This window comes from Oncorhynchus clarkii, chromosome 2 (assembly GCF_045791955.1).
Source record: "Oncorhynchus clarkii lewisi isolate Uvic-CL-2024 chromosome 2, UVic_Ocla_1.0, whole genome shotgun sequence".
Lineage (NCBI taxonomy): Eukaryota > Metazoa > Chordata > Actinopteri > Salmoniformes > Salmonidae > Oncorhynchus > Oncorhynchus clarkii.
The window spans coordinates 15,806,755-15,877,854 of NC_092148.1; the positions used below are offsets into that span (position 1 = coordinate 15,806,755).

The following is a 71,100-nucleotide window of genomic DNA, read 5'->3' on the forward strand; positions in this document are numbered from 1 at the left end:
CCTCGCCTTCTGGATGATAGCGGGGTGAACAGGCAGTGGCTCGGGTGGTTGTTGTCCTTGATGATCTTTATGGCCTTCCTGTGACATCAGGTGGTGTAGGTGTCCTGAAGGGCAGGTAGTTTGCCCCAGGTGATGCGTTGTGCAGACCTCACTACCCTCTGGAGAGCCTTACGGTTGTGGGCGGAGCAGTTACCATACCAGGCGGTGATACAACCCGACAGGATGCTCTTGATTGTGCATCTGTAAAAGTTTGTGAGTGCTTTTGGTGACAAGCCGAATTTCTTCAGCCTCCTGAGGTTGAAGAGGCGCTGCTGCGCCGTCTTCACCACTCTGTCTGTGTGGGTGGACCAATTCAGTTTGTCTGTGATGTGTACGCCGAGGAATTTAAAACTTACTATCCTCTCCACTACTGTCCCGTCGATGTGGATGGGGGGTGCTCCCTCTGCTGTTTCCTGAAGTCCACGATCATCTCCTTTCTTTTGTTGACGTTGAGTGTGAGGTTATTTTCCTGACACCACACTCCAAGGACCCTCACCTCCTCCCTGTAGATCGTCTTGTTGTTGTTGGTAATCAAGCCTACCACTGTAGTGTCGTCTGCAAACTTGATGATTGAATTGGAGGCGTGCATGGCCACGCAGTCATGGGTGAACAGGGAGTACAGGAGAGGGCTCAGAACGCACCCTTGTGGGGCCCCAGTGTTGAGGATCAGCAGGGTGGAGATGTTGTTACCTACCCTCACCACCTGCGGGCGGCCCGTCAGGAAGTCCAGTACCCAGTTGCACAGGGCGGGGTCGAGACCCAGGGTCTCGAGCTTGATGACGAGTTAGGAGGGTACTATGGTGTTAAACGCTGAGCTGTAGTCGATGAACAGCATTCTCACATAGGTATTCCTCTTGTCCAGATGGGTTAGGGCAGTGTGCAGTGTGGTTGCGATTGCGATTGCGTCGTCTGTGGACCTATTGGGGCGGTAAGCAAATTGGAGTGGGTCTAGTGTGCCAGGTAGATTGGAGGTGATATACTAGTCCTTGACTAATCTCTCAAAGCACTTCATGATGATGGAAGTGAGTGCTACGGGGCGGTAGTCGTTTAGCTCAGTTGCCTTAGCTTTCTTGGGAACAGGAACAATGGTGGCCCTCTTGAAGCATGTGGGAACAGCAGACTGGGATAAGGATTGATTGAATATGTCTGTAAGCACACCAGCCAGCTGGTCTGCGCATGCTCTGAGGACGCGGCTGGGGATGCCGTCTGGGCCTGCAGCCTTGCGAGGGTTGACACGTTTAAATGTTTTACTCACTTCGGGTGCAGTGAAGGAGAGTCCGCAGATTTTGGTAGCGGGCCGTGTCAGTGGCACTGTATTGTCCTCAAAGCGAGCAAAGAAGTTGTTTAGTCTGTCTGGGAGCAAGATATGCTGGTCCACGACGGGGCTGGTTTTCTTTTTGTAATCTGTGATTGACTGTAGACCCTGCCACATACCTCTTGTGTCTGAGCCGTTGAATTGTGACTCTACTTTGTCTCTATACTGACGCTTAGCTTGTTTGATTGCCTTGCGGAGAGAATAGCTACACTGTTTGTATTCGGTCATGTTTCCGGTCACCTTGCCCTGGTTAAAAGCAGTTGTTTGCGCTTTCAGTTTTGAGTAAATGCTGCCATCAATCCAAGGTTTCTGGTTTGGGAATGTTTTAATCGTTGCTGTGGGTACGACATCGCTGATGCACTTGCTAATAAACTCGCTCACCGAATCAGTGTATTCATCAATGTTGTTGTTTGACGCATTGCGGAACATATCCCAATCCACGTGATCAAAGCAATCTTGAAGCGTGGATTCAGATTGGTCGGACCAGCGTTGAACAGACCTGAGAGCGGGAGCTTCCTGTTGTAGTCTCTGTCTATAGGCAGGGAGCAACAAAAGCATGAGTCCATGGCCCCATCATGCCTGGTGTCAACGGTACAGGCTGGTGGCAGTGGTGTCATGGTATGGGGAATGTGTTCCTGGCAAACGTTACGTCCCTTAATACCAATTGAGCAATGTTTGAACGACACAGCGCATCTGTACATTGTTGCTGAACATAGCTACAGATGGGTCCAACCCGGTACTAGATGAGTGTACCTAATAAACTGGCCACTGAGTATACATCTAATGACACTAGGTGGCCATGGCTCCCTTTTATGGCTGCATAATTAATCAAATTCACATCAACATCGCAATATTGACATGTGCAATATCCATATAGCAAGAGATCCATATATCATGCAATATTTTGAAACACCAATAAGCTGTGTGTTTGTCGTCTCTCTTCCTCTCCTCATGGCTGCTCCTCGCTGTTAGATTCACTATAAGTTTGCATGCTGTTCTGTTTAATGCAGCCAACAGATTGTTCCAAACAAGAATGATGTTGCTTTCCACTTTGCTTCTTAATATAAATCATTCTATTTCAAATGGTTCATCCAAGTGTTTTGATCTATATCGGAAGTCAAATTGCAATCGCAATATTTACTTGTTATTTTTAAATCGCTATTCAATATTTTGCCCATATCGTGCAGCCCGACCTCCTTTCACTCTCTCAGGGTGTTCCATCTTGTCTGTCCATTCACCTCTGCACCACCACAAAACCATCCTGCCACGCCTTGTTCTTAACAGAATGCTGCACTTTTCTGCATTTTGACAAGCTTAGTGTAAAGACATAAAATAAGGGCAGAAGTCGCTCATACAGTCATGAAGAGGTGGGTGCTGTATGAGTGTACGGTTGGCCAGGGTAGCTCAAACAGATTAAGATTAGGATCACTTTATTGGTCAATTGCACACAAGGTCCAACCGAAAGTTGACTTCTGCTTTTAACCCAACCGAAAGACACACATACACACACAGGTTATTTTGGAGAGGTACTAGGGGCTGCCACACTGGGCGCCCGGGGAACTGTTGTTGTGCCTTTCTCAAGGGCACAATGGCATCTAGGATTTGATACCAGCAACCCTCTCGTTTCAGTTCATTTCCCAGACAGATTTTTCCCATCGGACCCAGAATTCCAACTGGCAACCCTCCGGTTGCTGGTTCACCTCTCTAACCGCTAGGCTACCTGCCTCCAACAAGTCGATCATCCCACCACATCCCACAGGACACCTTGACTATCTACTGTATCCAGCAGCTGCACAACATGTCAGCACAGATTCAGCAGGGTGTTTCAGGGACTTTAGACACAAAGCTTGATTTTCCGTTGGCGGTTCCACACTTCGATACATCTGAGGAAAGTCCCAAACTGAAGAATCAGCTGGAGGCAAACCAACAAAGTTGGGTGAGATGTGTGTGTATTGCGGGGGGTCAATTGTACATAAAGTCACACTGAAATTTGACCTCTGCTTTATCTCAACCCCTCCAACAGACACGCATACATATACAGTTTGGAGGAGGGGGCTGCCACATTGTGCGCCCATGGAGGAGTTGTGGGGGGTTAAGTGCCTTGCTCAAGGGCACAATGCCTTGCCCATCAGAACCCTGCAGACACTAAACCCTCCATGGAATAAATTTGAAACCCCTGGATTAGATCACATTTTTTTCTCACCACTTCCTGGTGCCAAATGCACTCTACGCAGAATTCGAGCATTGCGTGCCATTTTGCCATCTCTAGCAGCGTTTGTGCTAGTCCTAACTTAAAATCTGAAAAAAGCATTCGTCATCGTTGACATATTAGGTCAATCCATAGCCTAAACTGGGGTAAAACAGGAATTCTAACATTAAGTGAATTAAATCAATCATATGTCTTAATTAACATTGAACATTTAAGTTACAAGAAACCTTTAATGTCTTAAAGGCGTTGGTTTAAAAAAAAAAGTAGACCGTCAGAACGCACTGTTTGAGTTTGCAAACAGGAAGGTAAAGAGTTAATTCTTATACGAAAGGGAAAGCCCCAGTTTCGGGGATTTGGTTATGTGAATGAGAGAGACAGACAGTTTACGGACTATTTGATTCGTTGCAATAAAAGGAACATAATTGCCTACTGATATTCTTCACTTGCCTACCTGCAGTTATATTGCAGGTGTGTTACCGTCAGTTAGGTTATTCGACTTATTTATCATATTCAAAACATTTACCACAATTCAGTTGTGTGATTTAATTTATTTCAATTATCAGTGTCCACAAATTCTCAAAAGGAACATTTATGGATTTGGAGAATAGCCTCGAGACATTCTTGTTTTGGCATGGCAAATTACATTATTAAACTCCAAATGCAAAACGACATTTGGATACTTTCGTGGAGAAGGAGACTGTGCCTAGGCTATAGAAGACATAAATTGAATTGGCATTTGAATCACTGCTATGTTTTGAGACGACAAACTCCTGAGGCTGATTCCAGGATACTTGATCCGTGTTCATGCCGAGGACCATGACCATGAACGGTCACCAGACTCAAACCACAGTGCCACTGGATTTGCGCACCACAAATAGGGAGTGTGGGAACGGTGCCGACGGGACTCCCACCAGCAAAGGTCGCTCCGTTCGGGCGAGAGTACCGTATCCCACTGCCCCACACACGGAGGATGACTGTCCAAACGGACATGCCAGCCCGACGGTGGAGCCGCTGGCACGTCGTTGTGGATCATCGTTGATAAAACCTCCTGTGAACACGGGAAACCCGGCAGTACTGGAGAAAAAACACTCCCCAGTTGTAACTTATCACACGCTATTCACTCCGAACCCTGGTGAGCGCAGCACAACAGACACACGAACACGGGACATATCTTCCTCGAGGCTTCCTTTTAGGAAACGTCAATTTCCTACCGAATGGGAGACTCCGGAACAGCCACGTAACCCACCCGAGAGAGATGAGCGCTTATCCCCCTACAAAAACAAAGACTTGTGCAGCAGACAGAGTCCTCCAAATATTTTTTTAAAGAGCTACGACAATGAGAATATTGGTTCCCTGGCATCGGTCTCACACAGACAATTGTCCGTCGCCCGCGGTTTTGACAATGGACACCAAAGCGTCGATCCGGCTCGTTCAATGCAAGCACTCCGTCCTTGCTGTAAGTTAGTCGCCCTGGCAAAAGACACGTACAAAAATATTAAAATGAAAGTGTACAGCTCATTACATTATTATTCAAAGTTTATCTCATCGCATTTTCATATGTTTTTTTTCTCCTTAAAATGCCTAATCATATCTGACAGTCATGTCAGAGTGTGTATTAAGTGTATTAGTGTATTAATTTGACTATAATCAAAGTTATTGGTTTGAAAAATAAAATATTTCTGAATCAGTTAGTGGTCATTTGCCTTTGAGTCAAACTGTTTTTTTCTCTGTGGAATGTTACTTCATAGATCGTTTGTCATTGTGCAGTGATGGTTAGTCCTGCTTTGGAACCCCGGTCATTGAGAAACTGTTTTGCCAGACCTTCCAGTGATTAAATTATTGAACTGATTAAAAACTTGCAAAACATGTCAATGGGTCATCTGTAATTTCCTTATTTCACATTATCGTACCAACCATCTCTCTCTATCTACCCCCTCCCTCCCTAGGTCACCCAGATCCCTATCCAGGGTACCCATTCTACTCCTGGCCCAGCAGGTCACCGCTGGTTGTGAACTTGCCTGTCTCTCCTCTCCAGTCCTCTCTTTACCCGACGGGACATACCGAACACCTTCTGGCAGATGTTGCCCAGGCGACGTGCCAAGACAACGACGGTGACACGTATGTTTTTTTTGAAAACCCTACATGCATTGAACTTCAGTTAGTCTCATGAAGCAGATAGGGCCTAGTACTGTTGCCCTCTGAGGGTTCCTTGCTAACCCTGACTACCTGCAAGGCGCTATGGACTGGGTCGAGTTCAGTAGGTCATTTTTGTTTTCCATTTCACATATGACCCTGATCAGTTAGGTATGTGTTGGAGGGAGAGGAGATGTCACACAGTCTGTTTGTTTTGGTCTATGATTCACCTGGCTGAGGGGTGTTGGTGGTGAGAGAGAGGAGTGTGCTGTGTGTACCCTTATCACACCACACCACATTCTTTACCTTCATTTCACTTCCTGTCTCCGTAATGATTAATGGAGTCAATTCTCTGCTCTACTGCTCAGTGAAAGTGTCACTGGGTGAGGGGGATTCTGGGATTGAACTTGACCGCTGTGATCTGTACTGTGTGTGTGTGCCGTGTTCTGTGTCTCTTTGCATTGTTTGTGTGAGTCTTCATATGAGAGACAGGCTTGTCTCTGAGAGGCTGGGATGACTATTAGAGTAAGGTGACCAGATAACAACACACAAAAAATGAAGAAAGAAGATCAAAATATCCCATGGAATAATTATATTTTTTAAATATTTTTTTTAACCCCTTTTTCTCCCCAATTTGGTGGTATCCAATTGGTAGTTACAGTCCTGTCCTATCACTGCATCTCTCGTACGGATTTGGGAGAGGCGAAGGTCGAGAGCCGTGCGTCCTGCGAAACACAACCCAGCCAAGCCGCACTGCTTCTTGACACAACGGCCACTTAACCTGGAAGCCAGCCGCCACTGCGCCCGGCCCGCCACAGGAGTCGCTGGTACGCGATGGGACAAGAACATCCCTGCCGGCCAAACACTCCCCTAACTCGGACAACGCTGGGCCAGTTGTGCACAGCCTCCTGGGTCTCACAGTCATGGCCGGCTGCTCACAGCCTGAACTGGAACCAGGTTCTCTAGTGGCACAGCTAGTACTGCGATGCAGCGTCTTAGACCACTGCATCACTTGGGAGGCCGCCCACAGAATTATTTTTAACTATATATTTCCGCTATAGTCCTTTCAAATACTTTAATTATTTATAACACAAATGGATTAACCCCTCAAATGAATCACCCCAGTTTGGTAGCCTATGCTGTTGGAAAGGTTTTCTGGCTATGGGCATGGTTGTTCATGCAGTTGTTACAATGTATCACTGACCAAATGTTCTCATAGAAGGGAGCAAACAAGTTTGATACAAGTGGTGAGAAATTTTACATTGAAATCCGATTGCATACAGCTTTTGATTACTGAAATATCAGCCTCAATTTAAATTGAGTTGCTTTTCTTTCTGGGGGATAATCAGGGACATTGCCAGTACTAGCCGGGGACAGGCCACCAACATCGGGGATGTCTGGTCACCTTATGTTAGAGGTTAAGGAGTGGATGTGGTACATTCAATCACATGTTAATACCAACAAAACGCACCGATGCCCTCTCTGACCTTCTACACCTGAGCACTCACCTGTTCACTGACAGAAATGCGAGGATGATACAAAAATAGTCATGTGACTGAAATCATATGTCCTTCCAAGCAAGTCATGTTCCTGTAGTTTAAGTGCCGTGTGTCACTGTCATTTGCATCCCATCACAAAAAAACACATGATCGAGAAAGTGCAGACCTGGCTGTGGGTTTCGAGCCATGGCAGTTCTGCTTGGGATGATTTCATGTGATGTAGAGCCCAGGGACCAGCACTGAAATCAATCAGGAAGAAAGCCCCTTGCAATCTGATCACAGGATGTTTAAGATGTATCAGTATTAAAGTGCATTTACATTTCAGTGCTCAATTTTTTTGTGCCTTTTAAAAAAATGTACTTTTACATTTTTTTAATAATCGAACAGTACCTAGGCGGTTGCACTGGGGCTTTTGGGTGCTGTTCTTATGAAGTCAAACTACTTGATGAAGTGGTAGACTGTAAAGAAGTACATTACCCTGGCTGGTAGCTACTTGTATTGTGGTCTGTCTGATGAAAAGTTAGATTTCAGCAGAAAGACAGCGCCACTTCTCAGCCCCCCCACCATCCCCAAGTGTGTCTGTGTGTGTGTGCTTACGTCAATGGGGTGTTAATCCTCAGTTCTCATCGCCTCTGAGCCCCTCAGTTTCGGGAAAACCTCTGAGCCTGCGCCTCTCAATGTGTGACTGTGGTTTTCTCAGGTCTTTCTGTATCTCTGTTTTCATTTCTGTGTTTTTAAATGAATGAGCTCAAAACCCAAACATCCGCTCCTCACTTCCTCATTTACCGCTTTCTCTCTCTCTCTCCCTCATCGATCTCTCTCGCTTTTTCTTCTGATCATTTCCCTGCTTATCTCTCACTAACACTCTCACCCCTGTCTCATTCTCCCCTGTTCATCTCTCACCCCTCTGTGACACACTCCCCTCCCTGTTCATTGTCCTTCTAGCTGCTTGAATGAAAGACAGGTGTGTAATCAGTGCAGTAACATGGGGACAGTTCACATTGAGTGTAGTCATGCTTATATAATACAGGTGGGGATGACGTTTGTTCAGCAGTTCCTTGTAAACCACATGTATTGTACCCAACAACTTTGGCTCACTGCTGTGCTTGGCCAGGGATATGCATCCAACCTATGCAGACATGTAGGTAGGGGCGGGGTCAATAAACTGGAGGAAATAGCTATAGTGCTGCCATGGCAATCAAACTTTATTTATATAGCACATTTCTTAGAGGATACATTTGCATTTCAAAGTGCTTAACAAATTAAATAGTATAACAATAAAATAGGTGGACATGAGACTAATTGATTGAAATAAATATAGAATGGTATAAAAAAAAGTAAATAGTATGACTAAAAGCACCTTACGTAAAAGCACAGCTAGAACGGTATGTCTTGAGATTTTTCTTAAAAATGTCTCCAGTTTCTGAGGCCCGCCCTCAGATCCTCCGGCAGGCTGTTCCCAAGGCCAGGACCATAGAGGCTGCTTTAAAGATCAATAAAGCAATTATTTGTAAAATTGTTTCCAAAACTGACAGGCAACCATAAAGGCTATGTCAGGCTCCAGATTTAGGGTGGCTCAGTTGTTAGAGCTTGGTGCTTGCAATGTCAGAGTTGTGGGTTCAATTCCCACAGGGGTCCAATTTGCAAAAAAGTAAGAAATGTATGCATTCTGGATAAGAGGGTCTGCTAAATGACAAAGGGTTTTTAAAAATGATTTATTGTAAGTTGGACTGTGGTGTGTTTCTGGTTCCCCTTTATTTAATACACCTGTCTTAGAGTCGTCGCTCTCTCAGCTGGTCTGCTGGCCACAGCAACCCGCATTCCCACGCCTCCCCCAAAACAGGATACCACATGTACGCCACTGCCAGTCTCTGTCGCTCAGTGTGTGTATGAGTGCGGCCCAGCGCTCCTGCGTCAGTGTGCTTTGGGTTATCTGGGGCTGTGGTCTGCCCCACTTCCAGGAACAGGAGAGAGAGCAGTTTCATCTTGAGAGAAAGAGAAAGAGAGGAACCTTGTTCAAGTGTGTGATAATCTCACCATTGCACTGAATGGAGACACCTGTTACTAGGTCAGTTGGGTGTTGATAGCTTTTTGAGGAATGTTGGGAGAGGCACCTCGCATATACTCATCTGGGGACTGTTTTTAATCAGAACTGATGCCATTACTGTTGTCATCCTCATTGTGCTGCAATAATGCATGTTTGTCATCTACTCACATACTCCACAAATACATGTTTACTATGTGACAAAGACTGCTGCAGATTCATTAATTCTGCTTCCTCACTGCATGGGAGAACCCAGTCAGTTGTTTTTGATGGGTTACCTATTATCACTGTAATCACTTGAGTGCCAATGTTGATCTGGTGGGAGTTATTAGGCAAATTAAGATGGTAGTGAAGTGCCGCTACAATGAGCTGCGGACAGACATACACTGCCTTGCGACAGTATTCACCCTCCCCCCCCTGGCATTTTTCCTATTTTATTACAACCTGGAATTAAAATAGATTTTGGGGTAGGGTTGTATCATTTGATTTACACAACATGCCTACCACTTTGAAGATGCAAAATATTGTTTTGTGAAACAAACAAACAAAAAAAACAGAACTTGATCGTGCATAACTATTCACCCCCTCCCCCCACCCCACCCCACCCCAAAAATCAATACTGTGTTGAGCCACCTTTTGCAGCAATTACAGCTGCAAGTCTCTATAAGCTTGGCACATCTAGCCACTGGGATTTTTGCCCATTCTTCAAGGCAAAACTGCTCCAGCTCCTTCAAGTAGGATGGGTTCCGCTGGTATATAGCAATCTTTAAGTCATAACACAGATTCTCAATTGGATTGAGGTCTGGGCTTTGACTAGGCCATTCCAAGACATTTTAAATGTTTCCCCTTAAACTACTCAAGTGTTGCTTTAGCAGTATGCCTAGGGTCATTGTTCTGCTGGAAGGTGAACCTCTTTCCCAGTCTCAAATCTCTGGAAGACTGAAACAGGTTTCCCTCAAGAATTTCCCTGTATTTAGCGGCATCCATCATTCCTTCAATTCTGACCAGTTTCCCAGTCCCTGCCGATGGAAAAACATCCCCACAGCATGATGCTGCCATCACCATGCTTCACTGTGGGGATGGTCTTCTCGGGGTGATGAGAGGTGTTGGGTTTGCACCAGACATAGCGTTTTCCTTGATGGCCAAAATGCAACATTTTTTCCTCATCTGACCAGAGTACCTTCTTCCATATGTTTGGAGAGTCTCCCATATGCCTTTTGGCGAATACAAATGTGTTTGCTTATTTTTTTCTTTAATGCAACCGCTGTGTCTGATTTCAAAAAAACTTTACGGAACAAGCAAACCATGCAATAATCTGAGACAGCGCTCAGAAAAATAGTCACAATAGCCGCCATGTTGGCGTCAACATAAACAAGAAATGACATGATAAATATTCCCCTACCTTTGATGATCTTCAGAAAGCACTCCAGAAATCCCAGGTCCACAATAAATGTTTTGTTCGATAATGTCCGTTATTTATGTCCAAATACCTCCTTTTGTTAGCGCGTTTGGTATACATATCCAAACGCTCATTCTGGTCAGTCAGCGTTACGTCGGACAAAACGTAAAAAATGTATATTACAGGTCGAAGAAGCATTTCAAACTAAGTACATAATCAATCTTTAGGATGTTTTTAACATATAGCTTCAATAAAGTTCCAACCGGAGTATTCCTTTGTGTCTTGATGAGCAATGGAATGCAAGTGGATACCATGAGGAATGCGCGTGTTCAGAAAATGGCTGACTGCCAGTCACCTGAGATTCTGCTCTCATTCAGTCCCACAACACAGTAGAAGTCTCATTTAAATTTCTATAGACGGTTGACATCTAGTGGAAGCCATAAGAAGTGCAACATTAATATCTCAAGGGGATTTCATTGGGAACTGTGGTGAATACATACCAAGCTCAGATTTCTCACTTCCTGTTTTGATTTCTCCTCAGGATTTTGCCTGCCATATGAGTTCTGTTCTACTCAGACATCATTCAAACAGTTTTAGAAACTTCAGTGTTTTCTATCCAATACTACTAATAATATGCATATTAGCGACTGAGGAGCAGGCCGTTTACTTTGGGCAACTTATTCATCCAAGCTACACAATACTGCCCCCCAGCCATAAGAAGTTAACCTCTTTGGGCTAGACATGCCGCTAGCACCCCACCTCGACAACATCCGGTGAAATTGCAGAGCGCGAAATTCAAAATACAAAAATCATAATATTAAACATTCATGAAAATACAAGTGTCTTACATCGTTTAAAAGCGTAATTTCTTGTTAATTCAGCCGCTTTGTCAGATTTCAAAAGGCTTTACGGCAAAAGCATACCATGCGACTACCTGAGGACAGCGCCCCGCATATAAAAGCATTAAACATTTTCCAAACCAGCAGAGGTGTCACAAAAGTCAGAAATAGAGAAAATAAATCACTTGCCTTTGAAGATCTTCCTCTGTTTGCAATCCCAAGGGTCCCAGCTACATAACAAATGGTTGTTTTTGTTCAATAGTCCTTTATATCCCAAAAAAGTCAGTTTAGTTGGTGCGCTTGATTCAGTAATCCACCTGTTTCCCTCGTTCAAAATGCATACAAAGGAATCCCAAAAGTTACCAATAAACTTCGTCCAAACAAGTCAAACAACGTTTCTAATCAATCCTCAGGTACCCTAATATGTAAATAAATGGTCAAATTTAAGATGGAGAATAGTGTGTTCAATACCGGCGATAAATAACGAAGTGCGCGCCCTCATCCACTCGCGCCACAAGACAACAGTCAAAATGAGAGCCACCTAGGAAAACTACAAATTCTAGCTCATTTTTCAAAAAAAACAAGCTGAAACCCTTTCTAAAGACTGCAGTTCATATGGCTTCCACTAGATGTCAATCTGGGAGGATTTCCTTTGATTTTCCCATAGACAGCCATTATGGGTGGTCACCTGCCATATCCGTTCTGTTATACTTAGACATTATTTTAACAGTTGTAGAAACTTCAGTGTTTTCTATCCAATACTACCAATTATATGCATATCCTAGCTTCTGGGCCTGAGTAACATGCAGTTTACTTTGGGCACCTCAGTCATCCGAACTTCCGAATACTGCCCCCTATCCCTAAGAAGTTTTAAGCAATGGCTTTTTTCTGGTCACTATTCCGTAAAGCCTAACTCTGTGGGGTGTACGACTTAGTGGTCCAATCTCTGCTGTGGAGCTTAGCAGCTCCTTCAGGGTTATCTTTAGTATTTTTGTTACCTCTCTGATTAATGCCCTCCTTGCCTGGTCTGTGAGTTTTGGTGGGCGGCCCTCTCTTGGCAGGTTTGTTATGGTGCCATATTCTTTCTATTTTTTAATAATGTATTTAATGGTGCTCATGGGATGTTCAAAGTTTCAGATTTTTTTTATAACCCAACCTTGACCTGTACTTCTCCACAACTTTGTTCCTGACCGTTTTGGAGAGCTTCTTGGTCTTCATGCTGCTGCTTGCTTGGTGGTGCCCCTTGCTTAGTGGTGTTGCAGATTCTGGGGCCTTTCAGAACAGGCATGTATACTGAGATCATGTGGCACACAAGTTGACTTTATTTAACTAATTATGTGTATGTGACTTCTGAAGGTAATTGGTTGCACCAGATCTTTAGGGGCTTAATATCAAAGGGGGTGAATACATGTGCACACACCACTTTTCTGTTTTTTTATTTTTTTGAGAGAATTTTTTAAACAAGCCATTTTTTTCACTTCACCAATTTGGACTATTTTCTGTATGCCCATTACATGAAATTCAAATAAAAATCTATTTAAATTACTGGTTGTAATGCAACAAAATAGGAAAAACGCCAAGGATTAATACTTTTGCAAGGCACTGTAGCACTTGGCTATTTGCGCAAGGGATAAGTAGTTTCCACGGGATCAAAGCATTATTCTTTTCTCCCCCTTTCACGCTCAGTGGTTATCAAAAGAGAGCTAAAAATGTTTTTCAAATAGTCTACGTTGTGGATGACCTTGTCATTCTCAATGGACGTAAAAACAGATTTAGTTGACTCGCTGTTTGAGGTGAAGAAAAAATTACTTTCAGAAGTTCCACTGTGGTGGTGAGTTAAGACAATCAGAAATACTATCAGATCCCCAAATGGGCACATTTATAGCCTACATTTGCGCGCAGACCAGGTAGCCTAGGCCTACTTCTATGTATAGTCAGGTGCTTGTCCTTACTCAACATTAACAGAAGCGACTACAAATTACAATGAGTAAATTGACAACTCCTAAATGGAATGAAATAAACCAAAACTTGTTCCTCAGAAGTGTAGCCTAGGTTGTGCGATCCTCAAACAGTGTCCACTCTGACAATGAGAATGGTAAAAGACTGTTGTTGTTGTAGTAATAACTTGAATGCATTAACAGCAATTACCATAAAACATTGTAGACTAGAAATCTGGGAAATGAAATGTACTACTGGTGATTTAATGAGCAATCCCCGTGGCCTCCGCAATGGATTAGTCCACTGAGACAGGCGTGAAGCCATCAGGTCACTTTTGAGGGGTGGTATTTGTACGGTGTGTGTGTGGTGAGGGGTGGTATTTGTACAGTGTGTGTGGGGTGAGGGGTGGTATTTGTATGGTGTGTGTGTGTGGTGAGGGGTGGTATTTGTACAGTGTGTGTGTGTGGTGAGGGGTGGTATTTGTACGGTGTGTGTGTGTGGTGAGGGGTGGTATTTGTATGGTGTGTGTGGTGAGGGGTGGTATTTGTACGGTGTGTGTGTGTGGGGTGAGGGGTGGTATTTGTACGGTGTGTGTGTGTGGTGAGGGGTGGTATTTGTACGGTGTGTGTGTGTGTGTGGTGAGGGGTGGTATTTGTATGGTGTGTGTGTGTGGTGAGGGGTGGTATTTGTACGGTGTGTGTGTGTGGGGTGAGGGGTGGTATTTGTGTGGTGAGGGGTGGTATTTGTACGGTGTGTGTGTGTGTGTGTGTGGGGTGAGGGGTGGTATTTGTACGATGTGTGTGTGTGGGGTGAGGGGTGGTATTTGTACAGTGTGTGGTGAGGGGTGGTATTTGTACGGTGTGTAAGGTGATGGGTGGTTCTCACTTACCGGTAAGGGGAGCTTTGAGGAAAGAACCGACACACACGGCCAAACAATTTCTGCTTTTCACACTGATCAGACGGCTGAGTGGCTTCACTGTGCTGTATGGCCATTAGTCAGGTCAGATTGCGAGAGAGGGGCGTCAACACTGTCACACGTTTTACTGTTATGAGACTGTCTTGTGGTCATCTTCAGTTGCATCAGTCACCACAGTGCCGGTTACAACTACACTTGTATGGAGATGGGTTTCATTTACAAAGACAAACTGTCATCCCTATTGTGTCTTTCTCTATGTGAAAGATTTGTTTACTCAAGTTGAATAAGAAATGAGGAAAACAAGGTTGTATTGGCTATGGTTTGTTGACATGTTTTGGTCTGTGTTTCACTAGCTACACGAATGAGATGGCTGGTTGTGATTGGTTAGACCTGCCTTTTGCATTGACGTCAGTCAAACACCCGCCTCCAAACCTCGGGCTCTGTAAAATGTTACCACACATCTCCACACCTGTGCTATGCATTGTATGTGTTGTGATTGTGTTGTGAAAGATGCATCCACCCAGCCACTCTGTGTGTGTGTGAATATGAAGGTCTACGGTGAGACAGGTTGATCAGAGATGGATAATGTCTCAATGGTCAGTCTGTATTAGTAACATACTGCCCTGTATAACACTATATATTCCTAATGCATAATGTTAGGTTTAATTACTCATAAGTGCAGGTAGGCACGCACCTGTCTTTAAGAGAGGCAATAATGAGATCCACCCAAGGCCGTATGCTGATAAGTGTTCTGTTAGAACTTGCCTTAAATCAAGCTCAGAAAGAATGTAATGTTTCGGCTTGGCACCCAAATATTACTTCAGCTGTCAAGTCCGTCTCTCTCTGCCTGGTAAAACAGAGCTAAGCTGTATGACCTCTCTCTATCTCACACACGAGCCCTCCAACATAAGTTGTGAATTATTATATATATTTTTAAACCTGTGTTCACTTTGATGTTGATGCTAAGGGAATTGTTGGTTCAAGCTATGGACTAGTACTACAATTTCTACTGAACAAAAATACAAAACGCAACATGCAACAATTTCAAATATTTTACTAAGTTACAGTTCATATAAGCAAATCAGTCAATTGAAATAAATTGATTAGGCCCTAATCTATGAATTTCACATGAGTGGGAATACAGATACGCATTTGTTGGTCACATATACCTTAAAGGTAGAGGCTTGGATCAGAAAACTAGTCGGTATCTGGTGTGACTGATTTGCCTCATTCAGCGCAACACATCTCCTTCAGAGTTGATCAGGCTGTTGATTGTGGCCTTTGGAATGTTGTCCCACTCGTCTTCAATGTCTGTGCGAAGTTACTGGATATTGGCAAGAACTGGGACACGCTGTCGTACACCGAGCCAGAGCATAAGTTGTAAGTTATTTTATATATATTTTTAATCTGTGTTCACTGTTGATGCTAAGGGAATTGTTGGCTCAAGCTATGGACTTGTACTACAATTTCTACTGAACAAAAGGCTCTGGTGATAGAGGATAATTGGCATGACAATGGGCCTCAGGATCGTGTCACGGTATCTCTGTGCATTCAAATTGCCATTGATACAATTAAATTGTGTTCATGGGCTGTTATCCGGCAAAGGCTCTGGTGAACATTCCTGCAGTCAGCATATCAATTGCACACTCCCTCAACTTGAGACACCCGTGGTACTGTTGTGACAAAACTGCATATTTTAGTGGCCTTTTATTGTCCCCAGCACAAGGTGCACCTGTCAATTCTAATTTTATTTGTCACATGTGCCAAATACAACAGGTGTTGACCTTACTGTGAAATGTTTACTTACAAGCCCATAGCCACCAGTACAGTTCAATAAATAATTAAGAAAATATTTACTAAATCAAAATAAATAAAAAGTAACAGTAGAATAACAACATAGCGAGTCTATATACAGGGGGCACCGGTACTGAGTAAATGTGCGGGGGTAGCAGCAGTATAAAAACAAAGGGGGGGGGGGGGGTTCAATGTAAATAGTCTGGGTGTCCATTTAATTGATTAATTGTTCATCAGTCTTAACTTGGGGGTAGAAGCTGTTAGGGAGCCTTTTGGACCTAGACTTGGCGCTCGGTACCGCTTGCCATGCGGTAGCAGAGAGAACAGTCTGACTTGGGTGACTGGAATCTTTGACCATTTTTTGGGCTTTCCTCTGACACTGCCTGGTATATAGGTCCTGGATGGCAGGAAGCTTGGCCCAAGTGATGTACTAGGCCGTACGTACTACCCTCTGTAGGGCCTTACGGTCAGATACTGAACAGTTGCTGTGTAATGATCATGTTTAATCAGCTTCTTGATGTGCCACACCAGTCACGTGGATGGATTATCTTGGCAAAGGAGAAATGCTCACAAACAGGGATGTAAACATTTTTAGAAATAAGCTTTTGGAACATTTCTGGGATCTTTTATTTCAGCTCATGAAAACAACACGTGTTTATTTTTGTTCGGTGTAGTTATGTGGAGGAATGTATGACATTATCAACTCACAACTCTCTGAAAGAGAATGACATGTTTTTGTCTCGGGACATTACATTTGTATTGTGTAGGCCTGCAGCACATATCATTTGTGACCAGTGTTAGAAAGCCAAGGTAGATGCTGGAGATTTAAAAAGGTTTTCCGCTAAATTTGTTTGGTATAAGAGCGGTCTTTTGAACAATGCATGAAAGATGGTCTTTGTGTGTAGGCCTACGTATTTTCTTTATCTTCCATTTCCTCTTTGCAGTATGCAAATATGTTGTTACTCATCTCCTCAGACATTAGTTGTATGTGAAGTAGGTAGACATGCCAAACACCAATATGTTCTTTAGTCTGTTCTAATGGACAATAGATCAGGAAGTAAACAAAGCTTATTACCATAAATTACTTTTACATAAAGGTACTTTTAAATGACTCTCTCAATGTCCCTACCCAATTTCCTGTCAACATTTTTTCTCTTGTTCTGCATTTACGATCGATATTCATTGGAGGAAGCTGAAAGACATGAAAACACACAAAGCCCCTAATGGAGACCGTAGTTCTAATGGTGATTATCTTCCCAAAAACAGAGGGCCGTGCCATTGTCACACAACAGGAAATTACATCAAACCAAACGGGTGTTTACTGAAATTATATATATATATATATATATATATATATATATGTGTGTGTGTGTGTGTCAAAAACAAGAACATTTCTAAGTGACCCCAAGCTTTTGAACGTGTGTGTGTGTGTGTGTGTGTGTGTGTGTGTGTGTGTGTGTACACACTTATCATTCAAAAATATATACACACAAAACTGTTCAAAAGTTTGGGGTCACTTAGAAATGTCCTGGTTTTTGAAAGAAAATCACTTTTTTTTTGGTCCATTAAAATAACATCAAATTGATCTGAAATACAGTGTAGGCATTGTTAATGTTGTAAATTACTATTGTAGCTGGAAACTGCCTTTTTTAATGGAATATCTACAGTACATAGGCATACAGAGGCCCATTATCAGCAACCATCACGCCTGTGTTCCAATGGCACATTGTGTTAGCTAATCCAAGTTCATAATTTTAAAAGGCTAACTGATCATTAGAAAACCCTTTTGCAATTGTTAGCACAGCTGAAAACTGTTGTGCTGATTTAAAGAAGCAATACAACTGGCCTTCTTTAGACTAGTTGAGTATCTGGCGCATCAGCATTTGTCTGTTCAATTACAGGCTCAAAATGGCCAGTAACAAAGCACTTTCTTCTGAAACTCATTAGTCTATTCTTGTTCTAAGAAATGAAGGCTATTCCATGCGAGAAATTGCCAAGAAACTGGAATTGGCTCTAACCAGAATAGAAAGGAGTGGGAGGCCCCGGTGCACAACTGAGCAAGAGGACAAGTATATTAGTGCCTAGTTTGAGAAAGTCGCTTCAAGTCCTCAAATGGCAGCTTCATTAAATAGTACCCGCACAACACCAACCGTGAAGAGGGAACTCCGGGATGCTGGTCTTCTAGGCAGAGTTCCTCTGTCCAGTGTCTGTTCTTTTTCCCATCTTAATATTTTATTTTTACTGGCCAGTCTGAGATATGGCTTTTTCTTTGCAACTCTGCCTCGAAGGCCAGCATCTCCTCTTCACTGTTGAGACTGGTGTTTTGGGGGTACCATTTAATGAAGCTGCCATTTGACCCCAAACTTTTGAACGGTAGTGGGTGTGTATACACCCACGCACTACCATTCGAATGTGTATGTATAAATATATATATAAATTCAAGAACTCCCGTCATTCTTGCCTGTTTCTGTTCTTTCACTTTACATACTATATAAATATCAGTTTCCTAGTCAACTTGATCAGTTTAACATGTTTTGTAATGAGTCACGCACCACACTGCTCTTCTCTCAGCCTAACTGTCAGTTGTGGAGAATCAGGTCATAGGTCAAGTGAAGTTGGCCAGTGCTCGGTCATTCAGTAATGGTGCAGGGGCAGACCGGGGAGATACATTTATGGGTTAGCCTGACTTTGTCAACATATTGTAGGTTTGTGTAAACTTTATACCGCAATTGTGTTTTACAGAGTCAGCCATCACATGCCAGTTAGTGTGTCAGTCAGTTTGTAGGCCATAGGATTTTTCAGGTCAGTCAATCAGTTCCTATCCTGGCCCAGTGTTAGTTAGCTGGCTTAAAGGTTAGTTAAGGCATCAGTGGGTTTCTGTGTCATGACATATAAGCAGCGACTTTACAATCATGCTGGAGTTGTGTGAAAGTGTGTCAATTTTGTGTGTGCATTTAAATAGTTGTGTACCTGTTATTTGTGTGTAGTTTTGACTCCGGTGCATGTGTTACAGGGCTCTTCACATAGCAGTGGTGCAGGGGCAGGAAGCTCAGATCCAAAGAATGATCCTTCTCCTGGGACTTGTTCACACAGACCTGGACATCTATAACAACCTGAGACAGGTGAGGTACATGCACGAGCACACACAGCTGTGTTTTCAGAAATGTCAGGACTTTTGCGTGTAAAAATCCTATTTCCCTAACCCCAAAACCCCTAAACTTAAAATAGCATTTGAAAAAAACTCGACCTGAAAAAGTATTTTTTTCTACCTTGTTAGGACATTGGGGTCCTGATAATGTAGGAAGTACACACACACACACACACACTTGCCACTCACTGCAGATTTTAGATCACAACAACAAGGAAAGTTGTGATAGAGGAAGTCCTTGATTTCCTCCTCGCCCAGCCTCTTTACCGTAGACACCTACCTCTCGGCTGCCGGTTATCAGAAGAAATGTAGTTTCTGGTTACCTGTGCTTACCGCAGGCCAAAGTCACACGCACAAAACTATTGCTTGGAAGGATGTGCTATGATTGGTATCCTTTGTTCAGGGCTGGGTGTTCTGAAGTGATATTTTGTGCTCTGTTCATCAACGCCTCATGGCCTTTTCCCATCACTTTCAAATGAGTCCTCTTCCCCCCTCCAGCATGCCATCGTGTCCTGTCAATGTCACATCCCCTCTGCAGCTTTGTTAGTCTGCCTAATCACCCCAGAGAAATCACCCTGAACCCTTCACACACACACACCCAACTGGGGTTTCAGACAACACATCGCTCACTTACCAGAAATAACGTTGGTAGTTTGTTGTGTGTTCTCACCAGCATTTACAGTGATATCCTGTCTGTAGTGTATAGTCTAGCAGACAGGCTGCATACATTCGTGTCATGTGAGATTCAGTCCAGGCTGAGAGACGTGATGCTCGCCACAATGATGTGACTACCAGATAGGCCTGTGTTAGATAACAAAATGACCCTATTGCCAAGCCTGAGAACCATTTTCTTTGTTTATTAGATTTGTCAGTGATAATCAAGTAAATTACTATTTGGGATAGTCTGAAACCCAAAATAAACATCTTAAAAACAATACCTTTACATTTTCTTTTGTCATCAAAAAAATACATTCTCTAGCCATTCTAAGTCCAAACAATACTTCAGTGGTCACTTTAATTCAACGGTTTGACAGAGTTAATATCAGTACTGAGTTGCATGTGCACATTGTGCGACTACCAGATCAGCTGCAGCACTGGTGCTATGAAACAGTGTGGGAGTATCAAACAGCTGTCACTACTACTAACCAACCAAACACTGTCACTACTACTAACCAACCAAACACTGTCACTACTACTAACCAACCAAACACTGACACTACTACTAACCAACCAAACACTGTCACTACTACTAACCAACCAAACACTGACACTACTACTAACCAACCAAACACTGTCACTACTACTAACCAACCAAACACTGTCACTACTACTAACCAACCAAACACTGACACTACTACTAACCAACCAAACACTGTCACTACTACTAACCAACCAAACACTGTCACTACTACTAACCAACCAAACACTGACACTACTACTAACCAACCAAACACTGTCACTACTACTAACCAACCAAACACTGACACTACTACTAACCAACCAAACACTGACACTACTACTAACCAACCAAACACTGACACTACTACTAACCAACCAAACACTGTCACTACTACTAACCAACCAAACACTGACACTACTACTAACCAACCAAACACTGTCACTACTACTAACCAACCAAACACTGACACTACTACTAACCAACCAAACACTGACACTACTACTAACCAACCAATCACTGACACTACTACTAACCAACCAAACACTGACACTACTACTAACCAACCAAACACTGTCACTACTACTAACCAACCAAACACTGACACTACTACTAACCAACCAATCACTGACACTACTACTAACCAAACACTGACATCTACTAGCTGGTGCACTTCCCAATTCTCTGGCCAATGTTACTCCCATGTTAGGTTATGCAAATTCCCTGGAAACTGTTCAGATATTGCAAAATGACCATGTCCTTAACGCTACTGTTGCCGCTTTGTGTGTGTATGCTTGTGGCATGCAGTGTATTGTGTGAGGCTTCTACAGTGCATGTGTATGTGCACTTAGTATCCTCATTCTGAGAAGTCACATGACCCCCCCCCCCCCCCCTGCTCTGCACTGTTTCAACATAAGTTGTTGCTGAGGTTGAGGGTAGAATCAGGGACTTTCCCTTTCTGCTCTAGTCGCTGTCTCCTTCTGATCTTATCTCAGTACATTGTGAGTTGACCCCTCCTATTGCATAAATTATGCAAAATAACTAGTAGAATGAGCTCTTCCATGGTATGTTAAGGGCCTTTGTTAGTCTTTCCTGGGAAGTTGCACAACTATAACATTAACCTATTTAATCCCATCGGCCACAATAGTGACCGTAAAACACGTTTCCAGTTATACGGCTCTATAAATGTTACATCAATGCATTTACAGAAAATATTGAAATAATAAAGGGTAGCAATGAAATGTGTAAATTGTCACATGACCAGAGCTGTTTTCTCATGGTGCAACCAGGAAGTAGAGGATGGCTGCATCAAAGCTCCCAAACAAAAGGTTAGTAAAAGTATGTTAAAGATGGGACAAAGATTTTTGGTATACCATCTTTAAGGTTTCAATTACTCAACTTTGTTCAGTGTGGTCATAGAATGAGTAAACATGTTGACGGCAACAATAGTGACCATCCAGGTGTACACATACTTATACACATACATAGTTCTTGTTCTACCTGACGTTCTACTCTGTTCTTTCTTTTAGTTTCACTTTGAGTTCTGGATATGTTGGATCTAGGTGACTGCCCAGACAAGGCATGCAACATTGCAGTTATCCCTCAAAATGAGAGATGCTGTCCTCCCTCAAAATGAAAGATGCTGTCCTCCCTCAAAATGAGAAGATGCTGTCCTGAGTGATTGCAATGGGTCAGATATGGACTATGGACCAGATATGGACAGGCCATTTGCCTGCCAGGCTGTTGAATGCATATGCGGAACCTATGCAAACGGATCATGACAGGAACAACGTTATCAGTGATGATGACCTGGTCACAACCATAAAACACACTTTACCTACTTTTCCATTAAAACTTTGAAAAAGAATGATTGATTACTTCAAAGGGTTACTAATGACATTGGATTTGGATATTTCATGTCTGGGATTTTGGGATTAAATGCACACCTTTAGTTTCTCATATTGTTTTTACCTCCTCCTCCTGTTTTTTGTATCCTTGTCTGGCACACACCCACCCATTCAAGGCTTTTCCTCATACCTAGAACTCTCCCCTCCACTCCTCTGTTCTTCTGGTTTATCTGCTAATTTCATTGGAATGTAACTCTGGACACACAGCCAGCAGGGGAGAGGGAAGGGATTTTCCCTCTTATCCCGTCTATCCCCTTGCCTCCCCTCTATACCACTTCCAGCTATTCCTCTCCCTGGCTTTCTTACCCTATGCTCCCCCTTCTCTCCCTCCCCACACTCTGCCCCTCTTATCTGTGCAGTTTTTGTTTGTCATTCTGGAATGGTTTACAGGAAGCTAGAACTAAACTCAATGAACTTGAGTGTTTTTGGACCATCATAAAAGCTTTGATTTGGCCTTTTGATTAAGTATTGTGACATGCTGATGGTTACGTCCTTTACGGCTTCATCTTCCGGTACATTCTAGGAAGCACAAGATGACTGAGTCAGACTGTTGGTAGTTCATGGGAGGTCAAACACTCGAGTGTGTGTGAGATCAGTCATGAGTAACTGAGGATTCAGGGAAATAGGAGTGTTTTCTCAGGCAGCGAGGGCCACTGGCATTGAGACATTGGCGGCATTTCACCAGTGTTTTCTCCCGCCACTGCTTTGGTATTTTGCTGCTGTTCTTTACTGGAACATAGCCCCCCCTCACCCACACACTAAGTACGTGCTTTTCCTGAATCAAAGTGAAACTAAATGAACATCATCCTGACCACTGAGGTTAATCATACTGAACAATGATAGATTCCAGATCAAGCGACTTCCCTAAACCCTTTCTGAATGTCTCTGGACATTGGACCACTGACAAAGTTAACATTTATCAAATCGGGTTTTATGAATCAATTAATCATTGGCCATAGTCTCTGGAACATCCTAGATTGCACAAGTGCTTTCAGTAAACCTGTGTTGGAATCTGCAATCCCCTGCATAGTGGCATGTCTCTGGAATCACCTGGGCCGGGTCCCAGGCTTTCCTACACAACATGGGCTGTTCCGGTCACTTGAGACAAACAGGTTTTTACCTCATTGATCACATCCGACCTGGCTCGAAAAAGTATTAGTTCTTTCAAATGCTTTAGGTGCACCTAATTTTGAAACAAGAAAAACCATATGGGGCTGTATCTTCACCCTGACCTTGGTGGAAGCCATCTCCTAGCTGTTTTGCATTTTGGACTTTGATGGTGTGTTTACCATCCTGGGTGGCGTTTTATCTTTGTCTGCCGATGTCTAATGCGGATAAAGCCAGAAAGCCTTCTTTGCCGTGACTGGGCAGCTCCGGTTTGTTTGGGGGCGTATGTCCAACCTTATCTAGACAATTGTTTATCAGCTCTTGTGAACAGGATGGAGATGCGATTCCATTAACAGGAGTAATACACTATCCTTCCTCCTCCTCTTGGTTAAAAAACAATGGTTTACCTCATTTATGAACTGTGCGTATGTGCAAAAGTTGGCATTTATAAAAACTAAGCTTGACATGGAAATGTGCTCACCTTCCCGCAAACTTTAGACCATGTTTATGCACATTTTCTAGTGTTTAAAGTATTGCATTACAAGCAGATTAGTATTTTGTGCAAATAGGGGATATGGATATGGAGATTTGAGAAAGTAAATGCAAATCATTAGGCCCTATTAAATTCAAAACGATCTGTTTACAGGTCCCGAGTGGCGCAGCGGTTTACGGCACTGCATCTCAGTGCTAGAGACCCTGGTTCGATTCCAGGCTGTATCACAACTGGCCGTGATTGGGAGTCCCATAGGGCAGCACACAATTGGCCCAGCGTCGTTAGGGTTTGGACAGGCTATGCCGTCATTGTAAATAAGAATGTTAACTGACTTGCCTATTTAAATAAATGAAGGTCCACAGCAATTTGCAGTTGTCTTTCATAAATGGTCAGATAGCCTGGGACTACAGAAAATGTTACTGCAAAAGTTAACATTCTACAATCCCTTCCAAAGACATTGGATCAAGTTCGCTATTGCCTTTAGAAAACGGCCTCGCCTAATTTGAATACTTCCAAAGTATACAGCAAATAAGGGCGTTATTGTCACCATGAATGATGGGACGTTTTTCAGCCGGTGTTTTAATGTAAGTTCACAAGCACAGTTTCAGAACGGGTCTATAAAAGGGAAACATGCGTATGTATGGTGTACGCCAAGTTTATAAATCAATACTTTGTACGTGCGCAGGCAGTCTTTTCATAAATGGTGACAGCAGATATTGAGTAACATTTATCCAACGTTTATGAGGCTCCTGGTTTTCAAATGTTCTCGTTTAATGAGATTGTCTAAAGATGAATTATCTCCCTCTTTCTCAGACCCCTCTTCATCTGGCTGTCATTACCCATCAGGCCCAGCTGGTGGGGGCGTTGCTGCGTGCGGGTGCTGATCCGGGGGCTCTGGACCGTAACGGTCAGACAGCGGTCCACCTCTGCTGTGAACACGGCCAGCAGGCCTGCCTCTCTGTGGTGCTTTCCCACCCCTCCATCTTGACTTGCCTGGAGGTCAGGAACTATGAGGGTAAGTTACTACTTCTATGTTGGGATCGATTCAATTGAGACATTTCAGGGGATTCATTTAAATTGAACTCATCAATTCAAAATTCCCCTGAACTTTCCAATATGACCTAATTGACAGTGTTTCTGCTATAGCCAGCTCCTTTGTGGTAGTCATGCCAGACATGACTTGGCTAAACCAATAATAGATCTTTATTTATTTCACTTTTATTTAACTAGGTAGGCCAGTTGAGAACAAGTTCTCATTTACAACTGCGACCTGGCCAAGATAAAGCAAAGCAATGCGACAAAAACAGGGTTACAAACAAATATACAGTCAATAACAAAATAATCTATGTACAGTGTGTGCAAATGTAGGGAGGTAAGCAATAAATAGGCCATGAGGCGAAAATTATTTCAACTTAGCATTAATACTGGAGTGATATGTGCAGATGTGCAAGTAGAGATACTGGGGTGCAAGAGGGTAAGTAATAATATTGGGATGAGGTAGTCAGGTGTGCTATTTACAGATTGGCTGTGTACAGGTACAGTGATCGGTAACCTGCTCAGACAGCTGATGCTTAAAGTTAGAGAGTTATAAGACTCCAGATTGAGATTTTTAATTCAGAGATCATTGGCAGCAGAGAACCGGAAGGAAAGGCAGCCAAAGGAAGTGTTGGCATTGGGGATGACCAGTGCAATATACCTGCTGGAGCGTGTGCTACGGGTGGGTGTTGCTATGGTGACCAGTGAGCTGAGATAAGGCGGAGCTTTACCAAGCCAAGACTTATAGATGACCTGGAGCCAGTAGGTTTGGGGTTTGGCGACGGATATGTAGTGCGGGCCAGCCAACGAGAGCATAGAGGTCGCAGTGGTGGGTAGTACATGGGGCTTTGGTGATAAAACGGATGGCACAGATAGACTACATCCAGTTTGCTGAGTAGAGTGTTGGGGGCTATTTTGTAAATGACATCACCGAAGTCGAGGATCGGTAGGATAGTCAGTTTTACGAGGGTATGTTTGGCGGCATGAGTGAAGGATGCGTTGTTGGAAAATGGGAAGACGATTCTAGATTTAATTTTGGATTGGAGATGCTTAATGTGAGTTTACAGTCTAATCAGGCATCTAGGTATTTGTAGTTCACATTTTCTAGGTCAGAACTGTCCAGAGCAGTGATGCTAGTCGGGCGGGAGGGTGTGGGCAGCAATTGGTTGAAGAGCATGCATTTAGTTTACTAGCATTTAAAAGCAGTTGGAGGCCACGGAAGGAGTGTTGTATGGCGTTGAAGCTTGTTTGGAGGTTTGTTAGCACAGTGTCCAAAGAAGGGCCAGATGTATACAAAATGGTGTTGGATCATAGAATCACCAGCAGCAAGAGCAACATCATTGATGTATACAGAGAAAAGAGTCGGCCTGAGAATTGAGCCCTGTGGCACCACCATAGACTGCCCGAGGTCCGGACAAAAGGCCATCCGATTTGAGACACTGAACTCTATCGGAGAAGTAGTTGGTGAACCAGGCGAGGCAGTCATTTGAGAAACCAAGGCTATCGAGTCTGCCGATAAGAATGCGGTGATTGACAGAGTCGAAAGCCTTGACCAGGTCGACGAAGACGGTTGCACAGTACTGTCTTATTGATGGCGGTTATGATATCGTGTAGGACCTTGAGTGTGGCTTAGGTGCACCCATCACCAGCTCGGAAACCAGATTAATAGTGGAGAAGTTAGTGGGTTTCGAAATGGTCTGTGATCTGTTTATTAACTTGGCTTTCAAAGATTTTAGAAAGACAGGGCAGGATGGCTATAGGTCTAACAGTTTGGGTCTAAGGTGTGGGGGATGACCGAGGCAGCTTTCCAATCTTTGGGGATCTCAGACGATACAAAAGAGATCTGCAGGGGGTGCTGAGGTGTTGGCCGGGGTAGGAGTAGCCAGAGGGAAAGCATGGCCAGCTGTGGAAAATTGCTTATTGAAATTATCTGAGATTGATCAGTGGTGACAGTGTTTCCTAGCCTCAGTGCAGTGGGCAGCTGGGAGGAGATGCTCTTATTCTCCATGAACTTTAGTGTCCCAAAACTTTTTGGAATTAGTGCTACAGGAAGCAAATTTCTGTTAGGAAAGCTAAGGCTAGCTTTTTCAAACTGACAGAATATTGGTTTCTGACTTCCCTGAAGAGTTCCATATCGCGGGGGCTATTTGATGCTAATGCAGAACGCCACAGGATGTTTTTGTGCTGGTCAAGGGCAGTCAAGTCTGGGGTAAACCAAGGGCTATATAGGTTCTTAGATCTACATTTTTTTGAATGGGGCATGCTTATTTAAGATGGATAGAAAAGCACTTTTGAATAGCAACCAGGCATCCTCTACTAACGGGATGAGGTCAATATCCTTCCAGGATACCCGGGCCAGGTCGGTTAGAAAGGCCTGCTCGCTGTGTTTTAGGGAGCGTTTGACAGTGATGATGGGTGGTCGTTTGACCATGGACCATTATGCACGCAGGCAATGAGGAAGTGATCGCTGAGATCCTGGTTGAAGACAGCAGAGGTGTATTTGGAGGGCAGGTTGGTCAGGATGAGGTCTAAGAGGGTGCCCATGGTTACGGATTTTGGGTTGTACCTGGTAGGTACCTTGATAATTTGGGTGAGATTGAGGACATCTAGCTTAGATTGTATGACGGCCGGGGTGTTAAGCATATCCCAGTTTAGGTCACCTAACATTACGAACTCTGAAGATAGATGGGGGGGGGCAATCAAGTCACATATGGTGTCCAGGGCACAGCTGGGGGCTGAAGGGGGTCTACAACAAGTGGCAACGGTGAGATGTATACTACTAACCCAAATAAAGCAAGTAACCCCCCCACAATGTTGTCAACATTTATGCCTAATAATATGGGAATTCCCATATTCATGTGGGAATATTTGAGTTGCGACACAGATACTAACGTTATGTAGCACAAATTTCAAATGGTTGCTTGACTGACTTAAGTTGTGTAAGTTTAATCGAATTGCACTGAAAGTGACCGACCCATTTGATATGATTGTAGATTAATCTACTGGTATTATTGATTCTCACATTCCCCTGTTTGACTCAGGCTGTGGGTCCCGTGGTGGGTGTGTGAGGCAGAGGGGAAGAGGGCATTTCCTGCTGTGGTGGTCTGTGTGACAAGTCTGGGCACAGCATGGTTTGCCTTGTACTCAAAACAGCAGAAAGCCCCTAGAATACACATGGGCTCTGGAGCGTGTGTGCGTGTGATTCTCTTAACTGCTTATTGTTCCCCCCTCTCTCCAGGCCTCACCCCTCTCCACCTAGCTGTACAGGGTGGAGACAAGGAGCTGGTCAGAATACTGCTGGATGCTGGGGCGGACATCAATGCTATGGTCAGTCACCTTCCTCCCCCACCTAACTCTCCATCTCTCCCCTTAATGCTGGGCCATTTCAAATGGGCTTTGAGTTATTCTGGCATACTGAACCTACTGCATCATCCAATTACTAAATACCAGGTAATACTCATTAGATTAATTCCAGTTCCACTTTACAGTCCCCATTCTCCTCTCTCTAAGCAGGACATCAAGAGTGGCCACAGTCCTCTCATACACGCAGTAGAGAACCACAATATGGACATGGTGCACTTCCTCATAGAGGTAAGGCTACGTGTGTTGTATGTGACTCAGCTGTTCTACTGAAGTCAGCTAATCTATATTTAAAATGGTCTGTAGGTTCTCCCCTGTTCCCCTTTTTAGGTTTCTCTTTTCATTCTGGGAAAATGATTTGCAAGAAAAACATTAAGTGACTCTGTCTAGTTACACATCGTCAAAGACTGACCATGTTACTTATTTTTACCGCTTATATCTTCTCATCAATCTCCTGCCCCCTCCTCAGAATGACTGTAATGTGAATGGCCAGTCGTACAGTGGGAACACGGCCCTGCACAGTGCCTGTGGGCGAGGCCAGGTAGACACAGCCAGGCTGCTACTGAAGAACAGAGCCGACAGCAGTGTGAAGAACTACCACAATGACACCCCTGCGATGGTGGCCAAGAACAAGATGGTGAGGAGGGAGAAAATTAACACTGGATCTATGGAAGAGGGTCTTTTTTTCTCTCTCTCCTCTGTTTCACGCTAATCAATAGCTTTACGGATGTGTAGGAGAATAAAAACTGAGGTTAGTAGGTTAAATGAACAATAGTGTGGACATAGGACTGAACTAATCCTTGTGGGTGCTTCCCTCTAGTGGCTGTACCTAATAACTAATTTCTTATCAGCGGCAAAGTAACAAACTGACAATGACAAATCGTACCAACAATAAAACACACAAATAATCTAAGGAATGCTATCACTCAGTAGCTGGCCCCACAGATGCCGTGAACTCACTAGTTGTCATTGCAGCACTGTTAATGTGTGTCCTCTCAGGTAACCTAACCCTTTAGATCTCTGTCCTCAGGTAACAGATGTACTACGAGGGAAGGGCTCCAGAAACCAGCAGCCCAAAGCTCAACAGTGTGTACCAGCCTCACCACACAGGAGCACACCCCACTCACAGAACAGAGGTAATGGTGAGACGAGTACACTTATGTGCATCATGCATTCGGGCACACAGTAAACTCATCACACCCCTCTGTCCCCAGGTTCCCCATCTCCCAGCCTAGGCCTTTCACCATTGGCCACTCCCACAGTTTCGCCTCTTCACCACAGCGCATCCCATTCCCCCCGGGCACCTCCCACTCCCTCTCCTCACAGCCAATCAGCAGAGAGCCTGTCAGGCCGCCAGTCTCCAATGAAGATCCAGGAGAGCGAGCAGCTGCCGGTGAGGCTTGACTCCGACAGGATGACTGCAGTGGACATCAGCATGACCCAGAGAAGGACCTACAGCTACCCTCCAGCAATGCACCACCAGTCCCCCATCACTGATGCTCAAATAGGACATTTACTAGCCTACTACTCCCCTGGAGTCCAGAGACCTCTTTATCCAGAGCCTCCCTTTATCGTCCTCCACACCAACATCCCTTACCCAGCCACTGCCTCCCAAATGACCCCTGGCCAATCCCGGTCCTCCAGCGACCAATCAGATGTCTCCATCACGAGCGTCAGCATGGGCAAAGGTAACGGTTGACAAAGAGGTGCGCTTTCAGTGTCCCTGCTGAATTATTGGTTGGTGACCAGAAGGACTTGAGCTTAAAACAAAGAGGAACAGTTTATTTACTACTGTTGGACTATAGAGCTTATGCTGGTATGATTATGTTCATCTAGCGCTCAGCTGGATGCATATGGATTTGTAAAGGGACTAATGCAATGAAACCTACACTGGAAGAATGAACGTTATCGCAGTTTCCTGAATAGACTGCATTCAGAACTGTTATCACCGTGTGTGTGTGTGTGATGGGCTGTGTGGAAACTGGAGCTCCACCAGGTCTTGAATGTTGCTACCTTACTTGAAACTCATTATTTTTCAGGCTCACTGTTGTTTACTTTGAATAATTGATAAGTCCAAGAATAAATATTTTTCTATGCACTGCTATTTGTTCTCATGCATACAGCACCACACGGACACATGCACGACCTTAATGGTCTTTAACGTCATCAAAAGCCAAAAATACAAAAGTAGTTTATTTATGATTCTAAATACATTTCATCACGGTCTGTTGAAAACCTCAACTCCATTTCTGCCAATGTTTGTTACATGTATCAAAAGCAGTAACTGCACTCAGTGTACTCTGAACATTTCATGACTATAGGACCAACATAATGTATTCAAAATGCTTCTGAAGTTTGGTAAAAATATAGCTTTTTCCCTTTCCTAAAGAGTGTATCAATTGTAAGGAAATACACTTGTGCTACAATATGTAGGCCTGGCTCCTTGGTATAGAGTAACTCTCTGCCCCACAATTCACAGTATAGGAGAATCTCTGAATCCAGTAGATACATACATGACAAGTGCTGGTCCAAGCACGACCCAGTGTGTCGGAGGCGGCTGGAGGTCTAGCCAACGGTGACGTTGAAGCCACACTGGAACGTGTTCTTCTTTTGGTTAAGGAAGGCTCCCAGGGCCAAGGAGAGAGGCAGGGGCAGCAGCTTCTTCTCCAGGACCGCCCCAACCACCCAGTTACTGTCTACCGAACCTGGAGACAGGGATAGAGGGGAGGGACTGATCAGGAAATAATTCAGACCTGGGACAGCAGGTGGATAAACTCTGGCCAATCTATGACATTAAATGGATCAATTAATCCTAGAGGTCTGACTGAATAGCTGTGCTGTCGAGGGACAGACAGTGGCTTACCTTTAAAGAGCAGGTTGGCTTTAGGGAGGTCCAGCTGATACCCAAACGATACTGCGGTCTCCTGCGTCCGCATGCTGCCCTCAAACTCCACCCCCAGCTGCAGCTGCGTTGGTAGAACGACAACAAGATGGTCTCACAAACAGACCTAGCACTGTGGTGCTACATAGCCTCAAGTATTTCAGTGGGCTAACACCTCCATGGTCAAACTTTCCACTAAGCACATCTCATAGGAGAGGGATGGTACTGTGCATATAGTCATGGTCGAGAGATGGTACGCTACCAGTGGATTCCCAACTATTTTGCACAGTGATCCACACTAAAACTTGAGGAGTTTTGTGGTCTAGACTGGGGGCAAGGTAGAGGTGATAGCTTAGTTTGGGTACCTGGTCATTGGCTCTGTGGTAGTATGTTGCATGAGCCCCGGCACCCCCTAGAGTCAATGTGGCAACATAATTATTGCCTGGAGGAAAAACCAGAAGAATATTAATCTCAGTGACCTGACCAGTAAAAAACTCCTGGCTCTAACAGAAGGTGATGTGGGTCAGAGAGGGTCTCACCTGTGTATCTGCCCATTAGGGAGGTGACTGCTCCCTCCTCTCCAGGCCTCCGGTGGTAAACCAGCTCTCCTCCCAACGCCAGGGCTGGACTGATGGACTGGAGGTAGTGAGCCACGATAATACCTGAGGACAGCAACATCATCATAGATGTTACAGTAGAGCACAAGAATAAAGGACTCATGTCTGAATAATAACCAGCCTGTTCACTCTGTAAACAGAGGCCATCATAACATGTGATCAAAAGGCTGGGTAACAAGAACATTATTGCTGTACGTGATGAAGCTTCCACACAAATGTGCTTGTAGGAGAGATGGGTCGTTTTGCAGCATCATGGACCACCAGTGAAGTCTTTGATGATGAGAAAACAATCCTACCAGAGCCGAGGAGGACGTCTGGGTTGCCAAGGGTAACAGCAGAAGTGAAGTCGTCACCGCGGTACTCCAGGTCACACTGCCAGTTCACAAACTTGTGCTGCTGAGTCTGTTGAAATAACAAACACATTATTGGAAATACACAGATTAATAAAACAGTAAGTTGAATATATACTACCGTTCAAAAGTTTGGGGTCACTTAGAAATGTTCTTGTTTTTGAAAATAAATAATTGTCCATGAAAATAACATAAAATGGATCAGAAATACAGTGTAGACATTGTTAATGTTGTAAATGACTAGTGTAGCTGGAAATAGCTGATATTTAATGGAATATCTACGTAGGTGTATAGAGACCAATTATCAGCAACCATCACTCCTGTGTTCCAAAGGCACGTTGTGTTAGCTAATCCATGTTTATCATTTTAAAACCCTTTCCAATTATGTTAGCACAGCTGAAAACTTGTCCTGATTAAAGAAGCAATAAAACTGGTATTTTTTAGACTAGTTGAATATCTGGAGCATCAGCATGTGTGGCTTCGATTACATGCTCAAAAAGAATAATTTTCTTCTGAAACGCGTCAGTCTATTCCTGTTCTGAGAAATTAAGGCTATTCCATGTGAGAAATTGACAAGAAACTGAATATCTCGTACAATGCTGTGTACTACTCCCTTCAAAGAACAGTGCAAACGGTCTCTAACCAGAATAGAAGGAGGAGTGGGAGGCCCAGGTGCACAACTGAGCAAGAGGACAAGTACATTAGTGTCTAGTTTGAGAAACAGACGCCTCACAAGTCCTCAACTGGCAGCTTCGTTAAATTGTACCCGCAAAACAGACACGAGTGTACTTGTCCTCTTGCTCAGTTGTGCACTAGGGCCTCCCACTCTTTCTATTCTGGTTAGAGACAGTTTGTGCTGTTCTGTGAAGAGAGTAGTACACAACGTTGTACGAGATCTTCAGTTTCTTGGCAATTTCTCACATGGAATAGCCTTCACTTCTCAGAACAAGAATACATGGACGAGTTTCAGAAGAAAGTGCTTTATTTCTAGCCATTTTAAGCCTGTAATCGAAGCCACAAATGCTGATGCTCCAGATATTCAACTAGTCTAAAAAATACCAGTTTTATTGCTTCTTTAATCAGGACAAGTTTTCAGCTGTGCTAACATAACTGCGAAAGGGTTTTCTAATGATCAATTAGCCTTTTAAAATGATAAACTTGGATTAGCTAACAACGTGTCGGTTGCTGATAATGGGCCTCTGTACGCCTATGTAGATATTCCATCATTTTTTAAATATCAGCCGCTTCCAGCTACAATAGTCATTTACAACATTAACAATGTCTACAATGTATTTCTGATCAATTTCATGTTATTTTAAGGGACAAAACATTTGCATTTCTAAGTGACCCCAAACTTTTTAATAGTAGTGTACATAAACTTCCTGATCCTGGTGTGGCCTTCACAGTGACGTACCTGGATGGCTATTTTGGAGCGCACGGCGCTGGTGAGCTGGTGGATAACCTGGGCGTTCAGACTACCGGTGTTGTCCATGTCTCCCACCATGACTGGGAAGGACTGGGGGGGTTCAACACATGAAACAACAATATTATTAGAGTATAATAATATAAGGGTAAAGTGGCTGAGAGACGATTTCCAGACCAGACAAGTGACAGTTAGTTTACCTCAGCAGGTCCTGTCTGTTGAGTGCCCACATAGGTGGTACCAAACCGGTAGCCAGATTCAGCCAAGGTGCTGAGAGTAACTGTATGACTGACCTGTAGAACATATACAGCAGACATCCAATAAAGTGTCAAACAATATAGTATTCTGATCCATATGAAATAGGACAATCACCTCCTTGAACTTTACAGCCTTGAGGGTTAGATAGTTCCTTTTCATTTTATAATAGCTGCAACAGAATGCATAATAACGCCGGCTTTAATTTACTGGCTGCATCTAGAATATATATTCCTCTAGCTCCACAACTGACCTGGAAGTGATTACTCAGGCCCTTGTTGACCACCAGTCGCACTCCTTCCATCTGGATGGGGAACACCTCTGAAATGGCGTTAGAACCACAGAGATAGTTAGAGGACCCAACTTTGTATCGGTCCCATTATGGCGTCTGTGAGAGCAAAGTCGCCGCCATTGAGGCCAACTCCATTTGGAAGTAGTGAATTTTCATATTCTACTAACTCTGAGTTGGTAAACAAACTGAAAGGGTGCAATCTGCCACTTGGAGTGAGTTATTTGAACAGGTATAAAAGAAAGGTTGCCGATTTACTGCCAACTGCAGTTAAGGAATGTTTGCTCACACGTATAATTAATTGGCTAATCCCTCCTGATGACCTGGAAGGAATTATGTGATCCTTCTTTTACAAATAGCAAGTCCCACCCAGTTGATTTCAAAATGGTTTCAGTCCTCAATGGTGCTGCCCTTGCTAAAACTGGATTTTGGGCACTAGAGTAGTCCAAGTCTATGGTCAGAACAGAAACTGTTCAATGCAAACAAAGTTTTATTTGAACACAATCTAAAATATGGGACCAACATTTTTTTGATTCTGAGGAAAAACATACCTCTCAAACGATAGAGCATAAAATCTGCCATGTCATTGCCCAGCCTATTCAAACAGGAAGGATGCACCTGTACAACTCTGATGACATACCGCATGACAAAGATCCTTACCTTTGCACTTGCGATGACACTCCTCATAAGTACCAGGGTTGGGGAGGGGGCTCCCCATCTCACCTGCTGGCTGTCCGGGGACAGAGGGGGGAGGGACGGAGGGCATGGAGAACCCTGGGGGGACTGACACCAACCCAGGGGCCCCCTGGACAACACCACTGCCTGGGGCAGGGGGGGGAGCGGGGGAGCTGGCAGCCAACACACTGCCCATGCTGAAGCAGAATGAGAGAGAGACAACAAGAGAGATGGGATGAGATACTTGATGTTCTGTAAACAGTTACTAGCTAGTGGCTAGTTAACCAACTCTATGCATTAACTGGGACAAAGACTAGCACAGCTAGGTCAAGGCCAAAGGGTATTTAAGCCATAAACGTAACGTTAGCTGGATAGCATATGCCCACCCATACCAACCACAGTGGCCTTTCTTTTTGGCCTCAAGTAACCATCTGTCTTATGCAACCATACCAAACGTAAGATACTGTACCATACTTAATGGAGTGTCTCGGATTTACGTACAGAAAAATTCGGAATGCTCTGAGATCTGGTCGACTTGACTGACAGTCACTGACTGAGCTAACATTAGCTTGCTAGTGTTCCTAGTGATAACAATTGCAGCACTGCACATGCCTCAGACAAAACTGTAACACCATCAACTTTCTGTAATAAAGACATGTTTTACAGTTGTCCGTTTCATGCTTCAAATGTGTTAGCGAGCTACTCACGTTGACTGTTCGTGCGTGTTCAGCGGTAATTCAAGCTACGCACCGGCAAAGTTCCACAAGCTTCCGGTGCACATGTAGGCCCGCCCACCGCACCCAAAAACCCCATGGATTGGGTAGTGTACCTACAAAATCAACTACCATTGGCCAGCATATCCAACCACTAGGAATCCCCTAAATATTGCGTGATGTGCTGGGTTGATCACCTAGTCAGAACTCTGAAATGACTGAGCTGCTATCTAGTTGAACACTAAATCTTTGAACCACAGAGGTATGGGTTGAATGCAACACGTGTATAACTACAGCCATTTAGCAAGTCCAACATTTACGAGTTTCCTACTTCTGACTAGCACCTGAATACGACATTAATAGGCGTATTTTGCGCCTTCCAATCGGTTGCGTCATTCAATCCCGAGGCAAGACATTCCAAGGGTAATCTACATGTAGAATGTACAGGATCAGGCAAAAGTTTGGACAAACCTACTCATTCCAGGGTTTTCCTTTATTTTTATTTTCTACATTGTAGAATAGTGAACATCAAAAATATGAAATAACAAATATGGAATCATGTAGTAAGTGTTAAACAAATCAAAATATATTTTAATTTGAGATTCTTCAAAGTAGCCACCATTTGCCTTGACAGCTTTAATACAGACTTGGCATTCTCTCAAAGAGCTTCTTGAGGTAGACACCTGGAATGCATTTCAATTAACAGGCGTGCCTTTGAAAGTTTATTGGAATTTCTTTCCTTCTTAATGCATTTGAACCAATCAGTTGTGTTGTGACAAGGTAGAGTTGGTATACAGAATAGCCCTATTTGGTAAAAGACCAAGTCCATATAATGGCAGAGCAGTTCAAATAAGCAAAGAAACGATAGTCCATTGTTTCTTCAAGTGCAGTCGCAAAACCCATCAAGCACTATGATGAAACTGTCTCTGAGGATCGCCACAGGAAAGGAAGACCCAGAGTTACATCTGCTGCAGAGGATAAATTCATTAGTTACCAGCCTCAAATTAACTGCACCTCAGATTGCAGCCCAAATCAATTTAACAGAAATTAACTGCTTAGAAGGGACTGTGCAAATCAGGCCTTCATGGACAAATTGTTGCAAAGAAACCACTTAAGAACACCAATAATAATAATAATAGAGACTTGCTTGTACCAAGAAATACGAGCAATGGACATTAGACCAGTGGAAATCTGTCCTTTGGTCTGATGAGTCCAAATTTGAGATTTTTGGTTCCAACCAGTGTCTTTGTAAGAACGGTTGATATCCGCATGTGTGGTTCTCACAGTGAAGCATGGTGGTGGTGTGATAGTGCTTTGCGGATGACAATGATTTAAAATTCAAGGCACAGTTAACCAGCATGGCTACCACAGCATTCTGCAGCTATATGCCATCACATCTGATTTGCGCTTAGTGGGACTACCATTTGTTTTTCAACAGGAAAATGACCAAACACACCTCCAGGCTGTGTAAAGGCTATTTGACCAAGAAGAAAAGTGATGAGTGCTGCATCAGATGACCTAGCCTCCACAATCACCTGACCTCAACCCAATTTAAATTATTTGGGATGGGATTGACCGCAGAGTGAAGGAAAAGCAGCCAACAAGTGATCAGCATGTGGGAACTCCTTCAAGACTACCTCATTAAGCTGGTTGAGAGAATGCCAAGAGTGTACAAAGCAGTCAAGGCAAAGGGTGGCTACTTTGAAGAATCTAAAATATATATTTAGCTTTGTTTAACACTTTTCTGGTTACTACATGATTCTGTGTTACTTCATAGTTGTCTTCACTATTATTCTACAATGTAGAAAAGGTGAGTAGGTGTCCAACCTTGACAGGTACTGTATATTATGCTATCTTAAAATGTTTTCCCAATTTATCATTAACACCAAATCTGACCTAGCAAATTTAATGCATACATATAGCTAGTTTCACGACAGGCCTACGCCAAATAGGTTATGCATACTTCCCACAATGTTAGCTGACCACTGATACAATGTGACTTGTCAAAAATACATGCACAACATTCAGTGTGATGAACCAATACACATGAAAACTTAAGACAGGGATGGAGAATCAGGCCTTTATTTGATTCCTTCAGGTGCTGGCATTGACAATTGGCTGTAGAATAAACTTTGCTTAGCCATCCTCCTACCACTTTACAGCTCAGCAGGTGACCTCTGCCAACACAAGACAACAGGAGCATTACTCAAACCAAATGAGTTGGATAGAAATAAATTCAAATCAACAAGTCTACCATAGTCTTCTTATAGTTGGCCCTGGAGTACCCCTGGCAAATACTGCTTCACTTACCCAATTTATAGCCTCCTCCCAAAGCTATTGCTCATTGCTGTGGGCGGCTGGTGTGCTGAGATTAACCAATTAATAACGTTTAACACAGACACTTGACAACGCTCAAGTCATAAGTCCCATTTCAGTGCTCAAGTGCCTCAATTGAGGATAATTGACAATGGAATAAGTTAAATAAACTCCAGCATTTACAGGGATACTCCAGAGCCAGATGTGGGGAAACAGTGCTCAGTATTGTAGGCTATTTAAATAAGGGCTTACAGTACATGCATTACAATGGTCCCTGTTCTGTTCTGCTGGTGCTACACTCAATGCAGAGGCCAGCCCTCTGCTACATCTCTAATGTTGAAGATTGTAGGATCTGTTAGGGTTGTCGCTATAAGACAAGATTGTATTTGGCAATATTATCCTTTTAAAAGTAGAACACTGTACTTTGGCCAATGAGAGTACTGCCACAATCTTTCCTCAACACAACCATTGCTCTGTCAGACTACCTAATATAGCTGTACGAAAGAGGAAAAAAATACATTGCATAACAATTGAGAAAATGACTGAAATGCTGCGATTCCTCAACGACAATTGCCAGTATTGTAACAAATCACTTCTTGTGTTAAAGATTAGGGTCCCCCCACCCTGTGTGACCATTCCTGCTTCCTGGCAAGCTACGGATAGATCTAGAGTCAGGTTTTCATCCCTAAATCCTAATATTAACCAATAGGAGAGGGGTTTGCAAAATTTACCTTAGATCATTTTCAACTACTCCACATTAAAAACACAGAGGGGAGTTCTGGGAAGCTGAGAAAACAAGCACTGACTTGGTGAGAGCTAAAGAACATTACCAGAGAAGCTCTTTTTGGAACCGTACTTTCAAGCTACTTTCTGGAGCTCTGGTTCACACAGACAGATCCTTTCAGATGTACAGTATAAACACTGAGCGGAGGTTAGATTAAGGCACGCGAGTGAGTTAAGAGGAAGAATGTGAGAGGAACAGAAGAGTCAGAGAGCGATAGAATAAGATGACTGGCTTCAGCATGTGTAATCATTTTTTTGTGTGTGTGTGTGGTGGTGGGGGGGTCGGTGGATCTAAATAAAATGTTTACCCTGTTGATACAGGCTCTTATCCATGTCAGGTTCTACTGCCATCATCTCCTTGTCTAAGGGATCTGTTGCCCACAGATTTACGGGTCTATCTGGTGCTATAGCCTACTAAGGAGGCTGTAAAATACGAAACAAATAAACAATAAGTCAACTAATCAACACTCATCATTGGACTCATCCATGTGCGTCTGACAAAAACTATTCATGGAGGTGCCTTTCATGTACGACTGTAAAGTCACATTAGCATGAACACTTAAAAACAAAGAAACTTTTAAAATGTAGTTCTATTTGTATTTCCACCATATAGCACCGTGATAGCTTTCCCCAAACAGCCGTTAAAGCAGAGGGGGTCCTTTTGGTTTTGAGTAAATCCATACTCCCCTATCAACATGTTCAGCTTTGGTTTGGTTTCCTTGACAGTCATCTGCTCAGAAATAAGTCTATAGGAAGTGAACCTGACAAGAGAGGGCCTTTTCAACAGGAAATGATGAAATGTGACTGTATAAGAAGCCACCAGTGATACACTGACCATACAGAAAAACGGCAGACTTAGAAAATTATTGACAAGTTGGGTACATATCATGTTGGTTAAAAAACAGATGTAATCTGTGCCAAAACAAACTGACCACTGCTGTAAACATTATCCCAAAAAATAAAAATAAAAAAAACTGGAAGATGCATCCTGTAGAATTGTTTATATTAGGTCAAACTAATCTGAATGTCTGTGCGCAGCAGGGGATGGTGTGATGAATGCCAGACGCCTCTTGTTCTCCTGGAAAAGAGACATGGCTCCAGTTAGGAACTAATGTAATCAAATTGCAAAAGCAGAAGTAAAGCCAATTCAACAATCCTATCCACCGAGAATCTTTTATCAAGAGCTAGGCTGAACATGAGTAAACCATTTTTCAGTTCAGGCCCCAATGCCGAGATTTTGTTTTATGACCACTGACCAGCAAGGAGTCAAAGGACTCAGATGAAATAAACCAAAGGTGAAATAACTACCCAGTCCTTTCTATGAGTAGTGGGAGACTTATCTCTGCAAAAGTGGACAAACCTTACCGTTTATGCTGCGCTTAACTCGCCGTCCTTGCCTCTGATCTCGTCTTCTGCGTCTGGGTCGGCAGAGTGGAACTCCGCCACGTACAGGCCCTTGTCGATGCTGCCGGGGATGGGCTTAATGTCGGTCACCAGCTGGTCCTCGATGGACTTCAGGTTGAAGCGGTCCTCAGAGGTGATCAGGTTGATGGCCAGACCCAGGTGACCAAACCTCCCTGGAAAAGGTGTTAAAATAAGCAACAGGCTTATATTTGATGCTTTATTTACCCAGGAGATGAGCAGATGGTAGCTGGAGGACATGTGGCCCGAGGTCTGATTTGACAGCGTGATGAAAATACAGTGTATGGTCTCACCTGATCTGCCGATGCGATGCAAGTACGTCTCAGCATTCTTGGGGAAGTCAAAGTTGATCACTACGTTCACTGCTTGGATGTCAATTCCCCTGGTGAACAGATCTAAGCAGAGATGCAAGAGAATAATTTAGTCTATCGGTTATCTTTTTTACATTTTATCGACCAAGCAATCATTCAACTCAAGGATAAAATATGTTACCTGTGCAGACCAAGTTCCTGCAGAGTCCGTTTCTGAAGTCATGGAACACACGGTTTCTGTACTCCTGTTTCAAAGGCAAAACCAGTGCAAGGGTTTGCAAAACATGGCTACACACGGTCTAATGAGAAGGTATTCCATGCGGTCTACATCTAAAGTGCAAGTGGCTGGGCCGGCTGAGCTGACCTGCATCATCTTGGCATGGATGTAGAAGCAGGAGTAGCCCAGCTGGGTTATCTTCTTGGCCAGCAGCTCAACCCGCTGGGTGGAGTTACAGAAGATGATGGACTGGTTGATCTGGAGCTGTTGGAGAACAAAAGACGCATTGATGAGACAATGTACTCATTATGAATGGATGACCGAAACATGGCTTCCTGCTCTACCATTAGCCAACATCTCTACGACTGAAACAAGTTGAGCTTTTCTGACTGCGTATGTAAAGGACCAGTTATAGAACACAAGTTTCCAACCCACCTCAAGAGTTAGGCTATCTAGCAAAACATGAGGCGAAATCTCTGGGAGCTAAGGCTCCTTCAAGGTTACTCATCAAGCAGGTACAGTGCATTCGTAAAGTATTCAGACCCCCTTTAATTTTTCCATATTTTGTTACATTACAGCCTTATTCTAAAATGTATTAGCCCCCCTACCCCTCAATCTACACCAATACCCCATGATGCCAAAGCAAAAACAGGTTTTTTAGAAAACAACTTTTTTTTTGAATCACAACTATTCAGACCCTTTACTCAGTACTTTAAGCACCTTTGGCACCAATTACAGCCACGAGTAGGACACTACAAGCTTGGCACAAATGTATTTGAGTAAGTTTCTCCCATTCTTTTCTGCAGATCCACTCAAAAGTTCTGTCAGGTTGGATGAAGACTGCCGCTAGACAGCTATTTTTTGGTCTCTCCAGAGATGTTTGATCGGGTCAAGTCCGAGCTCTGGCTGGGCAACTCAAGGACATTGAGACTTGTCCCAAAGCCACTCCCGCGTTGCCTGGCTGTGTTCTCAGGGTCATTGTCCTCTTGGAATGTTAACTTGCTCCAGAGCACTCAGGACCGCAGACTGCGGTGAAAGTTTTCAATTAGGATCTGTTCATCTTTCCCTTGATCCTGATTAGTCTCCCAGTCCCTGCTGCTGAAAAACATCCCCACAGCATGGTACTGCCACCACCATGCTTAACTGTAAGAATGGTGGCAGGTTTACTCCAGATGTGACACTTGGCATTCAGGACAAATAGTTGGACACTGGTCGGATTAAGTTTTAAAAAATGGTGTACAAGTTGTATGTTTGAGGAATTTTAATTATGAGATGTTTGAATTTGGCGCCCTGCACTTTCACTGGCTGTTGTCAAATCAATCCCGTTAACAGGATTTCAGCCGTAAGAAGTTAACAGTGATGGCCTTGAGATAGAGACTGAAAAACAGCTTCTCGGTCCAAGCTTTGATGCACCTGCACTGACCTCGCTTTCTGGATGATAGCAGGGTGAACAGGCAGTGGCTCAGGTGGTGGTTGTCCTTGATGATCTTTTGGCCTTCCTGTGACATCTGGTGGTGTAGGTGTCCTGGAGGGCAGGTAGTTTGCTCCCTCTGCTGTTTCCTGAAGTCCAAGATCATCTCCTTTTTTTTTAGTTGACATTGAGGTTATTTTCCTGACACCACACTCCGAGGGCCTTCACCCCCTCCCTGTAGGCCATCTTGTCATTGTAGGTAATCAAGCCTACCACTGTAATGTAATTTGCAAACTTGATGATTGAGTTGGAGCCGTGCATGGCCACGCAGTCATGGGTGAACAGGGAGTACAGGAGAGGGCTCAGAACACTCTTGTGGCACCCCAGTGTTGCGGATCAGTGGGGTGGAGATGTTTCCCATCCTCACCACCTGGGGGCAGCCCGTCAGAAAGTCCAGGACCCAGTTGCACAAGACGGGGCCGAGACACAGGGTCTCGAGCTTACTGACGAGTACTATGGTGTTAAATGCTGAGCTGTAATCGGTGAACAACATTCTTACATAGTTATTCCTCTTGTCCAGACAGGTTAGGGCCGTGTGATTGCATCATCTGTGGACCTTTTGGGCCAGTAAGCAAATTGGAGTGGGTCTAGGGTGTCAGGTGATATGATCCTTGACTAGTCTCTCAAAGCACTTCATGATGACATAAGTGAGTGCTATGGGGCGATGTTCATTTAACTTTCTTGGGAACAGGAACAATGGTAGCCCTCTTGAAGCATGTGGGAACAGCAGACTGGGATAGGGATTGATTGAATATGTCCATAAACACACCAGCCAGCTGGTATGCACATGCTCTGAGGACGCAAAGGAATAGAAGACTCTAGGAGGAGTCTTCCATTTAAGAATGATGGAGGCCACTGTTCTTGGGGACCTTCAATGCTGTAGACATTTTTTGGTACCATTCCCCAGATCTGTGTCTTGACACAATCCTGGCTCGGAACTCTGATAATTCCTTCGACTTCATGGCTTGGTTTTTGATCTGTCATGCACTGTCAACTGTGTGTGCCTTTCCAATTCATGTTCAATCAATTGAATTGAACAGGTGGCCTCCAAGTTGTAGAATCATCAAGGATGATCAATGGAAACATGATGCACCTGAGCTCAATTTCAAGTCTCTGAACATTTATGTAAATAAGGTATTTATTTTAATACACTTGCTAAAGTGTATAAAAACCTATTTTCACTTTTCCATTATGGGTATTGTGTGTAGATTGATGAGGGGGAAAAAATAATTCTAAACATTTTAGAATAAGGCTGTAATGTAACAAAATGGGGAGAAAGTCAAGGGGTCCGAATACTTATCGAATGCACTGTACATAGCTCAACAAACTACGTACACAGCTTTAGATAGACTCACCCTGGAGAAGAGGGTGTTGAGGCAGTGGACTTTCTGCCTCTCAGTGACGTAGGCATAGTACTGGGTGATGCCCTTCAGTGTCAGCTCATCCATCAGGTTGATCTCATAGGGCTTTGAAAGGTGCTTCGCCTGGAGAGGGGGACAGGGGGAAAACAGATCACAATTGAGTGTAAAGACAATTCAGTTGTCAACTTTTAATTCCGACTCCTTTCTCTCATTGAACCTCCATGCACATCTCCACCTCGGTCTATCCAACCACCCCCTTGGTCGCCCCCCGTTCGCTCACTCTCTAGCCCCCCAGTCATCAAGGCAAGTCCTCTCACCATGAACTTCTGCACACTGATGGGGAAGGTGGCAGAGTAGAGTAGGATCTGACGCCCCTTAGCCAGAAAGCTGATGATGTCTTCGATGAGAACCACAAAGTCCTGAGACAGCAGCTTGTCTGCCTGGAGAGGGAGAGTCAGGACACAAGGACATTTGTTAACCTCACCTGGCCAAAAGCCAGTGAAAATGCAGAGCACCAAATTCAAATAAATTACTATAAAAATCTAACTTTCATGAAATCACACATGTAAGATACCAAATTAAAGCTACACGTGTTGTGTATCCAGCCAACATGTCAGATTTCAAACAGGCTTTTCGGTAAAAGCAAACAATGCTATTATCTGAGGGGAGCACCTCCATAAACAAAGAGAGAAAACATATTTCAACCCTGCAGGCGCGACACAAAACGCAGAACTATGTAAATCACGCCTTTGACAAGCTTCTTTTGTTGGCACTCCAATATGTCCCATAAACAGCACAAACTGTCCTTTTGTTTGATTAATTCTGTCCATATATATCCAAAATGTCAATTTATTTGGCGCTTTTGATCCAGAAAAACACTGGTTCCAACTTGCTCAACGTGACTACACAATCTCAAAAGTTACCTGTAAACTTTGCCAAAACATTTCAAACTACTTTTGTAATACAACTTTAGGTATTTTTTAAAAGTAAATAATCAATAAAATTGAAGACGGGATGATCTGTGGTCAATACAGGAAGAAAACAAACTGAGGCTACCTTTCTGGTCACGCGCCTCTATCTAACAGTACACTTGAAGTGACCCTCGTTTTGAACAGGGCTACTTCATTACACAAAGGAAAAACCTCAACCAATTTCTAAAGACTGGTGACATCCAGTGGAAGCGGTAGGAACTGCAAGAACATCCCTTAGAAATCTGGATTCCCAATGAAAACCCATTGAAGAGAGTGACCTCAACAACAAAACAAAACAAAAATCGGAATGTTTTTTCCTCTGGGTATCGCCTGCTACATAAGTTCTGTTATACTCACAGACATGATTCAAGGGTTTTAGAAACTTCAGTGTTTTCTATCCAAATTTCCTAATAATCTTTTTATTTATTTTTATTTGACCCTTTTTCTCCCCAATTTCGTGGTATCCAATTGTTGTAGTAGCTACTATCTTGTCTCATTGCTACAACTCCCGTACGGGCTCGGGAGAGACGAAGGCTGAATGTCATGCGTCCTCCGATACACAACCCAACCAGCCGTACTGCTTCTTAACACATCGCGCATCCAACCCGGAAGCCAGCCGCACCAATGTGTCGGAGGCTACACCGTGCACCTGGTAACCTTGGCTAGCGCGCACTGCGCCCGGCCCGCCACAGGAGTCGCTGGTGCGCGATGAGACAAGGAGATCCCTACCGACCAATCCCTCCCTAACCCGGACGACGCTAGGCCAATTGTGCGTCGCCCCACGGACCTCCTGGTCGCGGCCGGTTACGACAGAGCCTGGGCGCGAACCCATTCCTGATCTGGTATATTTGGCGCTGCAGTACAGTGCCCTTAACCACTGCGCCACCCGGGAGGCTAATATGCATATCTTATGGGGATGAGTAGCAGGCAGTTGAATTTCATCCAGACGTGAAAATACTGCCCCCAGTCACCAAGAAGTTAATGACCCAATTGAGTGAATCCTCAGCACATGAACTATTTCAAACAGAGCAGGTGGCAAAGTGGGGCTATGTTCACTTGGCTTATTAAAACAATATTATTCCATTAGCAAAACTAAATGAGCAACTACGGATTCTTCCACAAAAAAAAAATACTTTCCAGATTTCGTAACATATGCCGCTTCAATAAAAACAACCAGTAAAGCTCACCTCATCCATCACCATCATCTGGACTTTATCCACTTTGGCCACGCCCTTCTTTATCAGGTCCAGGATCCTGCCTGGTGTGGCTATCACCACATGCACTGAGAGACAGGGGACGAGGAAGAGAAAATCGTGAACTGGGGACGAGGAAGAGAAAATCGTGAACTGGGGATGTTCATCTTTCCCCTTTAAGACGGGTTGTTACACATCTTGACAAATTGTCACCGATACAGGTACAATACGTTTTAGTTTGAAACGATTCAGTGCAATTAGAGGAACGTATCGATGCGATCCACTAACATCCGTTGCATAAACACATTAATTTTCAATTTCTACATTTAAATCTGCTGCAGATGGAGCTCATGAGCTTTTTAAGTTTAACTAGGCAAGTCAGTTAAGAACAAATTCTTATTTACAATGACGGCCTACCGGGGAACAGTGGGTTAACTGCATTGTTCAGGGGCAAAACAGATTTTCACCTTGTCAGGCTACCTGCCACCCCTGGGTATCTTGGAGCTGGATCTGTGTAAATTATGCATGTAGGCATCTGATCTGAGCCATAAGGAAAATCACCATCACCCACTAATGAATGTGATTTTTGCTGATTAAGTGTTAGAGCTAGTAATGTATAAATACTTAACAAAAATCTGTGACATAGCACAACTTTGGATTTCACCCGTCTCACAAATCGGACCGCTTAGACCCCTGAAACGTAACTCTAGACCTCAAAGCCAGATCCACAGCATTTTTCTGTTGTTCATTCTAAATCAGGGACTGATTTAGACCTGCGCCACTAGGCGTGTGCAATTAATGATCAGGTAGAACAGAAAACCAGCAGGCTCCGGACCTCGTAGGGTAAGAGTTGGTTTTGAACGTTTGGAAGTTGACGGACTCAGTGAGCTCGTTTTCTTCTCTAACTTCGACCATGTAGTACAGATAGAAAAAGTGATTGCCGTCTTCGTTATGAAATTATAAACTTTTACCTTATATAGCTAAAAATGACAAATACAGATTGTTTTAAGCAAAACTACTGCTGATAGTGATCAAAATAAAATTGAATGTATGCCCTGATCAGTATGTAGCCTACCCACCTTTTCAAAAGTGCATTTGATTATGTATTTTTTTAACTAGAAAAATGTCATTGGTTGTCACGCAACTAAAAAAGGCTAATATTGCGCAAGCCATTTTACCAACATTCAAATGCTGAATGTGAGTCGCAAATATACCAGATCAGGAATAGGAATACCCATCGTTGGTCAGCGTGCGAAGCTGCACACAGGACGCAGAGTGACCAGTCTACTGATATTGACTGGGGTTGGTGAGCAGGCAAAATGACTTTTAGATCAATGACTGTCTACATAATTACAAGCTTTGTTCAACACTAAGGAGAGGATGCAGTTGCCATAAAAGATTAGGTATTTTCAGAGAGTAGAAAGCAATTTGAGCAATAACAAAAAAAAGTTAATCGGCAATTCGTAACGTTTGAATCGATTTTCTGACGATGCATGGTACTTTTGGATCGGTTTGGGGTCCTGATGATCAATGCACTCATACCTTAAACATTTGAATCAGGGAGCCATTGTTACAGCGGACAAAATAACTCATACACTATATACAAAAGAATGTGGACCCCTCTTCAAATTAGTAGATTCGACCACACCCGTTGTTGACAGGTATATAAAAACAGCCATGCAATCTCCATAGATTGCACCGTCATAGGATGCCACCTTTCCAACAAGTCAGTTCCCCAAATTTCTGCCTCGCTAAAGCTGCCCAGGTCAACTGTATGTGCTGTTATTGTGAAGTGGAAACATTTAGGAGCAATAATGGCTCAGCAACAAAGTGGTAGTGCTGAGGTGCATAAAAATAGTCTGTCCTCGTTCGCAACACTCATTATGGAGTTCCAAAACTGCCTTGAAGCAACTTCAGCACAAGAGCTGTTTGTCGGGGAGCTTCATGAAATGGGTTTCCATGGCCGAGCAACCGCACACAAGCCCAAGATCGTTTGGCATTGCGCATGGTGTCGGCTGGAGTGGTGTAAAACTCGCCACCATTGGATTCTGGAGCACTAGAAACGCGTTCTCTGGAGTAATGAATCAAGCTTCACCGTCTGGCAGGCCAAAGGACAAATCTGGGTTTGGCAGATGCCAGTAGTATGCCAACTGCCCCAAGGGAGGACTAACTCCATATTAATGCCCATGATTTTGGAATGAGATGTTCGACGAGCAGGTGTCCACATACACTACATGACCAAAAGTATCTTAAACATTTAAACCGGGTACTGATCATTACAGCCCTAGTAAGTACAGTACATAAAGGCACAATGAGGATCTGCACAATGTGCTGTTGCGTAACACAGGCAAGTCTCTTGATCGACAGCCAAACTGGATTTAAAGTAACAAAGTTCAGTGTCAGTCACGCAAGCAAACAATATCCATAATGCATGTAGAGCTATAATCAGCTGCAATTCTTCACACATTGGATATGCCACTCTATAACCCTTTCGGCTGCCCTTCCCCTGTGACTGAGTGGTAGTTACCAGTCTCGTCCAGGCGCATGATGTCGTCCCTCAGGTTGGTGCCTCCCGTGGTGGCCATGACCTTGACCCCACCCATGTGCTTGCTCACCTGGATGCTGATCTGGCTCACCTGCAGGGCCAACTCTCGTGTAGGAACCATCACCATGGCTGCAGAGATGAGGGAGAAATGAAGGATTACACAGAGAAACAGGGTTTGGGGAATGAGGGACAAGAGAAAAACAATCTCCACAAATCAATTGGAATAAATAACCTATAACTGGAGACCATTAAAAAGCTCAATTTCACTGACAGGTGATGAGCTCAGGCACTGGCTTAACTGAATGTAATTTATCCAACACACTAAACTCAAGTGGCCTTGACATATTATGAATCTGTGGCATGCTATTCCCTTGTGGTCCAGCTCTATTAGAGCACACTGTGTGGGCGTTAGGTTTGTGACACTGGGTCTGTCCATATGTCAAGAGATTCCGTGTCCCACCAGGCGTACTGGACCGTTGTAATGGCCTCTGAATGTGTGCTTACTTGTGCATAAATCTAGTGAATTGTTCAGGCAACTACATAGGGGTGTTCACCAGTGATTACGCCACAATAGGCCAAATTAATCATAAAACATTAAGTGCAGATTTCACAGACGGACTTCGTACCAAAATTGATTTAAACAAGCAAATGAGATTACATGGATTGATGTTGAAATGGTATTGAGTAGCAGCTGGTGCAGTTCTCACCCTGTATGTGGTCCTTCTTCAGGTCTATCCTCTCCAGGAGAGGAATGAGGTAGGCTCCGCTTTTCCCGGTGCCGTTCTTAGCCCTGGCAAGGATGTCCCTTCCTGACAGAGCAATGGGGATGCTCTCCTCCTGGGGAGACAGACAGACACAGGGTGGTGAGAGACAGTTCCACAAACATGAGCAAACACATTCAACAAAATTCCAAAATAGTCATGGACAGAGCAGCAGAGGGAAGTCACCTGTACAGGAGATGGTTTCTCCCAGCCCATCTCAAAGATCCCCATCAGTAGCTCCCGCTTCAGGCAGTAGTCTTCGAACTCATTTCCCTTGGTCGATGTCACATCCTGGGGAAAGAGTAGACGTCAAGGTTGAAGCTGGGGCCATTATTGATTGATGGACTTGCTTTATTAAACTATGAATGTACTACTAGGACTTACTGATGTTCTAAATCTGCAGTCCTTCTGTGGAAGCTGCAGGCACTTCTTCCAGTCATCGCCAAAACGGATGCCCCCACTGCCCTGGGGAATGTTGCCTCCCTTCTGGTGGGCATCTGGTTGTGGGGTAGTTGCCAGGGATCCTGGTGTTAGTCCAACTGGCTTGAGTGGTCCTCTAAACTGCCCGTTGGGCTTGTTCAGTCCCATTATGGATGTTGGGTTCTCTGTTCTTGCTGTAGACATGGCTTAGAGAGGTTTTCCTTCACAGTCTGTCAATTCCTTAGTCACTCACAGTGTAAAGCTTTTTCCCCTATCCAATGTTTCCTTAGATCTCGTTTATCCACTCGCGGAACTATTGTCCTTGTGTTATTTAGTTCACAAAAAAAATAAAATCTTGTTTTCAGGATTTCTAATTTAAAGATTTTATGTATACTTATACGTACAGCCCTCTTGAAAAGAAGAGTCTGGCGTATGAAAATTGTATATTTACAAGACGACGCTCCCCAAAAAGGGAGAAATTAGCATTTATATGAATAAATAGATCATATATCCGCTAAAAAAACAAACCTTTGTGAAAGTGTTTCAGAATTCAAACATTAAAGTAAATTATCCTGAAGCAGTCTTATTCCTGGTGAAAATAGCTTTTTCTGAAGTCTCTTTTCGGTGTAACAACCTGTAAAGTTTTTAATATTGTTTCTATGTTCAAAGACCCTTTTGCCGTTTTCCTGGACTGGAGTGGTCGTAAGTTTCTTTGTTAGTCTCAAGTGCTTTTAGTCTTTTACATTCAAACAGACCTGTACTGTCTTCTGATTCACATGGACTATTCCTATGTTTCTCTGAGTCTCTCAACTTGGTGTTTTTTGGTGTGTTATGAAGCAAAAAAAACTGTGCGCTTGTCAACCACAAAAAATTGACTTACACAAAACACTGAGGGAAATAGTTCCAACCCTTTGTGCTGTTCACTTTGACAGTAACAATGTGTGTTCTGCTGTTGTGCTCTTCTTTTGCTGTGGTAGATGTGGAGCTGACACACTCAGTCACATTTGCATTCAACTCCTGGTTACCTGCACGAAAGCAACAATACATCATAAGGACAAAAGCATCACAAATGAAAACTTGTGCCTGTGCAACTATTGAATGTAGCTAATACTAAAAGGAAGTTGAGATTGGTTTCAATAATTTAAACATGCAAATTAATCTCAACTTCTAAACAAAACAACCACTAACTAGGACTACACTTGAAATTATGTTTATTTCCAGAACGTGAGCTAATCGAGTCTAACGTTAAACTTGAGCATTTTAGTTTTAACGTGTAACTAGCGAACTGGACATATTAGCAAGGTGTTTAGCTAGCTAGTTAGGTTACGTGGTAAAAATGGTCGATATAAGAGTAGTTAGCTAAGGTTAGTTACCAAGTGCAGCGATCTGGGGCTAAAGCAAAGCAGAAAAACTGTTTTAAAAAGATCCAAACATAAGTTACGAGTACACGTTAGCTACGCACAAGTTGGCAGTGCTAAAACACTACGATAGCTAGCTAGGACTGAGTTCAACAAAAATAGTTCAGTTAGCGCTGAGTTGGTGATCAGTGTACTCATGAAACAATTAACAAATTGATAGCCGTATGAGCAGCCAACAGAGACCCACAATTGGTTTACCAGCAAACGTTAGATAGCTAACTAATGATTGGTAACAGTAGGCAAACTTTACATGGAAAATTATCTAGATAGTGGCATTGAATGCCCGGTAAAGTAGATTAGCTAAGCTAACGTAGTGTGTTAGTCAACTAACGTTAACAAGCTAGCTGTGACAACGTGTTAATCGAAGTTTTTGGGCTGAGATATTTTGACTGACAACTAGGAGGCTAGCAGTACGTTCACGACACATGTTCGAGCTGAGGCTAACGATTTAGATAAACAGTCGACGGATTTTAGAAAGTAAAATATGAAATAACTAGCTAGCACGTTTGCTTAGCAAACATTGCTGGTTAGCTAGCTATGGTAACTAACGTTAAGCGTAGGCTGACTGGTCGACTCTCCTTCAAACATGCTAGCATAGGCAACCGAATAGCGCCCATGAACTATCAGCTACTTCAAACAAATACAACACGTTACCTTAATGTTCATCGAACGTCTTCTCTCGTTAACTTAATTAAAGCAAATTTTCCAAGTATTATGAAACTGTTTGTGTTTCGTGAAACCCACCGACTTGTCTCTCTATTGTCTCTTCTTAAAAAAACGACAATTCAACATGGCCGCGCGCTCGCCTTTAGCTGGTTGTCTCTTTCGCTTTCCTACTGGTTCGTCACTCGTTACCACAGCCACAAAGTCATAAGCCCCACCCATTTATACCATTTATCTTCTTAAAATGTGATTTTAACCTGATAGCTAGCTGTATGCCTAACCTTAAAGGCAAATTCATTTTCTATGCATTTTTACAATATAACCCATTTGACTTTGTGACTGTGGTAACTAATGGAACCCTTCGTCTGGCTGCGCAGGTACATGAACTACCCAATCAGCGTGTCCTGTTTCGAACTCAAATTGTTTAGAAATATCTAGGTTTTTGGGACGTACTTAACGTAAAAAGTTTGCTTGCTTCCCGGGCGAAAAAGTTCGGTAGAGTTCGTGCACCTACCTATGTCGAGATTTTGTTCATTTTGGACTTCGGTGAGAGTATTTTTCGGTTGTTCGGGCAAACGAAATTTTTTCTGGAGGCAAGCCGAAGTTCGGAGCCGATGTCTACGCCCCTTCGTCGGTGATTGGTCAACAGTAGGGATTATTAAATAAAGTCTTTGTTGTTATTCAACCAGAGACGACTCGTTTTTATGCACATTTTTTAATTGAGAAATACTGCACAAAAAAAACCATAGTTAGATGTGCGACTAAGATTTCTTCGGTAAAAACGTCAACATTAATGACATTTCTTGGGATATCTTCGATTAGTTCTGACTATTTTGAGGAAGTGTAACTGGCTACCGCGTCGCAAAATGGACAAACAGTACTATGCTAGCACACTCGGTTCGGCTATTCGCCAACAGAACTGAAGCATGCTGACGTATTTAACACCTTTCCTAACCCTTTGCTTAACCATTTTACATTTCAACTTCAATGGGGTAGGGACGTCCAAGGATTCTGCACAGTTCATACCATTCAACTCATGAAGTTAGGTAATACAAACACATATCACACTCTGCAAGTAAAACGTAATTTAAAAAAACAAACTTCACAAGTATAGGGTCATACAAGGTGAACGAGTCCAAGCATCTTCTGACAGGTGGCTGTTTTCTTCAGGCCTGCTGCAGCCTTTGTGTTCTCAGGAAACCAGTGGTATTCTCAGAACCTCAGATACCCAGGTGGGCCCCAGACAGGAGGAGTATGTATGAACGTAGGTGGTTTCCGCCTTCTGATAATGTCTGAAGGGCACAACACTCAAAACAGGTGTTAATACACACACAGAGGTCTCCTAGGACAGGAGACCTTACAGTTTATCATAACCCAATTTATTAACCCTTTAAAAGGTATGAGGCCTTGGTTTAACCCTCTTCAGTGAGTAACTTCGTAAAAGAGGGGAATAGTTGAGTACCTGTTGTCTTCCTCAGTTTTTTTAATTTTTGTTGAACCAGGTAGGCCAGTTGAGAACAAGTTCTCATTTACAACTGCGACCTGGCCAAGATAAAGCAAAGCAGTGCGACAAAAACAACAGAGTTACACATGGGATTAACAATCCAGTCAAAAACACAATAGAATCATCTGTATACAGTGTGTGCGAATGAAGGAGGTAAAGGCAATAAATTGGCCAATAATGACGACGTAATTACAATTTATTAATTTACACTAGAGTGATATTCAGTTGAAGTCGGAAGTTTACATACACTTAGGTTGGAGTCATTAAAAATATTTTTTTCAACCACTCCACAAATTTCTTAACTTCTTATGGCTGGGGGGCAGTATTGAGTAGTTTGGATGAATAAGGTGCCCAAAGTAAACGGCCTGCTCCTCAGTCTCAGTTGCTAATTAATGCATATTATTATTAGTATTGGATAGAAAACACTGAAGTTTCTAAAACTGTTTGAATGATATCTGTGAGTATAACAGAACTCATATGGCAGGCAAAAACCTGAGGAGAAATCAAAACAGGAAGTGAGAAATCTGAGGTTGGTATGTATTCAACACAGTTCCCATTGAAATCCCCTTGAGATATTCATGAAGTTGCACTTCCTAGGGCTTCCACTAGATGTCAACCGTCTATAGAAATTTGAATGAGGCTTCTACTGTGTTGTGGGACTGAATGACAGCAGAATGAATCAGGTGTCTGGCAGTCAACCATTTTCTGGTCACGCAAATTTCTCATGAATACTTGCATTCCTTTGCTCGTCAAGATACAGAGGAATTCTCCGGTTGGAACTTTATTGAAGATTTATGTTAAAAACATCCTAATGATTGATTCTGTACTTAGTTTGAAATGTTTCTTCGACCTGTAATATAACTTTTTAAAGTTTTTGTCCGACGTAACGCTGACCAGAACGAGCGTTTGGATATGTATACCGAACGCGCTAACAAAAGGAGGTATTTGGAAATGAATAACGGACATTATCAAACAAAACAAACATTTATTGTGGACCTGGGATTCCTGGGAGTGCATTCTGATGAAGATCATCAAAGGTAAGGGAATATTTAGCATGTCATTTCTTGTTTATGTTGACTCCAACATGGCGGCTAATTTGACTATTTTTCTGAGCTCAGATTATTGCATGATTTGCTTTTTCCGTAAAGTTTTTTTGAAATCTGACACAGCGGTTGCATTAAGGAGAGGAATATCAATAATTCCATGTGTATAACTTGTATTATCATCTACATTTATGATGAGTATTTCTGTTTAATGATGTGGCTATGCAAAATCACTGGATGTTTTTGGAACTAGTGAATGTAACGTGCCAATGTAAACTCAGATGTTGATATAAATATGAACTTTATCAAACAAAACATACATGTATTGTGTAACATGAAGTCATTTGAGTGCCATCTGATGAAGATCATCAAATGTTAGTGATTCATTTTGTCTCTATTTGTGCTTTTTGTGACTGCTATCTTTTGCTGGAAAAAATGGCTGTGTTTTTCTGTGACTTGGTGGTGACCTAACATAATCGTTTGTGGTGCTTTTGCTGTAAAGCATATTTGAAATTGGACACTGTGGTGGGATTAAAAACAAGATGACATTTCAAATGGTATAAAATACATGTATGTTTGAGGAATTTTAATTATGAGATTTCTGTTGTTTTGAATTTGGCGCCCTGCACTTTCACTGGCTGTTGTCATATCATCACGTTAACAGGATTTCAGCCCCGTCAACATACTATAGTTTTGGCAAGTCGGTTAGGACATCTACTTTGTGCATGATACAAGTAATTTTTCCAACAATTGTTTACAGACAGATTTTTTAACTTATAATTCACTGTATCAACATTCCAGTGGGTCAGAAGTTTACATACATTAAGTTGACTGTGCCTTGAAACAGCTTGGAAAATTCCAGAAAATGATGTCATGGCTTTAGAAGCTTCTGATAGGCTAATTGACATAATTTGAGTCAATTGGAGGTGTACCTGTAGATGTATTTCAAGGCCTACCTTCAAACTCAGTGCCTCTTTGCTTGACATCATGGGAAAATCAAAAGAAATCAGCCAAGACCTCAGGAAAAAACATTGTAGACCTCCACAAGTCTGGTTCAGCCTTGGGAGCAATTTCCAAACACCTGAAGATACCACATTCATCTGTACAAACAATAGTACGCAAGTATAAACACCATGGGACCACGCAGCCATCATACCGCACAGGAAGGAGATGCCTTCTGTCTCCTAGAAATGAACGTACTTTGGTGTGAAAAGTGCAAATCAATCCCAGAACAACAGCACAGGACCTTGTGAAGATGTTGGAGGACACAGGTACAAAAGTACAGTAAAACGAGACCTATATCGACATAACCTGAAAGGCTGCTCAGCAAGGAAGAAGCCATTGCTCCAAAACCGCCATAAAAAAGCCAGACTACGGTTTGCAAATGCACATAGGACAAAGATGGTTCTTTTTTGAGAAATGTCCCCTGGTCTGATGAAACAAAAATGTCCATCGTTATGTTTGGAGGAAAAAGGGGGAGGCTTGCAAGCCGAAGAACACCATCCCAACCGTGAAGCAAGGGGTGGCTGCATCATGTTGTGGGGGTGCTTTGCTGCAGGAGGGACTGGTGCACTTCACAAAATAGATGGTATCATGAGGAATGAATATTATGTGGATACAGTGGGGCAAAAAAGCATTTAGTCAGCCACCAATTGTGCAAGTTCACCCACTTAAAAAGATGAGAGAGGCCTGTAATTTCATCATAGGTACACTTCAACTATGACAGACAAAATGAGAAAAAAAATTACAGAAAATCACATTGTAGGATTTTTTATGAATTTATTTGCAAATTATGGTGTAAAATAAGTTTTTGGTCACCTACAAACAAGCAAGATTTCTGGCTCTCAAAGCCTTTAAGAGGCTCCTCTGTCCTCCACTCGTTACCTGCATTAATGGCACCTGTTTGAACTTGTTATCAGTATAAAATACACCTGTCCACAACCTCAAACAGTCACACTCCAAACTACACTATGGCCAAGACCAAAGAGCTGTCAAAGGACACCAGAAACAACATTGTAGACCTGTACCAGGCTGGGAAGACTGAATCTGCAATAGGTAAGCAGCTTGGTTTGAAGAAATCAACTGTGGGAGCAATTATTAGGAAATGGAAGACATACAAGACCACTGATAATCTCCCTCGATCTGGGGCTCCACGCAAGATCTCACCCCGTGATCACAAAATCCCAGAACCACATTGGGGATCTAGTGAATGACCTGCAGAGAGCTGGGACCAAAGTAACAAAGCCTACCATCAGTAACACACTACGCCGCCAGGGACTCAAATCCTGCAGTGCCAGACGTGTCCCCCTGCTTAAGCCAGTACATGTCCAGGCCCGTCTGAAGTTTGCTAGAGAGCATTTGGATGATCCAGAAGAAGATTGGGAGAATGTCATATGGTCAGATGAAACCAAAATAGAACTTTTTGGTAAAAACTCAACTCGTCGTGTTTGGAGGACAAAGAATGCTGAGTTGCATCCAAAGAACACCATACCTACTGTGAAGCATGGGGGTGGAAACATCATGCTTTGGGGCTGTTTTTCTGCGAAGGGACCAGGACGACTGATCCGTGTAAAGGAAAGAATGAATGGGGCCATGTATCGTGAGATTTTGAGTGAAAACCTCCTTCCATCAGCAAGGGCATTGAAGATGAAACGTGGCTGGGTCTTTCAGCATGACAATGATCCCAAACACACCGCCCGGTCAACGAAGCAGTGGCTTCGTAAGAAGCATTTCAAGGTCCTGGAGTGGCCTAGCCAGTCTCCAGAGCTCAACCCCATAGAAAATCTTTGGAGGGAGTTGAAAGTCCGTGTTGCCCAGCAACAGCCCCATAACATCACTGCTCTAGAGGAGATCTGCATGGATGAATGGCCCAAAATACCAGCAACAGTGTGTGAAAACCTTGTGAAGACTTACAGAAAACTTTTGACCTCTGTCATTGCCAAAAAGGGTATATAACAAACTATTGAGAAACTTTTGTTATTGACCAAATACTTATTTTCCACCATAATTTGCCAATAAATTCATAAAAAATCCTACAATATGATTTTCTGGATTTTTTCCCCCTCATTTTGTCTGTCATAGTTGAAGTGTAACTATGATGAAAATTACAGGCCTCTCTCATCTTATTAATTGGGAGAACTTGCACAATTGGTGGCTGACTAAATACTTTTTTGCCTCACTGTATATTGAAGCAACATCGCAAGACAGCAGTCAGGAAGTTAAAGCTTGGTCACAAATGGGTCTTCCAAATGGACGACGATCCCGAGCATCCTTCCAAAGTTGTGGCAAAATGGCTTAAGGGCAACAAAGTCAAGGTATTGCAGTGGCCGTCACAACACCCTGACCTCAATTCCATAGAAAATGTGTGGACAGAATTGAAAAAGTGTGTGCGAGCAATGAGGCCTACAAACTTGACTTATTTACACCAGCTCTGTCAGGATGAATGGGCCAAAATTCACCCAACTTATTGTGGGAAGCTTGTGGAAGGCTACCCAAAACATTTGAACCATGTTGAGCAATAAAGGCAATGCTACCAAATACAAATTGAGTGTATGTAAACTTCATACCCACTGGGAATGTGATGAAGGAAATAAATGCTGAAATCAATAATTCTCTCTATTATTCTGACATTTCACATTCTTCAAATAAAGTGGTGATCCTAACTGACCTAAGACATGGAATCTTTACTAGGATTAAATGTCAGGAATTGTGAAAAACTGAGTTTAAATGCATTTGGCTATGGTGTATGTAAACTTCAGACTTCAACTGTATGTGCAAATGAGGATGTGCAGGTAGAAATACTGGTGTGCAAAAGAGCAGAAAAACAAAAACAAATATGGGTTGGTTGGTTGCATGGTCTGTTTACAGATGGGCTGTGTACAGCTGCAGCGATCGGTAAGCTGCTTTGACAGCTGAAGCTTAAAGTCAGTGAGGGAGATATGTCTCCAACCAGTGATTTTTGCAATTCGTTCCAGTCACTGGCAGCAGATAACTGGAAGGAAAGGCGGCCAAAGAGGGTGTTTGCTTCGGGGATGACCAGTGAAATATACCTGCTGGAGCGTGTGCTACGGATGGGTGTTCCTATGGTGACCAGTGAGCTGAGATAAGGCAGAGCTTTACCTAACAAGGACTTATAGATGACCTGAAGCCAGTGGGTTTGGCGATGAATATGTAACGAGGACCAGCCAACGATAGCATACAGTTGCTTTTGAAGGAGGGAGAGTGGCGGTGTCCTCAATTGTTGTTGGCGGTGTCCTCAATCGTTGTTGGCGGAGGGAGAGGGATGGTGTCCTCAGTCGTTGTCGGAGTGAGAGTGGTAGTTTATTTGTTTATTTGGATCCTCATTAGCTTGCACCTAATCGTACATCTCTGGAGAGGTCTGAAAATAGCTGTTCAGCAACACTCCCCATCCAACCTGACAGAGCTTGAGAGGATCTGCAGAGAAGAATGGGAGAAACTCCCCAAATACACAGGTGCCAGGCTTGTAGTATCATACCCAAGAAGACTCAAGGCTTTAATCGCTGCCAAAGGTGCTTCAACAAAGTACTGAGTAAAGGGTCTAAATATTTATGTAAAGACATCTACAAACCTGTTTTTGCTTTGTCATTATAGGCTATTCTGTGTAGATTGATGAGGGAAATCCTTTAAAAAAAAACCATTTTAGAATAAGGCTGCACCGTAACAAAATGTGAAAATGGAAAGGGGTCTGAATACTTTCTGAATTTACTGTAAGGGTTAAGGTTTGGTATACGCTTAAAACAGAAATACAAAAGTTAACTTTATCGCTGGATTTGAACATGCAACCTTTGGCACCAGAGGCAGATGCATACGGCATGTTACAGTTAGGCTGGCGCCTAGCCAAAGTCGGTTAGGTGACCCGAATGAGTGTGCTTGCATACTCTCTTATTAAAAGCCCTTCTCTTTGAAAAAGCGATAAAAGTGTCAACGATACTGTTTGTCCATTTTTAGACACTTGCCAGTATATACGTTCTCAAAATAGACAATCTAAGAAACAAAAAACTAAATGTCATTAATTTTCACATTTTTGACGAAGAGATCTTAGTCTGACAATTTTACATCTAACTAAGATGTTTGGTGCAGTATTTGTCAATGAAATGTGCGTGAAAACAAAGATTTTATTGTTGACCAATCACTGACTGTGTATTTACTGTATTTACTGTAGTCCAAAACAAACAAAATGTCATCATAATATATGCACAAACTTTTCCTAATTGTTTCGAATGGGAAGGATGCGGACGCCTTTACGCCCATCTGCCATCCCCGCCCACAACGCCTTAGCCAAACCGAAACCTACTTGAAGGTAACAGCGCTCACTCTTCCCCTAGTGTCCGGTTTCCACGTCATCTCCCAACGTCCTTAGACATAGGTGAACGTTGAATACGGACTTGTATCATGGGTGACCTGGCTGGGTTCACAACCTTTTTTGGTTACGCTACCACAAGTACCCCCTCATGTACATTTCTACCAGTAAGCCTATGGTCTCATGAGTCTTCTCAAGTAGCCTCTGCGGATAGGTGCTAGTACGCCTGGTTGAGAACCAATTGGTTGTGTTTTTACATGGGGTGTCATTTTGAAAGTACAGGTTTTCAACGTTCTCTGTCACACCACATCTCCATCAGTAGAAAGGGGTTAAGGTTCTCACATGGAAAAATGTACTGCTGCATGTCATCTATTGCACAGCTGTGAGGGTTGATTCTTGTTGACATGTCTTGAATGAGTTGGTTGTGAGACCAGTTTGTTCCAAGTGTCATCAGAAAAAGAACTGAACAGTAAGAGATGATGTTGAGTGACATCTACATTTGCACACAATGAGTTAGACGGGGAGACAGGAAAGCATGTCACGTAGCCTCAAGCCTAATGTTATGAGTATTTTCTTCATTTAATTAGATGTGGTTTTCTGAACAATTGTGCATCTGGCTCATAAAGGCTGTCATGTTATAGGGCTTTATTTGGATTTTGTAATATTAGACCATGTGAACACTTGGAGTTATATTGAATAAAAACAAATAATACTGTTAGAGCTAAAATTCAAAGATAGGATGACACCTGCTCCAATTGATTTGATTGGTTGTAATCATAACCATACATGTTTGCATCACTTTTTAAAAATTAGAATGAAAGCATTGTCATTTGAATGTCAGTCTTTCATATGTATTTTAAGGTGGTCAACTGTATATTCAGTTAAGAGTGGTGTTGTAAATCTAGTTTCATGGCTTCCCCTGCAGAACGTCATAAACAGAGTGTTAATCACTGCGTCCAGGTGATCACAGAGCCGGTTAGTTCAGTCTTTCTCTGCTGTGTGAGACTAACTTAAATGTCAGAATACATACAGTACTTTACATTCTGTTCTCTACAATGGTGCAGTGATACATATAATTGTGAAATTAAGAAGGTTTGGATGGAGGTTTGAAAATAAAAAGTCTGGATGCTCAATTAACAATGGGCTCACAATTATCTGCAGCAAGAAAATCAATCACATCAGGTCTTTATAACATTCACACCTGTAAAAAATAAAATAAATGGGGATGGTAGGGGACGCCATGTGCGACTGACGTGTTTTCCGTTTGCTCCCGTGGTATTCTTAAAGTTTATGTGAATTCTGCAGCAGAACCGTATTTATTTTCAAATATTAATTTGGTGATCCCTTTCCGTAAAAACCAAGACTACTTTGCTTCCGAATGTCAGCATGTCGACCAAACATAAGGTCAAAAGCATGACTTTGAGAAAACCTGGCCTACAAGACCCGCTCTCATCACCGCCCTCTCCTGAGTCTGAGGGCCCGGGGACGCACACTTTACCCCGGGGCGCGGCTTGGCCTGGCGGCGCTGAAATGAACATTCTCGAGGCCATCAAACTACTACGCTCTGAGATAGTTGAAATGAAAACACAGGTGGTTGCTACGATTGAGGCCAGAATACAGGAGGTTTCTGATACTTTAAAAGCAGATTTAACCATCCTGTGGAACGAGACTGTGCCAGCAATCACATTACTCAAAACAACAACTGAGTCACACACTACAACGATTGCAGCACTGGAGACCTCCGCTACTAATGTCTCCGATTTAACTACATCCCTGGGGGCTAAAGTTAAACGCCTAGCTGCGGATTTGAAAAAGGTGAAGGAGAGCTGTGTGAGTTTAGAGGGATTCTCTCGCCGCAATAATCTGAGACTTGTATCGGTCCCAGAGTCCGCGGAAATGCATCGCGCCACGGATTTTGTTTCAGGGCTGCTGAAGGATGTTCTTGCCTTAGATGAAAAGCCCCTGATTGATCGAGCCCACCGGTCGCTGCGCCCAAAGCCCCGGGATGGGGAGAGGCCCCGTGACATAATTCTTCGAGTGCACTTTTTTCATGAGAAGATGGAGATCCTCTGACGAGCCCGCAATACCACTCTGAGCTTTCAAGGACAGAGCTTTTCCATCTACCAGGACTACTCCCCCACTGTTTCCAGGCAGCACGCAGCTTTCGGACAGGCCAAACGAGTACTTCGGGACCATCCAAGTGTGAAGTATGGACTGCGATTCCCGGCCCGTTTATGGATATCTCATGAGGGTAAAGACTACACATTTGAATCTCCGGATGAGGCTATGGCTCACATTCAACGTCACATCAAGAAGTCTTGAATATGCTCACAGTTCAGCAACTGTTGCTTGCGAACTGTGGATAGTAAGTAACCCACTTGTGGTACAATTATGTTTAGATATAACAGGCTAGTCTTGTATAGTTGGTGAAACTATTCAGGCTTATTTGATGTGATCTAATGTTTTGATCATCTAGTGTGCGTGCCTTATCTCGCTCACCTATTTAGTTTGTTTACACATTGTCTCAGTGACTCAAAATATTTTTGGTTATTTGTTTACTGCATCCGTTTGCATTGACCCAGTAAACAGTAAATGTCTCCCGAGGCTACACGGTTTTTGGGGCCTCACTTTAATTTTAAACGTTTTGAGCGTCATTTATGCCCAGCAAACATAGTTTTTTGGTATTGGTTGTAAGCTGTCTCAGCTTCAACTAGACTAGTATTATAATTACTATTATTTTTGATTGTCTTACTACGATTTCCTTACTTCAAATTAGATTTTTGGCTGAGAGCCTTTATACATTTTATTTATTTTCTCTCTCAATGCCTGTTATAAGACTGGGAATACAATTATATACATCTACAAGTGGTGCTTTTGTCATTCCGTTTGCACAAGGGATTCGCCTTTTTTTTATTTGAAGAAATAAATACAAATCTTTCTTTTTGCTGCTTGATTCACTAACAAAACGCGACTTTAAAGAGCGGGACTGTGGGTTTAGGTTTAAGACCGCACTCTCACAGACATACTGTGCGAAGAGAACATGTTCTATTTAGGCTTGTACCTCGTTTGGGGAGGTATTGTCTAGGATGGGGGGAGGGGGTGGGGGGGCAGGTTGAATTGTTCAGTTCTAATGTTGTCATTCTGTCTTTCTAGTTTTTTTTCTGTTTTTTTTCTGTACTTTTTCCAAACATTTACCACCGTACATTATTACTCTGAGACAAGTTATTCTGGCGGTTTTGGGCGCTCATTGCTTCTCCATTCTATGCTCTAATGAATGGGAATGCCCAGAGGGGCCGAAATAATACGATCAAGTACATTTCTTGGAACACCAAAGGGGTTAACAACCCGGTGAAGCGTAAGAGGGTGTTGACACACTTAAAGGGTTTGAATGCAAATATTGCATTTCTACAAGAGACTCACTTGAGGACTGGTGAGCATTTTAGGATGCGTAAGGACTGGGTTGGTCAAGTGTTCCACTCGACCTTTCATAGTAAATCAAGATGTGCTGCTATTCTGGTTGATAAAGCTACTCCCTTTGTAGCTTCTGAGGTTATTGCTGATCCTAAGGGACGATACGTCATAGTAACCGGTGAACTGTTTTCTACCCCTCTTGTTTTGGCTAGTGTTTATGCTCCCAATTGGGATGACACAAGTTTAATTTCTTCCTTTCTGTCTGCTATTCCCAATTTAGATTCTCATTTGTTGATTTTAGGGGGGGATTTCAACTGTAAAATGTCCCCAGGTCTTGACAAGTCCTCACAAACAAATACAGGCCCATCTAAATGTGCCCTACTTATTCAATCCTTTCTTCAGAAATATGCTATGTTTGAGGCCTGGCGTTTCCTACATCCTACAGATAGACAGTATTCCTTTTATTCTCATGTTCATCAAACATACTCCCGGATTGATTACTTATTTTTGGACAAAAAACTTCTGCCTAACCTTCGGCAGTGTACTTACGAGAGTATTGTTATCTCTGACCATTCACCATTAGTGCTTGAACTAGAGTTTCCCCAGCGACCTATGTGTTATCAATGGCGTCTCAACCCCATTTTACTCTCAGATAAGGAGTTTGTCAATTTAATTTCTTCTGAAATCACCTTATTCCTAGAAACTAATTCAACACCAGGTATGTCCTGCTCTACCATATGGGAGTCTCTCAAAGCATACCTACGTGGCAAAATAATTTCTTATACAGCCAACCAAAACAGAGTTCGCTCCCAGCGACTTCGGGACCTGAGCGAGTCCATAGCCACATTGGATGAGAAATATGCTACGGATCCTTCCTCTGATCTGCATAAAGAGCACCAACTACTCCAATCTGAATTTGATGAGCTTTCTACCAGGCAAGCTGAACAGTTACTCTTGCGAGCTCGATACAAAGTCCATGAACAAGGCGACAAGGCCAGTAAACTCCTTGCACAACAGATCCATATATCTGAGGCCTCACGTTTAATCCCACAAATAAGGACCCCGTCTGGTGCCACCACAGTTATACATAAAGAGATCAATGATCAATTTAAACAATTTTACTCTGCGCTATACACCTCTGAATCCCCTCAAGACCCCTTGCTGATTGACTCCTTCTTTAATGGCTTGAATATGCCTTCAATTGATACAGACTCCCATGACTGTCTAGAAGAAGAATTTACGCTTGAGGAGATTGCAACAGCAGTGTCCAATGAAAAGTGGTAAATCACCGGGTCCGGACGGTTTCCAACCGAATTTTACAGGACGTTTTCTGGTCTGCTTTGCCCATTCTTGTCTCGACTATTTGCAGAGTGCCTCAATACTTCAAAGCTACCGCCTAGTCTTTATCAGGCTTCAATTTCATTACTACTAAAGAAAAACAAAGACCCCCTGGATCCTATCGCCCAATCTCGCTTTTAAACTGTGATTACAAAATCCTAGCTAAGCTTTTAGCCATCCGTATGGAAGGCTTGCTGCACCAAGTAATACACTCTGACCAGACTGGCTTTGTGAGAAATAGGCATTTATTTTTCAATATTAGGCGCCTTATGAATATACTGTACTCCCCAGCGTCGGAGGACCCGGAGGTGGTGGTCTCACTTGATGCCGAAAAAGCGTTTGACCGCGTTGAGTGGGATTACCTAACAGCTGCCCTTTATAGATTTGGCTTTGGCCCCAAATTCATTGCGTGAATAAAGATTCTTTATTTTTCCCCCATGGCTTCGGTACGGACTAATAACTTGTCCTCTGACTATTTTCCCTTGCACCGCGGATCCAGACAGGGTTGCCCACTCTCCCCCTTGTTGTTTGCTTTGGCAATCGAGCCTCTCGCCATTGCACTACGCTCTAATGATGCCATGATGCCAAGGCATAATCAGGGCGAGCTGGGAGCAGAAAGTCTCGCTATATGCTGACGACCTCCTTTTGTTTATCTCCAACCCCGATACCTCATTGCCATGTGCCCTATCTGTAATTAAAAAGTTTGGATCAATCTCAGGGTACAAGCTGAATCTAGGCAAGAGTGAGCTTTTTCCGGTAAACAAGGCTGCTTTAAAGTGCTCTTTTACAAGTTCTCAGTTTAGGATTGTCCGGGATCAATTCACTTACTTGGGAGTAAAAGTGACAAGGAAATATTAAAATTTGTTTCAGGAAAACTTTGTTGCTCTAGCAGACAGATTGAAACAATCTTTTACTTTCTGGAATTCGCTACCCCTTTCTCTTATCGGAAGGATTAATGTCATTAAAATGAATGTGTTGCCCAAATTTTTATATTTATTTCAATGTTTACCCATTTTTATTCCAAAATCTTTTTTTATTTCACTGGATCAAACATTCATGCATTTTATTTGGGATGTCAAGGTACCACGGATTGGTAGAAAACATTTACAGAAGCCTAGGTCATTGGGGGGTTTAGCTCTACCAAATTTTCAGACATACTACTGGGCTGCAAATTTTAGAGCCGTTCTGTACTGGCTGCAGACTGATCCTACTGGCCCTAGACCACTCTGGGTCCAGATGGAGTCTGAATCGTGTAAACCTGCAGCACTTTCCTCTGTGCTGTGCTCGTCTCTCCCAGTGTCCCTAGGCAAAAGGTGTGTCAACCCAATTGTAAAGCAGTCTCTTAAAATTTGGAATCAGTTCCGTTTAGCCTTTAGCCTCCGAGGCTTTTCTCTATCAGGCCCAATCAATCAGAACATTTTATTTCCTCCATCTTTGAATGATGGGGCTTTTGGCATTTGGCACTCACTAGGCCTCTCCTCGCTAGCCCAATTATTCTTTGATGATACATTTTCCTATTTTTCTCAGCTGCAGGAAAAGTTCAATCTCCCCCAATCCCACTTTTTCCGCTATCTCCAGACTAGAAACTTTGTCAGGGCTAACACACCTGGATTTCCCAATAGGCCTGCGAATACAGCTATAGAGAGCATCTTGGAGCTGAACAAGCTTCCTAGGGGCGCAATTTCAGATGTATATGCAATCATTCATGACTTACAGAACCCTTCTTTGGTGCCTTTAAAGACTCGATGGGAAAAGGATTTGGGGGAGGAACTTGGGGAAGACGCCTGGGAATCTGTGCTGCACAGGGTGCACTCGTCCTCTTTTAGCACTAGACACAGCCTCATTCAATTCAAGGTGGTTCACCGTATCCACTGGTCGGGGGCCAAACTTGGAAGAATATTCTCTGATTTTGATCCTACCTGTGTCAGATGTAAAGTGGAACCAGCCACACTGTTGCATATGTTTTGGGGCTGTCATAAACTGTCAGGTTTCTGGGAATTAATATTTAAATGTTTCTCTGATATATATGACACTGTTATAGATCCGTCTCCCCTTACAGCCCTTTTTGGAGTACTGCCCATGGGTACCCCCCTATCAAGAATCCAGTCGGACACTGTTGCTTATACAACTCTTTTAGCTAGACGGCTAATACTACAGAACTGGAAGATGGCAGCTCCCCCATCTTATACATATTGGGTGAGGGATGTGTTGTGCTCTCTGAAACTAGAAAAAATTCAATTCAATTCACGTGGGAACCCCAAACTGTTTGATGAGGCTTGGGCTCCATTCCGGTCTTACTTTAAACAGTCCATCCTCTGATGGCATTCCAATTAATACTAAAATAAGTCTGTGACTTAAGGGTTGGAGGAGCTTCTCTCTGTGTTTTTGCTGTGGGGGGGCATTAAGGTCCATGTGCTTATTGATTGTGATCCGCAGATGCCTTGTTCATCTTGCCCAGGCAGAGACTGAAGTGTGAGCTTGTTTTTCCCAGTTATTTTTACATTTTGTTCACGCCTACATGAATAATCATTTTATTTTTTTTATTTTAAAGCATTGTAAACTTTTTTTTTGTCCAGTGGATGGTCGGTCTGTGGCCATGACTCTCTGTGAGTGGTTGCATTTCTCCACCATTATCCCTTGACTGTTTACAGGAACAATGGTGAGGTGTTTGCTCTGTCCCTGTACTATAGATTGCCCTTTAACCTCTGTAGCCTTCTGCCTGGTGTGTTTAACTTGTCTAAAGTAAGGTATCTTTAAAGCTATTTTTTTATTTGTATTTTTATTTGTATTTTTTTCTAGTTGAGTATATTATTTATATTGCTTTGTCTTGTCTGTGTGTGTGTGTGTGTAAAACTTAATAAACAGAGTTTTAATTTAAAAAAATATATATATTTAATTATATTCAAACACGTTTTTTCAAGGGCTCTATAAAGCAACATTATTGCTGCACTGTGTGATAAACTTCAGGTAAGTTTTGATGATTTGCAAAATGGCTCACCTTCGTCATGGAGGTAACCAAACAAGTTCAGATTCCACCTCATCTTAATCTTACATTGTCATGCCAACCTTGGCCTTTTCACTAGAAATCATCCCCATCAACTCAGGACGATCATGATGAGAATCATACCTGCATGTACAAACATATGACACAAAGACACAGCTGCTTGCGGAATAAACGAGAAATCAAAGATTAAACCGAAGGGTATAAGTCCGAGCAAAATGCATAACATTATGAATTAATATTGAATAAATCTGTTTATTTGAATGCTAAAATATGACAGATTAGATACAGTTGAAGTCAGAAGTTTACATACACCTTAGCCAAATACATTTAAACTCAGTTTTTCACAATTCCTGACATTTAATCCTAGTAAAAATTCCCTATCTTAGGTCAGTTAGGATCACCACTTTATTTTAAGAATGTGGAATGTCAGAATAACAGAGATAATTATTTATTTCAGCTTTTATTTCTTTCATCACATTCCCAGTGGGTCAGAAGTTTAAATTGACTGACACTGACTTTGTTGTCCTAAAACCATTTTGGAAGTATGCTTGGGTTCGTTGTCCATTTGGAAGACCCATTTGCGACCAAGCTTTAACTTTAACTGATGTCTTGAGATGTTGCTTCAATATATCCACGTAATTTTCTTCCCTCATGATGCCATCTATTTCGTGAAGAGCACCAGTCCCTCCTGCAGCAAAGCACCCCCACAACATAATGCTGCCACCCCCATTCTTCACGGTTGGGATGGTGTTCTTTGGCTTGCAAGCATTCCCCTTTTTCCTCTAAACATAACAATGGTCATTATGGCCAAACTGTTCTATTTTTGTTTCATCAGACCAGAGGACATTTCTCAAAAAAGTATGATCTTTGCCCCCATGTGCAGTTGCAAACCGTAGTCTGGCTTCTTTATGGCGGTTTTGGAGCAGTGGCTTCTTCCTTGCTGAGCGGCCTTTCAGGTTATGTTGATATAGGACTTGTTTTACTGTGGATATAGGTACTTTGTAACTGTTTCCTCCAACATCTTCACAAGGTCCTTTGTTGCTGTTCTAGGATTGATTTGCACTTTTCACACCAAAATACATTAATCTCTAGGAGACAGAAGGTGTCTCCTTTCTGAGTGGTATAATAGCTGCGTGGTCCCATGATGTTTATACTTGCGTACTAATGTTTGTACAGATGAACGTGGTACCTTCAGGCGTTTGGAAATTGCTCCCAAGGACAAACCAGACTTGTGGAGGTCTACAATGTTTTTTTCTGAAGTCTTGGCTGATTTCTTTTGATTTTCCCATGATGTCAAGCAAAGGGGCACTGAGTTTGAAGGTAGGCCATGAAATACATCCACAGGTACACCTCCAATTGACTCAAATAATGTCAATTAGCCTATCAGAAGCTTCTAAAGCCATGACATCATTTTATGGAATTTTCCAAGCTATTTAAAGGCACATTCAACTTAAGTGTATGTAAACTTCTGACCCACTGGTATTTTGATACAGTGAATTATAAGTGAAATAATCTGTCTGTAAACAATTTTTGGAAAAATTAGAAAGTAGATGTCCTAACCGACTTGCCAAAACTATAGTATGTTAACAAGAAATTTGTGGAGTGGTTGAAAAACTAGTTTAAATGACTCCAATCTAAGTGTATGTAAACTTCAGACTTCAACAGTATATGCTGATAAATGGCTCAAACCTAACTTTTTTACTGGACAAATGACCCACACTGAGGATATTCTAATTTTCACAAACAAAATTTAGTGTCACAGGGGAAAAATACAAATCACCCAATTTGTTGCTTTTTCAATCTCATAAAACATACATCCAGTATTATGCAAAGTGTGTGTTTTTAGGACAGAATTACAGTCAGTGGTTAGTTATGATTATAAATAAACATAGGACATGTTAACACATACTGAAGCAGGATAAGGAGAGTGTGGGTCCTAGATGTAAATCTTGCTATCAATACTGGCCTATTATAGTTAAGACTAAAATAGGCATAATCTGTCCCAGGATGGCATTTAGGTGGGCAAGATGTTTACAATAAATATAGAACGTAATACAATTGAATGAATCTAAATAACATAATGACCATGGGCATACTGATTTTAAATAAAAAATTAAATAAATACAATATTTACCTGGAATGAATCAAATCTATGCTAATCTGTCCTTGATCTGATCTTTCTTACTTTGTGGCACATGGGCCTTCATCACGGTTGTTTGGGTTTATAATTAAGTTCTGTGGTGACCATTTGGGACAGGGCAGGGAGTTGTTAAAATGCAGACTGGAGATATCTGGAGATAATAAATATGATCAGCATTATAAGTGGTGTGTAGGAAAAAACTGAACAGAAAATGTAATTATGTATCTCATTCAACCTAATTAAATGTTATCTGATGTTGACCATTGATAAAAAAGAAAAATTGCATCTGGATTTGATGGCTCACCTTGCATGGTGATGAGGAAGAAAATGTTGCCTCCCTTGAGGAATTCTCTATGCTTCAGTTGCGTCAAGGTTAGGAATTTTAAGTAGCCAACTGCAGGGTTTACATAGAAGGACTTATCACCCCTGTTTTCTAGCATTCCGACTTTACGGGGATTGTTCCAGGAATCATAGTCTGCAAAATGGAGGAATACCTAGCGTCATACACATGCAAGGGAATGGGGCCTCTCATAATATTAGCATTTGCATTCAGTCATATGACTCATAAGCATGGCCATTTCTGTTTGCCACTGTCTCGAAAGGGTTTGTTTGTAAATGTGATCAAAGCTAGGCTGGGTATTGCAAATGAGCTGTGCCCTTACTATATTCGATTGTGTTTTGGACACACTCGTATTGAATGTTTGAATTTCTCTTACCGTCCTGAAGTGAGGGTTCAGTGGTAATGCTGATTTGCTTGGACATGCGTTGCTGAGTGTGGGGATTCTGGTCCAGCAGTTGAATCGTCACTTGTCGATGGTGGTAAGGCCACTGGAGTTGGTCATCATACGTTCCTGAGACTAAGCGCACATAGACTCCAAACAACATTTCACGAAGATAAATGGCAATCTGGTAGGCATAGCCCTCTGGGGAATAGTATCTGGGGCTGTACACAACAGTGTTAATGTCACTGGTGGTTAAAAGATTCTCAAAGTCTTTAATCTGCCAGGTGTGATGGGGGCATTCGGTTTCTGACAGGTTGATATCATCGATGGAAAACCCACCTGTAGACTGTCCTGCTCCTTTACGCACCTCAAACTCCACCTGGAACGTTTTGGTGGCGTTCAGGGGCACGTGGTAGGGCATCCAGTGAGATCCTGGGGAACCTTCAGAGAGAGACACTAGAGATTAAACAATTATTTCTAGGAGTGAATTTTCCAAGTGGTTGATTCACCTTCTCATCATCCTAACCTGTGATCTGGCCCATGTGGTGTAGAGTTCCGTTAGGGTTTCTCTCATCACGATACACTCTCATCCAGACGTTGAGCTGGTCTGACTCGTTACCACTGTGGTAGTAGTAGAACTGCAGACACTGGACACTGCACTTCCTACTGGGAGTCATCTCCCTGCTCTCCAGCCGGGCTGTGTCCCCCTCCTGGCCTGATGCTGTGCTGGCGTGCATGAAGAAACCAGTACCTGGGTAAAGTAGGGTAAGCATTTTTAACAATTGTCTGATATTTGTATCTAATGGTCCTACAGCACAAGTTCAGTTTACTGTCTGTATTAACAGCATTTTCATTAAGTAGTCAACTGTTGGTAAAGTGTGAGCTGTACTACAGCGTTAAATCTCACCGTCTGTCTTCCCCAGGTTGGTGAAATCAGAATAGGGCCCCCCAATGACAGTCTTCATTCTTTTCCAGCCACCTACAAAACTCTTGGTGCAGCGACTCATCCCACACAATCTCTGGTTGTCGAAGTTGCAATGTTCCATAAATGAAATAGATTTTTCTACAGGAGGAAAACAGAAAGGAGGAGAAGAATATACATGTTTTTCAACTTGGACATGCAGTACAGTAGACATGCTTGGTTTCATGACACACACTTACTGCAGCCGTATAGCTTGTTCAGCATTAAGGCATCTTGTGGGCTCATTTCA

General features: G+C 42.8%; 4 protein-coding genes across 5 annotated transcripts in view; 1 reads left to right on the forward strand and 3 right to left on the reverse strand.

The window, feature by feature from the left end:
* Positions 1-3,914: 3,914 nt before the first annotated feature.
* On the forward strand, positions 3,915-30,450 carry LOC139422728 (B-cell lymphoma 3 protein homolog). The gene is made up of 9 exons (XM_071174038.1): positions 3,915-5,019; positions 5,510-5,681; positions 19,139-19,247; positions 24,771-24,972; positions 28,231-28,319; positions 28,506-28,583; positions 28,822-28,989; positions 29,383-29,488; positions 29,567-30,450. Exons 1-9 carry the CDS (start codon positions 4,368-4,370, stop codon positions 30,049-30,051), a joined length of 2,061 nt encoding a protein of 686 aa, XP_071030139.1. The 5' UTR covers positions 3,915-4,367; the 3' UTR covers positions 30,052-30,450.
* Positions 30,451-30,532: 82 nt separating this feature from the next.
* LOC139379942 (mitochondrial import receptor subunit TOM40 homolog) lies at positions 30,533-35,638 on the reverse strand. The gene is made up of 10 exons (XM_071122509.1): positions 35,550-35,638; positions 34,828-35,039; positions 34,132-34,199; positions 33,824-33,916; positions 33,615-33,716; positions 32,147-32,252; positions 31,773-31,895; positions 31,599-31,675; positions 31,216-31,318; positions 30,533-31,057 (listed from the first exon to the last, which is right to left on the reverse strand). Exons 2-10 carry the CDS (start codon positions 35,036-35,038, stop codon positions 30,918-30,920), a joined length of 1,023 nt encoding a protein of 340 aa, XP_070978610.1. The 5' UTR covers position 35,039; positions 35,550-35,638; the 3' UTR covers positions 30,533-30,917.
* A 1,983-nt stretch (positions 35,639-37,621) lies between these two features.
* LOC139422736 (probable ATP-dependent RNA helicase ddx6) lies at positions 37,622-52,291 on the reverse strand. Of its 2 annotated transcripts, none has more exons than XM_071174058.1 (13): positions 51,922-52,291; positions 49,291-50,351; positions 49,093-49,197; positions 48,853-48,982; positions 48,128-48,274; positions 45,595-45,689; positions 43,754-43,876; positions 43,431-43,559; positions 40,752-40,868; positions 40,569-40,632; positions 40,370-40,471; positions 40,020-40,231; positions 37,622-39,732 (listed from the first exon to the last, which is right to left on the reverse strand). In XM_071174058.1, the coding sequence occupies exons 2-12, from the start codon at positions 49,528-49,530 to the stop codon at positions 40,023-40,025; spliced, it is 1,461 nt and encodes a 486-aa protein (XP_071030159.1). In that variant the 5' UTR covers positions 49,531-50,351; positions 51,922-52,291; the 3' UTR covers positions 37,622-39,732; positions 40,020-40,022. The 2 variants fall into 2 exon arrangements, with proteins under 2 accessions (XP_071030159.1, XP_071030151.1); XM_071174050.1 differs by lacking the exon at positions 51,922-52,291 and adding an exon at positions 51,399-51,579.
* A 14,827-nt stretch (positions 52,292-67,118) lies between these two features.
* Positions 67,119-71,100, reverse strand: part of LOC139419258 (meprin A subunit beta-like) — a 5,642-nt gene continuing 1,660 nt past the window's right edge. The window contains exons 6-11 of the mRNA XM_071169216.1: positions 71,051-71,100; positions 70,797-70,952; positions 70,416-70,640; positions 69,884-70,330; positions 69,472-69,642; positions 67,119-67,150 (exon numbers count right to left, since the gene is read on the reverse strand). The exon at positions 71,051-71,100 is cut by the window's right edge and continues 169 nt beyond it. Of these exons, the coding sequence (XP_071025317.1) occupies positions 67,119-67,150; positions 69,472-69,642; positions 69,884-70,330; positions 70,416-70,640; positions 70,797-70,952; positions 71,051-71,100 (1,081 nt within the window). The remainder of the gene's footprint in view (positions 67,151-69,471; positions 69,643-69,883; positions 70,331-70,415; positions 70,641-70,796; positions 70,953-71,050) is intronic.

What these genes read in the sequence shown, in the direction of transcription:
- LOC139422728 (XM_071174038.1), top strand. Translation starts at nt 4,368, where the DNA reads ATGCCGAGGACCATGACCATGAACGGTCACCAGACTCAAACCACAGTG. An exon ending in CAAGACAACGACGGTGACAC is followed by an intron (nt 5,682 to 19,138) that starts GTATGTTTTTTT and finishes CATGTGTTACAG; the next exon opens with GGCTCTTCACATAGCAGTGG. An exon ending in TCTATAACAACCTGAGACAG is followed by an intron (nt 19,248 to 24,770) that starts GTGAGGTACATG and finishes CCTCTTTCTCAG; the next exon opens with ACCCCTCTTCATCTGGCTGT.
- LOC139422736 (XM_071174058.1), bottom strand. Translation starts at nt 49,530, where the DNA reads ATGTCTACAGCAAGAACAGAGAACCCAACATCCATAATGGGACTGAAC. An exon ending in AGATGATGGTGATGGATGAG is followed by an intron (nt 43,877 to 45,594) that starts GTGAGCTTTACT and finishes CTCCCTCTCCAG; the next exon opens with GCAGACAAGCTGCTGTCTCA. An exon ending in CAGGAACTTGGTCTGCACAG is followed by an intron (nt 40,472 to 40,568) that starts GTAACATATTTT and finishes ATCTCTGCTTAG; the next exon opens with ATCTGTTCACCAGGGGAATT.
- LOC139379942 (XM_071122509.1), bottom strand. Translation starts at nt 35,038, where the DNA reads ATGGGCAGTGTGTTGGCTGCCAGCTCCCCCGCTCCCCCCCCTGCCCCA. An exon ending in GTGTCATCGCAAGTGCAAAG is followed by an intron (nt 34,200 to 34,827) that starts GTAAGGATCTTT and finishes ACGCCATTTCAG; the next exon opens with AGGTGTTCCCCATCCAGATG. An exon ending in AGCCAACCTGCTCTTTAAAG is followed by an intron (nt 31,058 to 31,215) that starts GTAAGCCACTGT and finishes CCCTGTCTCCAG; the next exon opens with GTTCGGTAGACAGTAACTGG.